Source organism: Arachis hypogaea, chromosome 3 (assembly GCF_003086295.3).
Source record: "Arachis hypogaea cultivar Tifrunner chromosome 3, arahy.Tifrunner.gnm2.J5K5, whole genome shotgun sequence".
Taxonomy (NCBI): domain Eukaryota; kingdom Viridiplantae; phylum Streptophyta; class Magnoliopsida; order Fabales; family Fabaceae; genus Arachis; species Arachis hypogaea.
The window spans coordinates 141,731,708-141,803,796 of record NC_092038.1 but is presented as its reverse complement, the minus strand read 5'-3'; the positions used below and the strand labels follow the sequence as shown (position 1 = coordinate 141,803,796).

General features: G+C 31.8%; 5 protein-coding genes, 1 long non-coding RNA gene and 1 other non-coding gene across 20 annotated transcripts; 2 read left to right on the top strand and 5 right to left on the bottom strand.

Annotated features, from left to right (window-relative positions):
- Nucleotides 1–4,141: 4,141 nt before the first annotated feature.
- LOC112736108 (uncharacterized) lies at nt 4,142–8,872 on the bottom strand. Its single transcript, XR_003168726.3, has 4 exons — nt 8,540–8,872; nt 5,377–5,514; nt 4,724–4,895; nt 4,142–4,602 (listed from the first exon to the last, which is right to left on the bottom strand). It is a non-coding gene; the product is annotated as an uncharacterized lncRNA (long non-coding RNA).
- A 19,845-nt stretch (nt 8,873–28,717) lies between these two features.
- On the top strand, nt 28,718–28,799 carry TRNAS-AGA (transfer RNA serine (anticodon AGA)). The gene has a single exon. It is a non-coding gene; the product is annotated as a tRNA-Ser (tRNA).
- A 10,627-nt stretch (nt 28,800–39,426) lies between these two features.
- On the top strand, nt 39,427–45,397 carry LOC112734791 (auxin response factor 6). Of its 4 annotated transcripts, XM_025784256.3 has the most exons (15): nt 39,530–40,507; nt 40,597–40,658; nt 40,997–41,109; nt 41,280–41,378; nt 41,506–41,562; nt 41,657–41,812; nt 41,897–41,981; nt 42,082–42,172; nt 42,389–42,553; nt 42,644–42,766; nt 42,955–43,030; nt 43,187–43,334; nt 43,511–44,679; nt 44,773–44,963; nt 45,057–45,397. In XM_025784256.3, the coding sequence occupies exons 2-15, from the start codon at nt 40,616–40,618 to the stop codon at nt 45,178–45,180; spliced, it is 2,640 nt and encodes an 879-aa protein (XP_025640041.1). In that variant the 5' UTR covers nt 39,530–40,507; nt 40,597–40,615; the 3' UTR covers nt 45,181–45,397. The 4 variants fall into 4 exon arrangements, with proteins under 4 accessions (XP_072089829.1, XP_072089827.1, XP_025640041.1 ...); XM_072233728.1 differs by having other exon boundaries at nt 39,427–40,658; XM_072233727.1 differs by having other exon boundaries at nt 39,532–40,507; nt 42,389–42,766.
- A 4,623-nt stretch (nt 45,398–50,020) lies between these two features.
- Nucleotides 50,021–52,938, bottom strand: LOC112734790 (uncharacterized). Of its 2 annotated transcripts, XM_025784255.3 has the most exons (6): nt 52,463–52,938; nt 52,199–52,361; nt 51,584–52,120; nt 50,976–51,423; nt 50,813–50,894; nt 50,021–50,403 (listed from the first exon to the last, which is right to left on the bottom strand). In XM_025784255.3, the coding sequence occupies exons 1-6, from the start codon at nt 52,490–52,492 to the stop codon at nt 50,200–50,202; spliced, it is 1,464 nt and encodes a 487-aa protein (XP_025640040.1). In that variant the 5' UTR covers nt 52,493–52,938; the 3' UTR covers nt 50,021–50,199. The 2 variants fall into 2 exon arrangements, with proteins under 2 accessions (XP_025640040.1, XP_072089831.1); XM_072233730.1 differs by having other exon boundaries at nt 51,584–52,361; nt 52,463–52,885.
- Nucleotides 52,939–61,638: 8,700 nt separating this feature from the next.
- On the bottom strand, nt 61,639–62,604 carry LOC112734788 (protein TRANSPARENT TESTA 1). Its single transcript, XM_025784252.3, has 2 exons — nt 62,213–62,604; nt 61,639–62,147 (listed from the first exon to the last, which is right to left on the bottom strand). Exons 1-2 carry the CDS (start codon nt 62,561–62,563, stop codon nt 61,752–61,754), a joined length of 747 nt encoding a protein of 248 aa, XP_025640037.1. The 5' UTR covers nt 62,564–62,604; the 3' UTR covers nt 61,639–61,751.
- Nucleotides 62,605–63,904: 1,300 nt separating this feature from the next.
- On the bottom strand, nt 63,905–65,680 carry LOC112734789 (uncharacterized). The gene is made up of 3 exons (XM_025784253.3): nt 65,288–65,680; nt 64,807–64,872; nt 63,905–64,503 (listed from the first exon to the last, which is right to left on the bottom strand). Exons 1-3 carry the CDS (start codon nt 65,462–65,464, stop codon nt 64,006–64,008), a joined length of 741 nt encoding a protein of 246 aa, XP_025640038.1. The 5' UTR covers nt 65,465–65,680; the 3' UTR covers nt 63,905–64,005.
- Nucleotides 65,681–66,851: 1,171 nt separating this feature from the next.
- LOC112734786 (putative hydrolase C777.06c) lies at nt 66,852–69,710 on the bottom strand. Of its 10 annotated transcripts, none has more exons than XR_003168436.3 (10): nt 69,383–69,710; nt 69,171–69,306; nt 68,942–69,069; nt 68,618–68,765; nt 68,422–68,527; nt 68,144–68,202; nt 67,774–67,873; nt 67,559–67,668; nt 67,319–67,380; nt 66,852–67,194 (listed from the first exon to the last, which is right to left on the bottom strand). XR_003168436.3 is itself a non-coding variant. In XM_025784247.3 (10 exons), exons 1-9 carry the CDS (start codon nt 69,559–69,561, stop codon nt 67,323–67,325), a joined length of 960 nt encoding a protein of 319 aa, XP_025640032.1. In that variant the 5' UTR covers nt 69,562–69,710; the 3' UTR covers nt 66,852–67,194; nt 67,319–67,322. The 10 variants fall into 10 exon arrangements, 3 of the variants coding, with proteins under 3 accessions (XP_025640032.1, XP_025640034.1, XP_025640035.1); XR_011880492.1 differs by having other exon boundaries at nt 67,559–67,694; nt 67,774–67,851; XR_003168438.3 differs by having other exon boundaries at nt 67,774–67,851.
- Nucleotides 69,711–72,089: the final 2,379 nt, after the last annotated feature.

The window sequence follows — 72,089 nt, the reverse complement described above, 5'->3', positions numbered from 1 at the left end:
AGGTAGACATGGTAGAAAGAGGATTAGAAAGAAACATGCAAGGTCACCACCATTGGGCATCACCAAATTAGGAGGGAAAACACCAACTAAAGAAGCTAGAGGAGAAGCAGAATCTGCACAAAAAGTGTCAAGTGAAGATGTGAATCCACATGTTGAACCTGCAGTGAAAGGTAATTTCATTTAGAAAAATTATGCAATTTAGGTATCATATAAATACTGAACTGCCATGTTATTAACACCGAATATTTTCTTTTATGTTATTCTAGACGGGAATCATAATGAGTTGGGGGAAAGGTAATTTAGGGCAATCAGGAAGAAGGAAGAGACACTCAAGGCCACAACCATCAGGGCAGAGAATTATTCCTCCCAAGGACAATGAGGCCACAACAATGATTGTACCTGTACAGGAGTATAATGCTAATGGAGTTGGTAGGGGTGGGGAAATAAGTTCCAGTACGAGTATGAGGATCTCCACTATTTGACTGAATCAAATGATGAAGACGGAGTTTTGGTATTTCTACAACACAATCCTCATGCATGCTTCGGCCAAATTAGACTCGAGCTAGGCATAGAGTTTGCAACGATGCAAGAGTTCAAGGATGCTGTGAAGAAGTTTAATATCCAAATGGGAAGGAAAGTGTTCTTTTTGAAGGTGGAGCCTTTAAGATGCAGAGTTATTTGTTATAATCAAGACTGTCCATGGAAAGTGTACTGTTCAAGAAAAAATTTCCCACCAAATTTTCAAACCAAGACTCTAGTTGATAAGCACACCTGTCCTAGGAGTAAAAAATATAGATCAGTAACATGTAGATGGGTGGCTGGAGAGTTAGTTAACAAGCTTAGAATTTCTCCTAATTTTCTACAAAGGGAGGTAGAAGAGTGGTTCAAGGTAGAATATGACATAAGTGTATGTGAGTGAATGATGTATAGGGCAATGGAGACAGTGAAGGACATCATTGAGGGTACGGAGAAGGAACAGTGCCGGGACGTCGCTTGGGTCACCAATCTTAGCGAGGCTAACAACCCCACTATGGTGAAAATAGTCACAAACCCACATTGGTTGGCCAAGTCAAGGATACACCTCTTACTCTCAAAGAGTCTAGAGAAAAATAAGCACACAACTTATTTCATATTCAAATCAACTTCAACTCTAATTCATAAATAAAAGCTACATGAGTTATTTATACTAGTGAGAGAAGGAAAAGCCTTCATAACTTGGACGATGAGGGACTAATACATAACACAAAGTTCAATATTCTAAACAATATGGGACTTGTATTCCCTTATTACAATTAACTAATATAATTAACCTACTAACTCTGATTGCTCCCGCATCAAACAGTATGAGAAGCTACGCAATTATTTATGGAAGCTGCTTAAGGGGAATCCTGGTTCTACATGTACTATGAGCACACATTCATAGCTAGATGGTTTGCCTAAATTTAAAAGTTTATATATATGCTTAGAGGCATGTAAGAGAGGGTTTAAGCGTGGTTGTAGACCTTTTATTTGCCTTGATGGAACCTTTCTTAAGGGGTATTTTGGGGGGCAACTACTCACAGCTGTAGGACAAGACGCGAATAATAATCTATTTCCTATAGCATATGATGTGGTTGATGCTGAAACAAAAGAAAATTAGAAATGGTTCTTGCAGCTACTTCATGAAGATATCGAGGATTACAAGGAATTTGGGTGGAACTTCATGAGTGACAAGCAAAAGATAATTTATAAATCTTGATGACTTAGTTATTTGTATTTGTGCACCTCTGTTGTACTATTGAATGTTGGTTTCGATATTTAGTTTATGGGCTGGTTCCAACACTCCAAAAAGTCATGCCAAAAGTGTCACATAGATTTTGTGTGATGCACATGTGGCAGAACTTGAACAAGAGATGGAAGGACAAAGAGTTAAGAGGAGCTTTGTGGCAGTGTCCTCGGGCAATGACCAATTTGAAATTCAAAAATGCAATGACCTATGTCAAGCGGATCAATGCAAGAGCATGGGAGTACTTGTCAACTTATGAACAATCATCATGGTCGAAATCAGGATTTTCTAATTAGCCTAAAGTGGATAATGTTACCAACAACAATGCTGAATCATTTAATACAACAATAGTGGGTATGAGAGGAAAAAGTATTCTAACAATGCTAGAAGAGATAAGGTTCTACATCATGAGTGTTATGGCATAGCACCAGGATGCTTTATCATCATACACAGGAAAGCTGGCACCTATTCAGATGAGTAGGCTGGAAAAGGAGAAAAAAGAGGGTAATTACTGGGAGGCCCAGTGGGTTGGGGACGATGAGCATAACTTATTTGAGGTGAGGAGACATGGACATAGGGTTACTGTTAACACCTTAGAATGAACATGTACCTGCAGAAAATGGCAACTGACTGGATTGCCCTGTTACTATGGAGTGGCTGCTATCCAAAGGAAGAATCACCGGTCTGAAGACTATGTGCATCACTAGTTGTGCATGGAGCACTACAACAGGGCATATCAGCACCACATCAACTCTATACCCAGTGAAGAGTATTGGGGGTGATTATGAGGGTTATCCTTGTCTACCTCCTCCATACAAATGACCAATCGGTAGGCCTACAAAGAAGAGAGCACGTCATGAATTTGAGCGTCAGGGTGATAACCAATAAAAAACAAAGCGAAAGTATGGTCAAACCACTTGTAAGTGGTGCAAAAAGGTATACCCCTCTCTTTATATTAAGTCATTGGTTTTGTAGTCTAAATATGCACCAAGATGTCATATACATTAAGTGCTGAATTTGTATTCTAAGTATGTTCCAATCTGTTGTATTGGCTAAATTTTGGTTTTGTATTCTAAATATGTACCAATCTATTGTATATGCTACAGCAAAGACACAATGCAAGGACATGTGAGGAGAAGAAAAAGAGTCTTACTGAAAAACTGGTCAAGCTGTCGAAACTGCATCAGGATCAACATATGAATAACAAGATACTGCTGATCTATCAGACAGAGAGCAAAAAATGAATTATGAGGAGACTCTTGAGGCAGCAGATGAACAACAAGTTACACAGGGGCACCCACAATCTCAAACTGACGACGATGTTAGCTTCATACTTACACCTTTGTACTTGTTTTTCTGCAATATATACAGACTTCTAGAATCTATGTTTTCAATTTGTAGCAAGCCCAAGAGTTGGGTTCAAACCTTGCAGCAGCATCTGCTTCAACCATGACTGCAAGCACAACAATGGAAACATCTTGCTCAACAGGCTCTGCACCAATACCAGCATTTTCAGTAAAAGCACCAGCCACTACTATCAAGAAGTCAAATCCACCAAAGATTGCCCATGCTGTTGCTGCTGTACCAAGACCTGTGAGGAGGGGTGCATCTAGTGCTAGGGCAAAGATCCCAATTATGAGACCACCATCCACTGTTGTAGGTGCACATGATCTAATTAGGGCTGCTCCATTGAATGCTGCTACTCCCTCTTCAAGGGCTACTACAGTGAGGCCCAATGCACCTTTTAGGCCATCACAAGTCAGGTCCAGCGTAGCTGGTAGGCCCAATATTCCTGTGAGACCCAATATTCCAAGCCAAGTGCATGTGCCAAATTCTAGCTCCAATGCTCCCTCAATGGTTTCTCAACAAACAATGAATGCAGCAAGTAAAGGCACCACAAAGAGGTTCATGGAATTCATGCTCACACCTACACCTTCAAAGCCTTCAGAGAACCCAAAGAAGAAGCCATGATGAATGTATTGTATTATGATCTTTTGATATTGTGGAATTGATTTAGCATTCCTTTTTTTTGGTGTTAATGAGCTTTTTGGATGAATTGTTTAACTTGTTTTGAAAGTTATTGGACTAGGTTGTGTTTGACTCTGTTTAGTACTTCTTATGGTACATTACCTAATTAGCTTATGTCATCTAGATATTGTCACTTGCTCATAGGTTATGCTTAAATGATAGGGAATGTTAATTTACTTTTTGTGGATTGCTGATAAATGTTATGTAACCTGTTATGGTCAATATGATTAGATACACTACATTTAAATGTTAATTATGAAGTTTGTACTACAAGTGTTCTATTTAATTTTACTGCACCTTGAAAAATACAACACACATCAGGTTCTCATCAAAGCTACAGTCGAATAATATGGTACACTCTTAATACACATCAGATTCTCATCAAAACACAATACAAGAGTTGTCATTCCATGTTTCAACCAAATTTGGCACATCAATAGTTATCAAAATACACTCTAATTGACATTTACTCTTCATCCACTATTCAACAGTAGTACAAATAAGTTCTTAAACAGAGCAAAGAAATTGATGAAGACACCAATTACAACCCCAATGCACATCATGATTAGAAGAATTTCAATCCTCTTCAATTTCTCCTTCAATTCTTTTGTAAGAACAGGTTGCACCATGGGGACTATGTCCTCACACTCTACTGATTCGAACAGCTTCCTAACGCTCTTCTGTTTGAGTTTTCCACGTGAAGATAGCACAGGTTTGTTGTTCCAAGAGCATTCCTCCTCTTCAACCATGTGTTGATGCTCTTCCAATTCATCAATCCATTGAAAATATTTGCAATCTTGATTTTTATTCTGCCAAGAATACATATTGAAAACCGATGAAGAACAATGATGAATCAAAAGATGCGAAAAACATATTAAAATAGGAACAACAACGAAGACCAATTGGAGAGCAAAATCAAGTCATATTTACCTTTCATAGTGGACACCGAAAGAACTACCTCCCTGGTTAGCATTCGTCTTCGATTTCAGAACAATAACAGCAAGAGAGCAGAGACACATACCATCATACTGCTTCGAACCAGAGTCTCCGCACCAATCCTTGCATCCTTCTGCCATTGACGCAGACCTTCGTTTCATTCCAGCTACATCCATGGTTGAACCCTTCTTCAGATGTATCACGTTCTCATTTTACAATTGGGGATTATGGTTAATGAATTAGAAAATTTGAGAATGGATTCAAGTAAGATCTCCGTTTGCCACGTAAGCTTTTTTGTTTGTCACATCAAACACTTCCGTTAATGAAAAAGCCATCACTTGACGGCAGACATTTCGTATGTGTTTTTAAATTATTCAATGATATTTTTGTTGATAATAAAAAGGAGAACATTATTGTCAACGTTTACAAAATTTGGGAGTATTTTTTGTGGTTAACCCAAATATTACAATATTTATTTCTACACATTTAGAGATTCATGTAACTCAATTTATATGCAAATTAAGGATTACAAATTAAAATAATAACTTAGAAATAATTTAGGGGCCGAGTTGAATTTGTCATATATGAAATACTGATCATAAAATTTGCGAATTTCTTCATATATGATATATTGATATGTGTGTTACCTGGCAAGATATGACCCGAGTGGAAAAGAAACCTTCTGATGAGATAACCAATTAGAATCGCAAATCTGTAAGCTCCTCAAAATTATTGCACATAAAGAAAGGGCCCTCAATTATTATAACGTGCCCTTTTTTCTTCTTCTGTACAAATACAATAATAATATAATAAGGTAATCAACTTCTCCAACAATTATCATCAGCACAATGTTTATGCATACATCATCATCGTTTCCACGCTATTTAGGATCATTTTCTTTCTTTAGTCATTTTCTAGCTATATCTTCATTTGCATTATTTTCCCCTAAATCGATTGTTATATATATATATATATATAACTTTATTAATTGAAGCTCGTTTATTTATTTGAATCCCTGTGCTGTCCATGATTCTATAACAGATGTGACTGCTTTTGTCCAAGAGCAAAGATCCTATGTATATGTGGGTCTTATTTTGACTAATCGTTTTCTAATCTTAATACAATTAATGTCTAGCTTTCGGACTTCAAATGTGTATACATTTTTCCTTCAGTAAACTACTATACTACTTATGAATATTTTGAACGCTAATAAAATTATTTATAAAAAATTAAAATTAAAATTATACACTCAAAATAATAGAATTCAAACGATAAAATTATTTAAATATTATAAAATTATTTATTTTTTTAATTTAATATAATTCTAAATTTTTATTTACATTTTCTTTCCATCCTACTCTACTTAGCTAATAGCCACCACCGCTTTCCACTTCAATCCAACAAATTACAAAATAAGTTCAAGTGAAGTACTGAATTTTGCATGCATTTTTTTTAAAATAAAAGGTATAGAGATTATGATTTAACATTAAAGCTGGATATGAACAAGATTTATGATAGGATGTAATGGAAATTTGTTTGGAAGATGATAACGAAACTAGATTTTTGTGATCGATGGATAAAGTAAATTGAGGAACATGTGACAATAGTATCTTATTTTGTTACTGTGGATGGACAATTTCATTGTTATTTTAAACTATGTAGAGGATTACGATAAGATGATCCTCTATCTCCCTACCTATTTTTATTTTGTGCAGAGAAACTCTTCCATCTGCTCCACAGAAAAGAACAGAGGCTGAAAATATATGGTTTGAGACTCAATCAAAAGTGTCCAACAATCAATCATCTTTTCTTCATAGACGATTCAATTCTTTTTAGCAAATCTTCAGAAGTAAAGTGCTAGAGATTGCTACAGGTCCTACAGACTTACGAAGAAATTAGTGGCCAAAAGGTAAACTTGGACAAATCATCAGTCTTCTTTAGTAAGAACACACCAATTCTAGTCCGAGACCATTTGGCGGAGATTCTCCTTGTTCCTCATGTTGGCAATCAAAACAAATATTTGGGTTTACCGACAGTGATTCAGAGATCAAAGAAAGCAACATTTAACTACATTAAAGATAGGGTGTGTCAGAAGCTCAACCATTGGAAGAGGGCTCTATTGTCTTCTAATAGACGCGAAGTGCTTATTAAGGCAGTGGCAATGACGATACCCATATACACTCTAAGTTGCTTCAAGTTACCGGAGATACTAATTGAAGAGATTCAGAGAGCCATACTCCAGTTTTGGTAGGGGCAGAAATGGTCAGAAAACAGGATGCAGTGGATCGGATGGAGGATTTTTTGCATACCAAAAATGCAAAGGGGTCTCAACTTTAAAGATTTGAAGGCTTTTAACCTTGTCATGCTTGCAAAGCAAGGTTGGAGGTTAGTTTCCAGACCTAATTCTCTCATCAGTGAAGTGTTACAGAACAAATATTATAGATATTCAAGTTTCCTAAGAGCAGAGGTTGGTAATAACCCATCATGAGATTTGAGGAGTATTATCGAGGACAGAAAGGTGCTAGAAAAAAGTATACTATGGAAAGTAGGAAGGGGATTTAATATCAGAATTCGAAAAGACTCATGGGTGAAGGATTATGTTTCAATTACTCCTATTACTACCACTGCAATGACTGTTAATCTAGAATGAGATTCACAATTATAGCATTCAAACAGAACATGAAACCAGAACTTAATTCAGACCAATTTCAATCTAGAAGTAGCTATAGCAATAATCAACACTCCAATTCATGAGACAGAGGATAGAGTTATCTGGATGTTGGAGAAAGGGGGCAGCTTTACTGTTGTTTCGGGATACAAAATAGTCTTTAACTTCTACCGCCTACCAACTGAATATCTGCCATAACAATGCAAAAGAAAATACTTATGGAAGAGCATATGAAAAATTAATTGTCAACCGAAAATAAAGAATTTGCTCTGGAAACTGATGCATGGAGGACTCCCTGTGAAAGAAAGATTGAACGCCCGAATACAATCCATTGAACTCTGGTGCCCAAAATGCAATCGATCACAAGAAAGTATTTTTCACTATTTCTGGGAGTGTCCAGACGTGACTGAAGCTTGAAGATGCTCAAATCTACCATGGCCGATTCAAACTCGAGAACCATGGGAGTGGTGGATTCGGTTGAATATAGAACTGAGATTGGAGGAAAATCCAAAAAATAAAAGAGCAGTAGCAGCAAATCTCATATGACAAATCTGGTTAACAAGAAATGCCTGGTATTTAAAAGTAGAACCACCCCTTTGACAACTATTATAGAGATGGCAAAGAGAAGTGTACGAGAGAAAATAAGAAGCCCCTGAATTTTTATTTTACTTTTCTGGTTCTTTATGTTTAAGTTATTTTATTAAAATTTGAACTTTCTATTCTCTTTATTACATTTTTTGTAATTAGTCCAAATTAGACCAATTTTCAATAATAAAATTCATAACTTTGCAAGAAAAAAAAAAGAGTACTGAATTTTGTGATGCAATATTTTTTTCTTTTCTTTTTACAACGTCATTTTTTTTCAATTCATTTCAGCTCGTCAAAACAAAATTCATGCCATCATAAAAATCAAAACTAATAGCACCTCAAAAACAAGAATAATCATACTAAAAAGCGTGTTCTTTATGGATAATAGTGATTAGTCTCTGCTACTCCTAATCATTTTCTCACTCTTTTCATAATCTCATTTACACATCCCACTTCTCCTACTTCTATTTCAATTTTCTAATTCTTCTGGGTATCATCTATTCACATTTCAAAAAAGATTGAAGTTATTTTTAAAGGTGTTGATAAGTACTTGCCATCGAACTTTTGAGAGCCATATCATGCTAGACATTAAGGAGGTCACTGGATTGGGAGCGGTAGACGATCTCACCGAGGGAGCATGACTCCATGGAAGGAGGATTGGTGTTGAAGGGGATGTATAGCAAGTTGAGAACAGGTTGTCGTTGGTGGTGTTGTTGCTAGCTTCGTCGCGAATGTTCTTGTCGGCGGGGCGGCGTTACTTCGGGGAGGGGCCGATAGAGGAGGAGTTATGATTAGTTGTGAGGGGATGGCGGGTGGGATGGGTGGTGGCAGTGACTACAGACTGGTGGGAAGAGGGTACGGTATAGATGGAAATTTGAGATTAGGTTATGTTAGAAAAAGGAATAATTTAAAAAATTTTAAATTATTTGTAACATTTGGTTAGTTTTATTGATTGAATTTTATTTTTAGTTTTAATTTTTTATGAATAATTTTATCAATTTTAAAATATTTGTGGATAGAAATGATAATTTATTAATTTTTTTTAAGAGAAAAATTGATACGGAATGAAACTAAAGATAAAATGAAAAATTAAAGAAAGAGATTCCTCTAATTCAATTTAATTTCTTGATATAACAGTTAAGAGAATCACTCTATCTGTCTTGTTCATACCTAAATTTTTTAAAAAGACTAAAAAAAAATTATTCATAAAATTTAGGAAAAAAAAAGTGACTACAAGATTTTAAAGGTTTTTACATCTTAGGTTTAAAATTTTAACTCATAAATTTACTAAAATAAAAGGGTTAAATCATAATTAGGCTTAAAATAAATACTAATAAATGATATGTATATTTAATTCAACTCGACTAACTAAAATCTTCGATGCAATTTATAAATAATAAAATGTTTGATTTTTCATAATTATTAATCATTATTTTAGCTAATTTTTAATATATCTTTTAAATAAATAATTTAATTATATATACTAAATATTCTTTTATTCTCTTAGTTATTATTTTTATAATTAAATTAATTAACATATGATAATTCTCAATTTATCTAACAAAACTCGAATCAAAATTACTGTCAAAATTTGGCCTAAGATTAGTGGTTAGATAAAATCATTCGCAAAAGTGATTATCCCATAATTCAAATCATTTATATAATTTAGGTAAAAATGGCCTAATTAATGTCGCAATTCATCATTCCCTTGCAATCAATTCCTAGTAAATAAATATATGAGTTTAATTTTAATATATTAATAATATAAAAATATTTACATAATTATTTAATTAAATTTATATAGTTAGATAATTTTTTAAATAATAAAATTAAAAATGAATTATTTTAATTAATAAAAAGTATATAATTAATTATATGTATAAAATATTTTTATACTAATTGTTAGAAACAAGAGACTAAACTGGAGAAAGGATTTATGTATTATTAAGTGTAATCAAGTTGTCTATTCAAGTTGTCTGAAATAATACAATATAAAAAGGTATTTATAGGTACTAAGAGAATCGTAATAATAAAGACGTAATCTCCTATAATAAATATTTAGATATACTAAATAATACTAATTTATCCTAATTGATCCTAATTATATTCTAACATCTCCTTCAAACTCAAGTGACTTGAGTTTAAAACTTATTTAAAACAACGAAATAAAGAGAAAAAAACTGCATAAACTAATAAAACGGGTGCAGACGGAACTATCTGAAGGAAGCGCAGACGGAACTGCTGCTTGTCCGAAGAAATTGCAGACAGAACTGCCGCTATCTGAAGGAAGTGCAGACGGAACTGTCACAGGGAAACACAAACGAAACGCAGACGGAACTGCCACGAGAAAATACAAATGGAACTGCCACGAGAGAACATAAACGAAACTGTCACGAGAGAACGCAACGGAACTGCCACGAGAAAATGCAGACAGAACTGCCACGAGAGAACGTAGACGGAACTGCCAAAAAAGAACGAAAACTATATGATTTCTTCATGAGAATAGGTAAGCAGCGGATGACAATGGTGTTTGATCATTCAACTCAAAATAAGCTAGTCGGTCAGGTGAAAAAGTATCAAAGGAATAACAAAAGAGAAAGAAGAATAGCATAGAAAAAAATACAAAAACTACGGTGATTTCACCGCAAGAAAAATAACCTATTATTTTCAAGGAGGATGCCATGGCTCTGATACCATGTTAGAAATAAGAGACTAAACTGGAGAAAGGATTTGTGTATTATTAAGTGTAATCAAGTTGTCTGAAATAATACAATATAAAAGGATATTTATAGGTATTAAGAGAATCGTAATAATAAATCTCCTATAATAAATATTCATATATATATATATATATATATATATATAAACTTAAAGGTTGATGCATGCTACTCAAATTTCTAACAATAATTAGTTACAAAAATAATTAAACTAATGGAGAGTTATTTAGTGTTTGTTTGGGCGTCATTATTTTGATAAAAAAGATCTTTTTTGAATGAAAAATATCTTTTTTTATTTTTTTGCGTGTTTGGTAAATTTTTAGCAGTAAAAGTAAAAGACTAGAAAAATAAAAAAAAACATATTTTTTGAAAAGCTGTAATTTACATATTTTTTTAAAAGATATTTTTTTCTTAAAAAAAGATATTTTTCATGTAATAAATAAATAAAAAAATATTTTTATATTATTATATCCAAACATAATTGATAAATAAAAAAATCTTTTTATATAAAATATCCAAACATAAAATTACTTTTACTTTTTTATAAGATTTTTTAAAAAAATAAACTAAAAAAAAATATTTTGTTAAAAGCTCCTCCAAACAAACCCTTAATCCAACGTAAAACGTACGTGTTTAATGTAAATTCTAATGTGTGATGGAATCATTTGTAAATGAAGTATCTGGGAAGAAGCAGAATAGTTGGGGAACAGAACGTGTGTGACCAATCACCCAATCAAAGTGTGACAGTAGTCAGTGCTTGGAGACCCACCTCCTAAATAATGACTCACGTCAACAAGGCTGTGTTTGTTTTTTAAATGAGAAAATTCCACTTTCCTTCCTTGTGACATGTTAAAATGATATTTTTCTCTCTTTTATTTTATAAATATACATTTTTTTTCTTCTAATTTTTAAAAAATTTTATCTTTAATTCATTTTAAACCTTTTGTATCAACTAATGTTAACTTTATCCATTTTTTAAGAAAAAATTATTTTTTAAAAAAAATATCCATTAACAAAAATTTTATTTTTTATCATTAAATTTTGCTTACCAAAATATCTTTTAATAAATTATTCTTTTATTGATTAAATTATATTTTAAAAAAAATTAATAATTATATTATTTTTTTTTTAAATATCCTTCAATAATTTTTTAATTATTAAATTATAATTTTACCAAAATTTTCGTTAACAATTTGTTTATATTTTACTATTAATTTTTTGATATTTATATATATTATTTTAGTATTAAATAAAAAATTTTAGTAAGATTATTTTTCAATATCAATATATATTAATTGTTATACATATAAACAATGGTAAATTTTTTTATTTAATGTTAAAATAATATATATTGATATCAAAAAATTAATAATAATTATAAAAATAATTATTAACAAAAATTTTAGAAAAATTATAATTTAATAATTAAAAAATTATTGAACGATAGGTATCTTAGAAAAAATAATTTAATTATTAATATTTTTAAAAATATTTTGGTAAAAGTATAATTTAATCAATAAAAGAATAATTTATTAAAGGATATTTTGGTAAGCAAAATTTAATGATAAAAAATAAAATTTTTGTTAGTGGATATTTTTTCAAAAAATAATTTATTTTTCTTAAAAAATGGATAAAGTTAATATTAGTTAACACAAAAAAATTTAAAATGGATTAAAGAGGAGGTTTTTTAAAAGTTAGAAGGGAGGGGAATGTACATTTATAAAATAGAGGGGAGGGGAGTGTCATTTTAGCATCTCGCAGGAGAGGAGAGTAGAATTTTCTCTTTTTAAAATAGAACAAGATAAGATACTTAAAATAAGATATAAAAAATAGAAATATAAAATTTTATGTTATTATATTCTATTTGATAATAAATTAGAATAAGTGATAAAAATTTAATTTATTCTCATTTTTTCATTCAAAAAATTTGAGACAAAAAATATAATAATAAAAAATATAACTATAAAAAATTAACAAAAATAATAAAAAAATAAAAATAAATTGTATCTTTTATTAGTGTTTTTGTGTCTTTTCTGTTAGGATGGATACAAAATATACTAATTTAGTGTCTTTAGACACATTGTTTCTATCTATATCTATTCTCTATCAAATACGATTTTGTGTCTCTATGTTCCTATCTCAATGTCTTGTTTCTATAAACAAACATAATCCAAAAGAACAACCATTAAATTAACAAAATAACATGTATATAAGACTGTGTTTGTTTACAAGTATAGGATATTAAAACAGAAATATAAAAATATAAAATCATATTTAACAGATAAGATTTAGATAGAGATATTATATTGAGTGTTATGAGTCGGTTGAGGACGAGATACTTAAGGTGTTAATGGAACCTGAATGTGAACTTCTTATGGAAGGAGTTATGTGTGCGATTTGTTAGTTAGATGGCACGTAAGACCACCTACAAGGATACTCGCAGGCCAAAATAAATTAAATGTCTGTACGATAAGACGGCTAGGTTAGGATTATAGACTTATAGTGACGTACCTGGGAAGAGGGATAGGTCCCTCTCCTTTATTCCAGCTTATTTGGGTAGGCTCTCTTTCGTTATGGCGCAGCCCTTCGAAAAGTTTTCACCAACCGTCAAGATCTCTTCAAAAGATCGGGGCACACGCGGGACGTCATGTCGTACGGACAGGGAGCAGATTCATCATTTGGTAGACTCCCATTTTTTTGGGTTGGGCTAGAACATTGAGAGATACTAAATTAGTATATTTTGTATCTATTCTAATATAAAGGACACAAAAATACTAATAAGAGACACAATTTATTTTTTATTTTTTTATTATTGTTATTTTTTTATAATTATATTTTTTTATTATTATATTTTTCTTTTCAATTTTTTTAACATAAAAAAAATAAATTAAACTTTCATAATTTATTATAGTTTATTACCAGATAAAATACAAAAATATAAATTTTTGTATCTTATTCTTAGTGTTTTGTTTTGTCGTATACTCTCAAAACTAAACATAGTCTAATATATATAAAAAATAATTAAATAATATATATTTATACTGTTAGAGATAAGTGTGTATGTCCAACAAAATACTATTGTGAATTATTATTATTATTATTATTTCTTTTTATAAGAATAAACTTTTATAATTTATGATAGTGTCCTTAATTAAAATTAGAAACGAATAATTACAATAGGGATCGTAATAATGAGATATACGTTTTTTGAGTACTTTTAATTTAAATTGTTCTTAATAGTAGAATCACTAAAAATGGGATATTAGTGATTCGGATAGATTAATATATATATATAATAGTCTTCATTAGATGAAGATTAATAGATCTCATTTATTAAATTATATATATAAATGGTATATATAGAGATATAACCATTGAACTGACTCACTATAAGAATTCCTAATGGTTATAGTTACCGTATATTTGTCAATAGGATATTCTTATGATAAACATAATATTAGAATTTTCCTTTGACCTGCGACTATCATAGTAATTGACAATGTATTTGTTATACTTTGATTCCGGACACCTAACACTCTACGGTGTTAGTTGAATGGACATTGAGCATGATTTAAATACTTGTAGAATTAATGATTAGTCAAAATGGAATCCATCAACTATGGTAATGAGTTTGAGCTCTACGATTATAATGAATGAAATAAACAATGCATTGGCCAAGGGGTTTGAATGAATTAAGAAATGAGTTTCTTAAGTCATTCATAATTCATTATAATAATGGTAACAAGTTAGAGTTTGACAATCAAACCGTACTCTAAAAGTTAGCCAAGAGCTGAAAAGATGGAAGGAGTTGTATTTTTTGTTCATCTTGGGTTCTTAGTAAAAATATTATTACTTCATACTATCGAGTCTATCGGGTCGTCAAGGAGTGTTGCTAGACGCCAATCTTGATTAGTAAATTTAGTATGACTAATTTACTACCTGCTTAGTATTGAACCTATGGGGTCACACACTAACGAGTGTTCTAATCCTTGGTAAATAATCATTTAATTATTATTTTGATTAGATCAAATAAATAATTATATTAATTCAAATGGAATATTATTATATTCTTTGCTAGCACCATGAATATAATAATATGATCATTGAGAATATTAAATAATTAATTATTTATTCTATGATGAGTTTTAAATATGGATAAGATCCCAACTGATTCTGTTTCAAATTAAATTGTAATTTGATTCATAAATCAGTCACTAATCTCATACTATATATATGTGTATATGATAAAAGAAAGAACACACAAGTTTTTCTTTTACCTCCACATACACAAATATTCCAATTCTTAGTGAAGAATTGCTGGTGCAAGGAATTGCAAGAATTTTCTCAGTTAAATCCATTGGTCAAGGAGTTGACAACAAGGGTGGATACACATAGTACCTTCATACTATCAAAGGAGAAAATTTTCATTCACTAGGGTACTCAGGTATTGGCATCTAATCCATCTTATTTCAATAAAGTTTTAAGTACAAAATAGATCAATAGGATTACTTTATTACTTCCGCTGCGTATTATGAACACTTGTAATCCCACGTATACACAAATATATAATAACTAATTTAATAAATAATTTTAGTATACTGTATACACATAATTCTTTTTACATTATATATAAGATTAGATTAATTCTGTGTCGAATTAATTTAATATCAAATTTATCTAATTTTTTTTAAGATAAATTTTAAATATTTAAGATTATTTATTTTCATATTATTTAAATTAAATATTAAATTTTAATCCTCCTTTTAAAAATTATGCATCAAATTTTTAGGTATCACAGCATTTCCTATAAAATTGTAGTAGATAGAGGATGTTATTACTCCAAGCATATAACATATATAAGGTTAAACATTGAAACTAATATTTAGCTTTAAAAAAAATTGAAAACTTGATAAATTTTAAAAGGTTATATTTTATTTAATTTTTTTTTATCAGATTTATATAAATATTAGGGTAGCAAAATTAAAATTTTTATCAATTTTATATAAATATTAGGGTAGCAAACTTTTACTATATATATATATATGACACGTGTGTGTGTGTTTTTTTTTATTAAAGGATATTTGATGTTCGTTGTTAATTAATAGTACCTGAGAAAGGATTGCCATGTATTTCAATTCAAAGGAGTGGGACCCACAAATCTAAGTGAGCTGTCCCATATATTTTGACACATTTTAGCGTCTCCACTGACATCTATCTTGCGTTAGTATTTAAATTTTCTAAATTTTAAATTTTTATTTTAAAAAATAAAATTAAATATTTTATTATTAAATATTTTTTTATTTTTTTAATTTTATTTATAAAATAAATAATAATAAATTATATTTTATTTTTTAAAATAAAATTTAAAATTTAAAAGATCTAAATTTTTCTCGCGATATATCTTTCTTTTTACGTACCCCACAAGACCATGAACACCCCCACCCCTACCGAGAAAACTGACCAAAGATAAAGAATATGGAAAAAGAAAGGTGTACGAAAATGAAAGCCTACCTAGCGAGCTACCCTGTTCATCATTATTCATCCCATGAACTGATGAATCCCTTTTTTTTATATATTTTTCTTCATGGATATTCTATAGCGAGAATTTTAATTTTTAAGTATTCTCCATATGAATTGATTGAATTCCTTAGCTAGAAAAATTTGTGTATGTCTTCAGTGTGCCGAAATTCCTATATGTGTATGTGTGAGTGTGGTGAGTGTGATGTGTGACTTTGTCAAACAAATAATTCAATATATGCATGTGGCAATAAATTAATCTAATTAAAATCTTAGCCGACTGTCCTTTCTCCCATAATTATTTTAATTCCGTATGATATATTAATAAGATTATTCCGTATACATAGATTTTAATTTGTGGGCGTACATGCATGGACAAAGATGGCTGCTTCGTCGACATGAACACCAAATCCTTTTCAATTTATGGATAAATATAAAAAAACATATTCAAATAATTTTATTCTTGATAAAAATATACTCAAATTTTATTATCAATAAAATATCTTCAATTAATTTAAATTTGTAACAAAAATATTCAAAAAGAATATTATTATTTTGTAAATAACAAACAATTTTTATATTTAATAACTCGTTTATGTATTTGATCTAAAATTTTATAAAAATATTTTAAAAATTGTTTAAAAAATACACACAAAAAATAGAATAAAAATTTGATTTCTATATTTTTATTTTGTTTATTAAAAATATTATTAATTATTAATAAAAAAATTACAAATTACAAATTTATTCTCTATATTTTTTCTATAATAATAATGCGATTGTTACCGACAAATTAAAGTCCAATTAGCTCTTAAGAAACCCACCTGATGAGACCTAACTCAATGATGACTAAAATCCAATAACAAATCCTTAAGACAAGATGAAGCAAAACCCAGTATTAAATAGAATCAACTCTCTTCAGGTGCTTCAACGGTTAAGAGACCTCGTATTTCTGAGAGTAAAACACACCCTATATAAAGGAATAACTAGGCAAAACGTTATGATATGATTATAACAAGTGAATCGTGATAATCATTTATTCATTAAAATCGTTACTGAATAATCACATATATAAAAGGGAATAAACCAGGAAATAGTGAATTACATTAAAGTATTAAACACAGTAAACATTTTTTAACTTACGCACCGGAATCACGGATCCAAAAGGTTTTGTTTATAGGAATAAAATATATATAACTGCTCTAGACAAATGAAAACATAACGGATAAATAATTAAGTCAGAACTAACATTACGAAATAACGCCAAAATTACTATAACGGTTGCACCATCAAAGTCTATAATCGTCGAATCTCGATAATAATGACGCGACATAAAAGCATTAGATGCCGGAAAAATGGTAGCCCTACAGAACAGAGTTAAAAGGAAAAAACAACCAACAGGTAAAGAGACGAAGTGTCTTGCAGGTTGTTCAACCGGCCTGATTCTATACGCGCCAAAGTTAGGATCTCCAGTCTTCACCCCTTTAGTTCGTAAACTCACTTTTGGTACGAACATTTGGCGCCGTCTGTGGGGATCCTACTTCGCCAGGAATTATGGTCGAACATCAAATTCACTCCGCAATCAATTTAGAAACTCCATTAAAGGGCCAACACTGGGAGGACGGATACGAGACTGATGTTACACCAAGTCAAGAAGAAGCTCCCCCTGGCTATGAAAATCCAGGAGCCCCTAACCTGGAAACCCATCACCCAGAAGTATGTTATTTCGCTGGTCTTGGAGATGACTATCACTACGCCATGTAGGAAATATGACATCGGGTACAAGAGTTGGAGCGTTACAAATTGGAACTTGAACGACGGTTGGTCGAGCGCTCATTGTCTAGACAGACTCGTTTTCGAAGTCGTCCAGCCAGCGAACGCAAAGAGCACAATCCCGGAAACCCTAAACAGGTAGGGGCGAGATCACCGACGAGGCTCACACTCACCCTAGCGTTAAAGAGACGAGAGGAAGTCACCACGACGACATGGCGATTCACAGAAGGCAAATAGGCGGGTGCAGGAAGAATCATGATCTGCCAGTTTAAAAGAAAAAGGACTCTGCAAAGGAGTCCTAGCCCTAAAAGGCACAAAGAGTCTTGAGATCATGTGATAATGGGTCAAGCCCAATTTGCTTCCAACGTCCTTCAGGTACGATTGCCAAAATATTTGACAAGCCTACTGATTTGAAGTATGACGGAAGGATGGATCCTCAGGAGCACATTGATGCCTTTGAGGCAAGGATGAACTTAGAAAGAGTCGAAGACGTAATCTGATGCAAAGCTTTCCTGGTCACTTTATTGGGACTAGCTATGGCGTGGTTTAACATGCTACCCTCTGGATTGAACTCCTCCTTTGTTGACTTCAAGGTCAAGTTTTTAGCCCACTTTACCACCAAAAGGACTCAAGCAAAGCACCCGAACAAAGGGTAGACGAGAACATCCAAGATTACCTGGATCGATTCAACAAAGCACTCTTGGAAGTAAACACTCAAACTCCAGAGGTCATGTGCCTGTGCTTGATTGCTGGATTGCTGGAAGGAGTCTTCCATAGGCACCTGACTTCTAAAGATGTAAAGTCCATGGAGAAAATTCATCAGTTCACTTTGGAGTACATACGAGATGAAGATGTTTCAAAGGTGGTCTCCACAAAAAGGCAAAAGCTTGGGACAAACCTTGTCACCAAAGCCACCAACTCCTCGAGTCGAAAAGTTTTCCTCCTACACTCCTTTAGTGGCCTCACTTGCCAAGGTGTATTAGCAAGTTTCTCATCGAGATATATTACCAAAAGCTTGACAGATTTGACCCAGAGCCTCATTAAACAAGTCCCAGTATTGTGATTACCACAAATCCTATGGTCACAAAACTGAGGATTGCATTGATTTGAAAGACACTTTGGAACAAGAAATTCAAGATGGAAAGCTTTCCAAATTTGTCGAGCACATACGGCCACCTAGACAGCGTAACGAGGATGAAAATCAGGAAACCAGAAACCCAAGGAATTCCAAACCCGTAGAAAACATGGAAGACACAACTCAGGTTGTGGTCAATGTGGTTATTGGAAGGAATGGGTTGCCGAGATCCAACAATGGTGTAAAAAGGGACGTCAAAACCGCGACCTCTGAAGTTCTCAAAGTAACTAGCATTTCAGTAGTACAGTTCTCGACAGAGGATTTTCATATTTTCAGGTCAGATCCTCGGGTCGTGATAACCTTTTTTCTAGCTATCACAAGAAGACCTATAGGGAGCCCACTACTACGTCATTATCACTACGTTATCAAAAAACAAAAAGTTCTAGAGCTACAGATTCTATGGCTCACTTAAGTAGGATACAAAACAAGCCTAAAAAGCACAGAAGTTCTGAAAAATGGGGACAAGCAAAAATCATCGATTATTTAGGGAAACTCAAAACAGTGGTACCCCAACTACATTAAGCCTAATCTAAAGAAATAAACAAAGAAAAATGCGAGGAAAACTTCAAAAAGCACCGATAAATATGAAAAAATGTGCGAAAGCATACAAAAAAGAAGAAACTGCAAAGCAAACATGCATGACAAGAAAAAAGATAAAAAAAATTTCGCTAACCTTAAACGAAGATGTTATGGGCACTAGCGGAAGAAGCAACGGCGACAAAGAAGGCGACAGAGAGGGAAGCCCAAATGAAAGAAGTTCACCAGAAAGAAGGAGAAACCGTTCGCGTTAGGAAACAATTTTGGAAAATGAAAATGGACAAGTGAAAGGTAAAGTGAAAATAAAAAGTTATTTAATTTTAAATTAATGTTACATTTATTGCTGAGAGAAAATTTGAGAGCGGGACTGACGGTTTTCGTAGAACGAAGGAATTATAACTGCTTCAAAATTAAAAGAAACAGGTTCTTTTAATAAACCCTTCAAAATTCCAATTTAGAGGCGAGTTCGACTTCCTAAACTCAGATGCTTCCGACCAAAAAGCCCAAGTATAGGAATCCATGTTGGGGCACTATTCTAGACAAATGAGAACATAATGGATAAATAATTAAGTCTGAACTGACGTTACGAGATAACGCTGAGACTACCATAACGACTGCACCACCAAAGCCTATAACTGTCAAATCTCGACAATAATGATGCGACGTAAAAGCATTAGATGTCGAAAAAATGGCAGCCCCACTGGGTAGAATTAAAAGGGAAAAGCAACCAACAGGTAAAGAGAAGAAGTTTCATACTATCTAATACACTACTGATTTTAACATCAAAGTGTCTTACAGATTGTCTATTCGACCTAATTCTATACACGCCGAAGTTAAGATCTCTAGTCTTCACCCCTTTAATTTGTAAACTCACTTCTGGAACGAACAATAATATAACAATAATTTTTATAATTAAAATTTGTTATTATAAACCATAATTAATCTTAGAATTATCTAACTAATAAATTAAATACTAAAATAATAATTTAAATATTAATAATATATAATTTAAATTTCTATTCTTTTAGGTTTTATATTTTGAAAACATTAAATAATTTTTCAGTGTCCATGCACTAACATTGTGAGTTTATGGTTGTGGAAAGTTCAATAACATTGTGTCCTTATGATTATGGAGTCAAATTTATTTTATAGTAAGGACAAATAAAATTTATTACTAAGTATTATTTGAAAATTTTTTAAAATTCAATAAATGCCCCACACTATTATAAATGCATCCGTTCCTGATTGGAATGTCTTTATAAGTTATCCTCTCGACTTAGTTTGTAATTGATCGAAATAAAGATTTATTGTCTTCTTATAATCTTAAAAGTTATACCATATCTCCGAACATAAATCTTTATATATAACTTATTACATAATTAAATTTCTGTCTAAATTCTTCTTGTTGATTTTATGTTGCAATTATATATGCAAAACTATAGGACTAGTTTGTTTGTGCACTTGACAAAAATACTTCTTGAAGTAGAAAATTAATTTATATTGAATATATATTTATGGAAGTATTCTTTATTGAAAACAAAAATAATTAGTTATTTAAATATGACAAATATAAGTACTTTTTCATATAAAATTACAATTATGGTTCTTAAAAGGCTATCTTCTCTAACATGGCGTTTTTGAAAAATTAGAAGATATAGTTATCTTATTATATATATTTATTAGTATAAAATAAAAAAAATTCTATGAAAAAATTAAAATGAAAAATTTGTCTCCTTAAAATAAATTTTCTACCAATCTCTTTAAGATAACTCATGTCCCGCAAACATAGTCTTTGCCACTTCCACCATTTGATTCAAACATCTTTTATATGCATAATCACTCTGGAACCACATGCTTTTTATCAAATTAACTTAAGATTTTGTGTTTGATACTATATGGTTATCTTCTTGACTAAATTGAATAGACGATTTGATTTTGGGGCACTATATTCCAGGTTTAAGTTTTAGTTTTTGGAGTAATTCAGATTTGCATTTCACTTGTTGCTTGTTTTCCTCAGACTCGTGAATTTTAAACCAATTATACAAAAATGAGTGAATATCCCATCTGACTCCTGATAATTATCTCGAAAGGATAACGAGGTCTTCAAAAAAAAAAACATTCAATTCGGTTCTTGGTATTTTTTTTGAGAATTGATTAGCTCTTGTGCCAAAAAAAATAACATTAATTTTTTTTTGTACAGGGACTTCGTTGTCCTTTCGAAGTAATTGTTAAGAATCAGATTGAGATTTTTTTTATCAAAGATCTCGTTGTCTTTCAAAATAATTATCAGAGACTATTTTAAATTTTTCTCTAAAAAAATTCTCTCGTCAAAACAGAAGCAGGTGTCAACCTCCTTCTGCTCATTTTTAGAACAAATAATGACTAAAAAATAAAACAAGTGATTATTTAAAAAAATACTTGTTTTGTTTTAACTTTTAAAGCGCAAACAAACTAACCCAAAAATTTAATTCCAATTGTGCCTATGCCTTTATCGAGGCAGACTTCTAATAATATTAAAGAGTTATATTATATAATTAAGTAAAAATTTATGTATAATTATTTTTATATAAAATTAATATTTAAAATTTTTTAAATTATTTAATAAATTTATTATATTATTATCTAATATTTTTCGACTATTAACTTCACATAAAAATAATTCCAGTATTATCGGTATAACTAACAGTTTTGTAGTTATTATTGTTAACAGTTTTGTTATATGCTTTTATAATAATAATATAATAGATCTACTGAAGTCCTTATATTGTTGTTTTATGCTTTATACTAAATAATCTTAACTTGAACTTTCCCCAAATTTCATGCTTAAAACCTGTGTCCTATAGCGAAGGATAGGAATGTTAATTTGACTCTTAGCTTAGTTTATTGGGATCGTGAGGTAGGTAAGAATTGATATTTTGATAAGCTCGCTACAAGTTTTTTTTTTTTTGTAATTAAAAAGTAAGAGAAAAAAATAATCAAACAAAAAAAATAAAATTCTAAAAAATTAAGAAGGTAAAGGACAGTTTCTTTAGATACTTCTTTTAAATTTTTTTTAAGATGTTAAAAATTTTTACATGCTGCAAATGTGATCTTATCGTCATTTTTGTCATGTTGTCTCTGTTACTATATTTACATATCTCAAGATCAAACGTAAATTAATGTGCCACTTTTAAATTATAATGTCTCTAACTTTAAGCACCAAAAAATCTACACAAATAATATTATCATGGAAATTGGTAACAAAATTGAAAGTCTCTAGACAATCCATTTCGCAAATCACATCTCTTTGCCTAAGTCCCAAGCTAACAGAATATTTCTCTAAATAGCAAATAACTCTCTTTAAAGAATATACTTGCTCTCAATAGTTCTCAAACAGTCTCTTTGCTAAAATTCTTTTCAGTCTCTGCTAACAGGCAAAACCAATCCAATCACCAGAACCTGAATAACTAGCATTACAATTGAACTTAAAAGTACTCATCGAAGGAGAAATCCAAGAGCAACTAATCGTAAAAGAAATAGATACTCGCTGAAAAGCTCATTTTCCAAGGCTAAATCCATACTAGCCACTTTAAAAGGAGGTCAAGGCTCATGGTTATTAAATATCTCATTATTCCTAACTCTCAAAATTTACTAAAGACTAGAAAAGAATCTAAAGAAATGCTCTTTGCCATGGGATAAGAAATCATTCTTCAAATTCAAAGGATGACAACAAATTTCTAAAATCTGTCAAGCAGGCTTAGCTTTCGGGCAATCCCGAATACAATGAGAAATAGTTTTTTGGCTAGTTAGGCAACTGGGGCAACTATTTGAAGGCGACAAACCTCTCCTGAAACAAAAAACAGCAGTGGACAATGCTGCTCACAAACAAAGGCAAGACAAGAATTTGATCTTTTTCGGAATAATCTGATGCCAAAGCCAAAGTCAATTCCCTCTCTCTTTCTAGCCAAACATCTTCTTGCAAAGCCATAAGTAGCCAGTGCAAGCATCATAAACCTTAGTCCCCTCCCTGTCCAAGTCTAGCCAACCATAGAACCCGCTTGAACAGCCGAGTTGTAGAAGAGAATTTTGAGGAAAATAGACATTCTCAAGGTGCCATCCTCCAGTTGATCAAAGATCTTAAATTCGAAGATTCGAATCAGAAATGTGAACATAATCCAACTCATTACAAAGCGACCCATCTTTAATTTCTTCCATTTAGAAAAGCAACAATTTCTGATTTAAATCTCCAATGCACCAATTAAAAGCATCTTTCAGAATATCTCAAGTTCTATATAGACTCCTCCAAACATAAGATCTGATATCTCTAGAACGGCTGAAATCGTCACCCAAAGAAGATCGATATTTATCAGCCAACAGCTGAATCTAAAGCTTGTGAGAATGATGAAAAAATTGCCAAACTAGCTTTCTAAAAGAGCAATATTAGCACAAAACGGGTCTTTAATTTCCAGACAACCAAACTTCTTTGGGATGACTAACACCTTTCAACTAATAAGATTTAGCCCCCAACCATCAGTTTGACCTTTTGAGAGAAATTTTCTCATCGTAGTTGCTATAGAATTTGTTATCCCTTTGGAAAAGAGAGAGACTTGCATACGGTAAATAGGAATAGCAGTCACTGCTGAATTGACCAAACAGAGCATTCCTGTCCTGTTGAGTAATCGCCCTTTTCAGCTAGCCAGCCTTCCCTCGATCTTATCTAGAACCTCATTGAAAGATGTTCGGGTCACCCTAGATAGGCTAAGAGTAACTCCGAGATATTTTTTCAAGTCCTGGATAAATCTAATGGAGGACATCCCAGTAAAGATTTCTTTTTTGTCGTGGAAATATTATGGGAACACAACGCCTTAGATTTCTCTATATTAATCTTTATTCCAGAAGCTTTATAAAAACTCTCCAAAGCTGCCATCACATTTTGAACTTGTCGTTTCTCTGCTTTACAGAAGAGAAGCAAATCATCGGCGAACATTAAATGAGAAATTCTCAGACCCCCTCTAGAAATAACAACCGGCTTTAACCGCACCAAATCAACTTGATGATTAATCAAGCATGACAATCTCTCCATGCATAACACAAAAAGATATAGTAACATAGGATCTCCTTGCTGAAGACCCTAACTAGGAGTAAAACTATATAATCTATCATCATTCAAAAAAATAGATAATGAAGATGAAGAGACACAGCTCATAATCAAGTCGACCATAGGAATAGGGAAACCAAATTTTATGAGGGTCTGATTTAGAAACCTGCAATCAACTCTATCATAAGCTTTCTCTAAATCAATCTTAAACACTAGAATTTCTTTCTTCAATTTAGTCTTTTCCATGAAATGAAGAACCTCTTGCACTATAATAATATTGTTCAGTGCTCCCCTTCTTAAATAAACCTTCCTTGGAGATGGACAACAATATCCGTGAGACGAGAGCAGAGTCTGTTGACCAGGACTTTAGTAATGACCTTGTAGACCACATTACTAAGATTGATCGGTCTAAACTCCTTCATCGATACCGGCAAATCCACCTTGAAAATTAGAACTAAAAGAGTCTCCATCATCTTTGGATCAATAGCACCTCCATAAAAAGCTTTCCTAACCATATTCCAAACATTAGAACTAATAATTTTTCGGTATTCCTTAAAGAAGTAAGTTTGAAATCCATCCGGATCCAGAGCCTTAAAAGCGTTCATGCCAAAAACAGCTGCTGTAACTTCTTCCATAGCAACAGGCGCAGTAAGACTACAACAGACTTCCTCATTTAAAGAAGGAAGTGAAACTTCATCCAGACACCCCAAATCAACATCTTCCGACGGACAAAATAAGCTCTTATTAGAAAGATTCAGCTTTCCTGCTAAAAATCTCCGAATCCGTCTCCCACATGCCATTTTTAAGAAAGAGACCACAAATCTTATTTATCTTCCATCTCACAAGGGTCTGAACGTGGAAGAAGCTAGTATTTCTGTCTTCAAATTTCATCCACTGTTCTTTGAATTTTTAAAACCAAACAAGTTTTTCTGGCACAAGAGTGTTATTATAATTCTCAACCAACTGTTGCTCCAGTTCATATTTTTTAACAAAGATGTTACCAAACATTGTAGAATTAAACTAAGAGAATTCTTCTGCACTTCCGAAAGCTTGTCTTGCACCCCTCTAAAGTCAGACTACCAAGATTGTTTTACAATATTTTTGTAACCAGAATAAATAACCTACTGCCATGAAATGAAAGAATCTGTTCTTTTTCAACTGCAGATGCCCTTTATAGCGCACTAAAATGAGATAGTGGTCATACTATAATCTATTCAGAATTTTTGTATAAGCCTTTAAAAAATAGATAATCATCCACTATTAATATAAATTCGGTCAAACTTTTTTGCTACTTTAATATTATTTTTACCGTCTTGTACCAAAAAAAATGTCTCCCAATAATTTTCAAGTCAAACAGCACTATCCACTAACATTGTCACCATGGCAATCATCCAGGTCCTTCCCAATGCCATTCAAAACCCTTTCCACTTCTTATGCCCCCATTCTTTTATAACTGCAAGTGATCGAACCAACTCTTTCCATTATTTATTTCTATTGTGTTGGCATTGAATTCAGTTTATGAAAGCATTTGCGCTTTCGGGGAATACTTGTCCATGGCATTCTTTCATCTTCGAGGGTGCGATCGTTGGAGAAGATAGGCTTCCGTCCGTGAGGGCATGGAGATTGGAAATTATGTGCAAAATTTACAAAATTAGAAAGATGAAACGAAAATGAATTCATAAATAACACTTTATATAAAAATATGCTCATTTTATAATTAAAATAGTTATAAACAGACCAATGTATAAATGACAATTAATACTCTAATTTACTCTAAAAGTTTATTGAAGATCCCCTAACAAGTCATCACACACACACATAGTAAATTATAAAAATGATATTTAAAAGATTATATTACAGATCAAAATAATTCTAAAAAAATATATAATAAATAAAATTTTAAATAATTTTAAAATATGATAAAAATACTAAAAAATTATATGTCTGTAAAGTGAAAAACTCTTTTATAGTTTTATATTTGACAATCAATTTGTGCATCTTATTCGAAATTTTGCAAAAACAATTGAATAATTATTTATAATGTGCAAAAAAAATTAGAACAAAATTCAATTACTAAACTTTTGTTTTATTTCTTTTAAACATGTTCATTCACAAAAAAAATTAAAGAATTCACTTGTTATAAAATTATCAAATTTTAAAGATAAATTTTTTTAATTATATTTATAAAAATTCGCATCAAAATTTATTTTAATTTTTTTTGAGAATATATATTTAATATTTTATTTATTGTCATATTTTTAAATTTTTTTTAGTTTATTATCATTCATGTATGTCTTCTATTTTTTTTTTCTGTTACATGAATTTTGAGTACTATTATGTTAATTTAACACACACATAGATAGATAGATAGATAGATAAATAGATAGATAATTTATTTATTTACTCTTAATAATAGAAAACTACCTATAATTAAACCATGTCGTATCTTGCACCAAAAAGATATATCTAACATTATTGCACTTTTGATTCTTTAAAAGATATAAAGTAAATATTCTTGGATATTGGTTTCACGGTTTTATTGAATGAGTAATGTTAGGTAGACAAAAAAAATAGTCAGAACTTGCCTTATTTAACATTAATTAATATCGCAACAATTAATGAATGCTAAATAAGGTAAGTTATGGCTGTTTTTTGCTGATTTTCTTTAATTACCAAATATTTTCGTTATTGAATATATTAAATGTCACATGACATGCATGCTTTTATGATAGAGCTACTAGCATAATGTATACACTTTATCTGAATTTCTATTCTATCTTAATCTATACTTTTACTATTTTACATGTCTAAATAATTTGGTCTAAAGTGTTAATATTCTATTTGTGGATTTCTTAGTGGTGATCCTCGAAGTATAATCTCATTAGAATAAATAACAAGGTGGCCAATCCGCCAATGTCTTTCTAAATCTCATGCTTATATATGCATCAAACAACTCTCTAATTAAAGTGATAAAACGAAACTAAAACTTAAAAGTACGAAATATTATTGGTGACTGGATTCTACGATAAACCCTGCATTTGGAGATTACTAAAGAAGAGATTGGACATAAACAAATTTGACGTGAAAAATGGTTATTTCAGTAACTTGGTTGAAAACCTTGGATATGTAAGATTAGTCATATATATAGTACCCTGTAGTTTGATGTTATCATTGATCACAGGGTAGCCCACATAGATCGGATCCATTTATTTACAGATCTGAAATTCCTTGACCCTTCAACTTCATATTTATTATTTATTATTTATTATTTATTACTAATAATAAAGAAAATTGAATATAATCAATTAGGCATGGAGTCAAGAACTGATGATGATTATTTAACCCCGTCCCCCCCACACACACACATGTAGTAGAACTGCACATATGTTTTGTATGGATAAAGCTTTTTTAAGGTAAAAAGATCAATAAAATAATATAATACTTTAATAATTTAGTGGGCCTTGTAAGTGATAAAACTTTTAAATTTAAAGATAATTAAAACAATACTTTACCATTTTATAACCTCCTTATTTTAGAGGTTTTTTTTTTTTTCCTTTTTTTTATATAGGCTTCAAATGAGTTTAATTAAAAAATTAATTATTTTTAATTAATTGCCATTAGTTATTTTAAAATGATTTTTTTATCATAAATTTTTAATCTTTAAATAAATAAAAATTAAAAAAATAACTAATATATGACAACTAATTAAAAATTACTTCCCTTTATTCATTTGAAACTAGGAGATTTTTTTATTTAAATTATTCAAATATAATATTTATACAAATATGTAATCTGTAATATATTTATATATTTGTGTGTACCTTACACATTTTGGGTACAGAGTGATCAAAACCAACAAAAGCATAATTTGAATATTCTGTATCTGAGATAGAGTCACAAGTAATTTTCTAACACATAAGCAATTTTTCAGCACTGTATTTAAGATATAACCATAATCAATATAAAAGCATATGTTGTGGTCGTGCCGGAGTGGTTATCGGGCATGACTAGAAATCATGTGGGCTTTGCCCGCGCAGGTTCGAATCCTGCCGACTACGTTTATTTTGTTTTTGCATTTAAAATAAGTTGAAAATGTAACTACTATTTTAAAAAGTTTGATTCTTTATTTTGTTTATTTTGTTTTTGCATTTAAAATAAGTTGAAAATGTAACTACTATTTTAAAAAGTTTGATTCTTTATTTTGTTTTTATTGTTTTTGTATTTAAAATAATTTTTTTTATTGTTTTTGCATTTAAAATAAGTTGAAAATGTAACTACTATTTCAAAAAGTTTGATTCTTTATTTTGTTTTTATTGTTTTTGCATTTAAAATAAGTTGAAAATGTAACTACTATTTCAAAAAGTTTGATTCTCACGATCATATTTATTTTTATTTTATTGTTTACGCATTTATTATTTTTGCATTTAAAATAAGTTGGAAATGTAACTACTATTTCAAAAAATAACTACTATTTCAAAAAGTTTTATTCTCACGACCATATTTATTTTTATTTTATTGTTTTCACATTTAAAATAAATTGAGAATGTAACTGCTATTTTAAAAAGTTTGTTTCTTAGGTTGATGAAGAATCACACAGCATAATAAATTTTGCATTGCTTATGTTGTATGATGTAAATTGCTCTATTAAATGGTTTCTCTAGTAGTTTACTATACATTTCTCTCTCTGGTAAAATCAATAAAAGCACAATTTGGACACTCTGTATCCGAAATACAAAAAATTTAAAAGTATTTAAAAGTTCATGCATAAACTGAGTATACTATATTCGAGATATAACCGCAAGTAATTTTTTAACACGATATTTGAGATACAACCATAATTAGTATGAACGCATTATATCCGAAATAAATGCTTAAATCAATAGAGATCTCTGCACTCTAGATAATAACAAAAAATACCTATATAAGTAACTTCTTGGCTTCACTATATTCATCACACTACATCCATCTTAAATTCTATCTATTCTTCCTTTACTTTTCCCCCTCCCCCCACCCCCCCAAAAAGGCTAGTAATCAGTTTTTTTTAGTAGTTTATCCCAATAGAACCACTAGAAATGGTGATAAGGGAGTAATATTTGAGTGCAATTCACCTGTGATGTGCATTTTTCATATTGATTCTTTAGACCGCTTAAGAATGTCATCTTAAGCAATGTGTAAAACCTAAAAAAAATGATAAAGAACTAATTAATAAGTTAATATGAACAAAAAAGATTAAGAAATTAGAATTCATAATTTGGAGAAGTAAAAATATTTAGAATACAAATTAAAACACTAATCTCAAATATTTTAGCCCAAAGTTAAGCTAACGGACTAAAATGATTGAATCGGGCCTCACTAGGGGGAAGAAACCATAATATTTATCACCACCTTCATTTGTCCATAACTTTTGATTCGAAATTCTGATTGACGAGCCGTTTGTGGCTACACGTTCATCTTGAAATCCTCTTCAATTCTATTTAAAAAAAGTGGTTAGAAACTTTAAATTTCTTTCCTAGTTTTTTTTTTAACTTTTTTCAATTTTACGTTTTTTGTTTGGGTAGTGAGAAAATCTCAAAATTTTGATAGTTAGGGGAGGCTTAACCATGAGTTCTAGCGAGGTTTTAACCCAAGTCTATGAGGAATAAGGTAAGAGAACTTTTCTCCATTGTTTGTCCAAGTTTGAGTTATAAACTCAGTATGAATTATGTGAAATCTTGTGATTAAATGGAATAGAACTTGTTTGGATCATTTTGGAGTGAAGCTGAGCTAGCCCAGTGAGATTTTGGTGTGGAATTGACTCAAGGATCGTTTTGGTATGAAGTTGGTAGAGCTTAAACTGGTGGACTTTGGAAACTTCCGGAGAAGAGTTTTCGAGGTTGACATCGCTGTTAATGAAGGTACGGGTCTTGATTCGGATAGACATTGTGTAAAGTTATGTGAAAAATTTAGGGTAATTATCCTTAAGATAGAATTGAATAAAATTAGTTGATGTTGTGTTAATTGGTTGTGATTTATGAATTGAGTGGTTATTGAGTGGTATAAATGTATATATGAATGAGTTAATTGAATATGAGTTGTGATATGTTTGATTATGATGTCAATTGGTATGAAAAATTAGGCCAGAGGTCGAGATAGGGTGAGATATCCCCTATATGGTAAGTCCTAGTAAGTGGTGTATTTGTTATGAGTGTATTGTTGTTTGGATTAATGAGAAATTGGTCATATGAATGGATTGTTGGTTGATTATTAATGAAAAACTTTAGAAATGATTGGTGGATTGAAATTGGTTAATTAGGTGTTGAATGGTGAGAAAATGGTGAATGAGTGTTAAGAATGCCTAGTAAAGATTTTGGTATGATTTGGAATTGAATTGATGGAAAATTAGTGAAAATGAGCTTTGGTGTAAATTTGGTAAAAACCAGTTTTTGACCAACTTTGGTGCGCCATAACTTGGTGCTTGAAGCTTGGATTCATATGAAACTTATCTTAAATTGAAGCTAATGAAAAGAATTTTAAAATGGTTTAAGAACGGAAGGAATCAAAATTTTAGAGAGAAAGTTATGAAAAAATGAAAATCAGTAAAATGAATTGAATTATGAGATTATGCAGAAAATCAGAATTTCTGGTATGTGTGCCCACGCAGATAATGGTGTGCACGCACTAGTCAGAGAGCCTGTAAATGCTCATGCATACACATAGAAGGCATGCATACGCACGAGTTGGGGAAGCCTTTCTGATTTGTGTGTACACACAAGGGTGATGCGTACGCACAAGCCCTGTTTTCTCAATAAAATTCTGTTTTGACTGTTTAGCTTTTTCGTCAAGCTTGTAACCTTCTATAAACTCTAATTAAGGTCCGATACCTAGTTTTTGGGCTCTGAAATGAGTGTGAGTATATATAGAATGAATTAAAGTAAATTGTTCCCGAATAAACGCTTAGTTAAACCGAATGACATAGTTGCAGAGATGGTCATTCGTCCTATCCACGATGAGGACGGTGGTATTATTCGGTCACGAGTTAATGAATTTGGCAATTGATAAAAGAATTGGGGGTTAATGAGTTTAATTGTGATAAATCTATAACGAATTAGGGTTAAAGAACATACTAACTTATGAAACTAACTTAAGAAGATGATAATGATGAATTGTGGTCTGAATGACCAGATTGGTGAGAAAGGTGACATTGTCCCACTCACGAGATAAATAAATTAATAAAGTGATAAAGAAAGGGAGATTTATGAATCTAATAACTCATGAAATTACTTAAGAACACTGATAATGATCGATTAGGGAGAAGCAAGTTGTATTATATAATCTTTGAGTTGTATTATGTTCTAGTCGACCTTTCTTCGCAGGTCGAGACTAGTACTTTTTGTATGTTATCTATGGATTTTATACATATATCTTTTGTTTGGCATGTCAACGTTTGTTATCTTCGATGTTTTTGAGTGCTATACAACTTTTGTTCTGTCATATTTTCTTCACAGACTCCTAGATATATTATTATTCTTCATATATTATGTACCTTTTGAGTTTTAGAGGTCATAATGCTTCGCCGCCTCTGATTTACGGCTATAACGTATGACTTGGTGTGGTAGGGTGTTACAACATGGGGGCAATCGGTTCGAAAGAAGTTGGCCGAGTAGCATACAGATTTCTATCAATGCTGCCTAGTGGAGGTTTTACTAATAGGACGTTTTTGGCCAATAAGCACGTCAATATAATGTTGGATGTGCACGGTAGACTAATGCCACAATATGTGATAAAGTTGTATGCTGATGTTCGGGACGTGTTCGGTGGTTTTGGGCCGTCTTCTTCAATACCCGATGCAGTCCTGGCCCCGACGAGGCCGATTCACTTCGCCGATTCGTGGGATAGTATTGATGTAGAGTTGAACGAGTTTGATTCAGGTGAAACTGCTATGGAAATCCTCAACCCACTGCCATATAAGGTGCCTATAGGCTATAGTACTACAGAAAGTCTCTAGTGCAACCACCTATTGAGTCACTATCTATGTGCAATCTAAAATGGTATGCCATATTCTAAAGTGTGATAGTGGTCTCGCTCCATGGAAGGTAGAAAGTATGAATCTCTAGTCTCCACTGCTCCACAAAAGTAGAGAGTAAGACATTATCGAAGATAAAATCTCTCAACTCTACTACATGTCCGAACCCAGCTTCCCGAATATAAATTAAAGTAGTAATACCTTAGGCGGCAGGAGCCCCAAAGGCACACGACATGCTAAGAGCAATCGAGGTGATTGTACAACTATTATTCATTAGTCTTCTAAAACTTATTGTTTATCGCGTTTAATATTGCTTTACAATAAAATAATTACAACTATAACTTAATTAAATTTAAGCATCACTCATTAAATAATTTAATGCATATGAATATTACTATACATATGAAGAGAATGTATTATTTATTTAATAATATAATTTAATTAAATTTAAACATGACTCATTAACTAATTTAATGTATAAGAGAATATATTATTTAATTAAGAATAACGAATAAAAAATGTAATTGTTTTATAATAAACTAAAACGACAGATAAAAATCATTTCATATATACCTAATCAAATTCCAATGTTTTACTCTTTCAACAAATCTCATCCAAGTAAACACTAAACATCTAATTAATATATAAGGTGGTATCAACTAAAAACTAAATAAATCAAAATATATTAACTAATTAACTACTAAAAATAACAGATACACAAACTAATCGACCTCAAAATTCAATATTCCGGCCACATATTAGGTTACATTGAACATTTGAATCTGTTAATATTTTCAGATCGAATGTAACTCCCTTATCCGGCCATGTATGCTTTTAAAATTATCCAAAACTTAAAAAATTAGAATGAAGACAAGGATCTCGGTTACACCTTTTATATAGCGTTCCAACACATTACAGGTACTGTGTGTCCACTTTTTTGTTACACACGTATATCGGGTACACAATATCTAATTACCGCATTTTGAGTGTATCGCGGTAGCATCCAGGTTGTGTTTCATTGCATTGTTTCATATCTAGAGTACAGTGTATCCAAGATGTGCATTTAACTCACTACAACAAATTCAAACTGAAACAATTCTTCGAAAACGTTGCTTATAATAAAAAAAAAATGATACCTTTAATCAAAAGCAACACTTTCTAACAAAATGCAATGTTTTTTGAAAAATTAAATATACAACTGTTACCTTAATTTAGGACACTGTACTCGAAAAATGAAGTCTTTTGCATATACCTATATATACTTCATATTACACATTTTCGTTAACATTATATTTAAATCATTTAAATAAAAAATCCTAAAACTGGGTGAGTTTTGTACATGTATCCTTACTATCAATATTAATGTAGGGTTCTAAGTGTCATATAATACGACAGAAAAAAAAAATTAACTCTGGATATAATTGCATGCTTTTGCAGAATGTCATGGTAAATCTATCTTGTACAATTTATATATGAGCAAAATTAATAAGGAAATAATTAAAATACTAGTAGGTACTGTTATATATATTTTGGGATAATGAGCAAGTTGGCTATATTATATATTTATTCCAGTAGGCATCAACATACAACACCATCTCTGCACGTATCATAGTTGTTATCAACGGTAATTAAGGGTGGTCCAAGCTAAGCTTCTAACAATTTTGGATAAAACACAATATTACATTGCAAAATTAAGTTGACGGCAAATATCCCAGCCACACACTTCTAACCTCTTTTTTTTTTTTTTTTTTTGACATTCGGATAAAATTCTTCTATCATCACCAGGTGTGTTGTCTCGAATTTTTGTCCCATCATTTATTATTCAGGAAAAATAAAAAAGATTCATCCTCGCTTCTATTTCCGCATTACTTCTTTTTCTTTATATTAAGAAATAAATAAATTAGGTCCAAATGAATAATAACGGGACCATTATAATAAATCACCCGTTGTAATCACATTGGTGTTGAACAAGTTACGTGTACTCAAGGATCTAACCATGGAGATATATACAGTTATTATGCATGTTGGGAATATTAAAATCTGAATTTAAAAAAAAAATTATATATGGACGACATTAATTTTACGAATATCGTAAGGGGTTATCCCATAATAGATGTATTAGACAAATAGCTAACATGGTATATGTTTTTGTTGCGTTGCGCATTATATATAAGACTCAAAATTGGTGTATCTTATCGTTCAATATTTGCGAAGAAATCAAAACTCTTTGATGATCACATTGACATACATGCATGCATGTGATGTGCCCTTTAGGCCAAACTCTATGGTATGTAGCAGATGATGGGCTATCTTACATTGGACATTGATGTTCTACCTAATAATCATTGCATTCATGTTCACTTGTTCATCACTAGCCATATATATATTGTATTGTAGGGTTCTAGTGAATGTGGAAAAATCTAAACTTCGTGATTTCATAGATTTTTTCATAGATTTACTAAGATATTATTCAAGCCTACATTGTATTTCTTGTGGCCTTTACCACACACATATATATATGATGAAGCCGACTCAACCAACTATAGTTAATTCAATGTTGGGTAGTAAGGTATATATTTATTCTATTAAAAATAGATATATATTTCTACAATAATATTTAACAGATGAAAAAAGTCAAAATAATCTAAATTTACCATATTTAATATTTATTAATTATATTATGTACATGAACAGAGATGAATAATTAATTTGATATTTGATTTGCAGGGAAAAAAAAAAGAATAAGTAACTAGTACATGAAAAATGATATGATTAATTCTCTTGAGAGAGAAATTTAAATATTCTCGTAATAATTTAACAAAAAGAATATTATATTTTTTAATTTATAATGTTGAAATATATTTTTATTCAATATTTAGAAAATGTTTAATTATTATTATTATTTTGGATAACAGCTAGCATATGTTCGAGTGTGTTTTTTTGTTGTTCTCCACAATATTCCTAGGTCAAGGATTAATCAATCACGGATCGACGCTCCATTTAAGGGTTTATCGCTAGCTAATAGATTACTGCATGTATAAAGCGAGATTCGAATCTCCAACCCTTATTTAAGCGGACGAGTGAACTGATTACTCGACCAACCCACCCAAATTAGTCCGAGTGTGTTTGTTTTAGTGAGTGAGGATTTGTTTTTTATTTGAGTAGTGATATTTAAAGAACCAATAAATAATTAGTCATTTTCAGCAATGTAGAGAAACAAAATTTTTATTTACATTTTTTTAAAATTATTCATTTACTTTTTTTTTCTTTCTATCATTTTAATTACTATTAGTCTCCGACTTCTATCGATAATTATCGTTCTATATTTTAAATATTAAATTATAAATTTTAAACAGTAAATTTTAATTAAATTTTTTATCTTATATTTTATATTTTAAATTGATTTTATTTTATTTGATTTTTAAAAATGTTTTATTTTAGTTTTAGATTTTTTTAAAATTTTAAAATCTAAACTATGAATACTAACTACAATATTGATGGGTAGATGGTGGTTTCCAATTTTTTTTTTTTTTTTTTTTATGTGGATGGTCGGTGTGAAGTTGTGGTAATTTACAATACATGCCACCCAGTGAGCCAAGTGTTGAGCAATAAAACGCGTGTCGTTTTGCTGATCGTACGACAATGCGAGCAAAAAGTGCTGTCAAGTCCCATCAAGGCATCAACCTTCAGCTATTTTCTTTTCATTCATGGGACCCACTTTTCATTCATCCAACGGTTCGGATTCATTCTCTCTCATGGATTGCCTAGATTGAGTAGATTCCACCCCTGCTTACGTCACTCTACTACTTCTCATTCAAAATCAAACCCAACCCATACACTAAAACATAGTAATAGTGATGATTATATTAGCACGTTAATCATTATTAGAAACCCAAGTACTAGATGTAACAATTATTGCGACACGCTAATCATTAGTTTGACTTTGACGCCCTCACATATGAGTTTAATCACATAAATTGCTGTAGACAGTTAATAATTTGAACGGTTAGGTTAAAATTAAAGTTCTTTAAAATTATATGGTCTAATGTTGTTCTTGAATTATGAGGAACTTTAATATGATGTATTTAGCACTGGCCACGTAAATATGATCATATTCCTAGGTTACTACAATTAGTCATCATCCTAAGCACTAGTCATGGATTGGGTGTACCTAACAATAAGGATCGAAAGAAAGACCATAAAAAGATCTATTTACTAGAATAGTTCCATCAAATATTCTGTATATAAAGATGAGTTTAATTTTGATGTATTGTTAATATAAAATAATTTTATATATATTTAATTATGTAATAATAGATTAATAAAAATAATTATTTTTTTATATTAATTATGTAAATAATTATTTAAAAGAATAAATGTGATTGTATAATTATATAAAATATTATCAGTGTATTAAAATTAAATTTATATAAAAATTAATAATTAAATTAACTATATATTATTTAGGAAAAATATAGGTACTAATATATTATTTGTCAATTTATTATTAATAATAATTAATTATTATATTTTAAACATATATATAAAGAGACACATTTAAAAAATATATCTATAAAGACATTTTTATTAAACACAGTCATAAAAAAGACATTTTTATTAGATACATTCACGAAGACACTTCTGTTAAACACAATTATAAATAATAGTTGACAGAAGTTGGCAAAAATACTGTTAGTTACGTAACAGAATTGATTATTTTATATCATCTATTTTGTATTTTAATAAATACTTCATACAAGTAATTAATGTAATAATTGATTTTTAGTGCATATTTAATATGTTTATAATTCAACCTGCCATATGCAATAATTCTATTTGTAATATATTCTTCTTTAGCTATCAATTAATTATTATTTGTTTGCTTCTTAAAGTACGTTTTTTCCATCTTTTGTAAGTTCTTTCGTATACTTCCACACGCCAAAAATAAATAGTTGAATGCTGTTTTACACTGTAATAATCTTGTAATAATTGGATATAGCAATTAATTATTGATTATCTAAGTATATATAAATAAGGTGAAATTAAAATGAAATTCTAGTTGGGTTAACATTTTGTTAGTTATGTTTAATATTTTTATTTGTATTTATAATTTCTGAATAAGATAATAAAATTGAAAGTGTATTGTTATTACTTTCTTTAGAAAAAAAATAGCAATGTGAAAGTTGTATGTATAGTTAATTTTTAAAATGAAAATAATTTTATAAACGAAATGAGCCATAATAATTTCTCTAAAATCAAACCCTTTAGTGGCTACCTAATTTCCCACTTAATTGTCCCTTCGTAATTATATCTTGACAGTAATAATAGTAAATGAAAGTTCAAACAATTATATTTACACAACAATATTTCATACTTCTCACAAATTCTAATCCCAATTATATTTTACTTTTCTCTTTCACTCCTCTTATTCATTACTGCCTTAAATTAAGTTCGTGAAAATATCGCATAAAAATTTTCCATGAAAAATAATATAACCATAATAGTTACAAACAATATTAAACAATATTCTGATAAATATATCTTACAATATAATAAAGTTATACAATAATATTTTTTTCTTAATCAAATCACAAATTTCTGGGCTTTATTACTAAGCCCAATTAATCTGATTGGATCTCTGTTGATCCATGTTTAAGAACTTTTTATTAAGAGATCAACACATTGATTGATCACATTTACAAGTGTTAGACTTAAATGGGGATGAGAATGAGATCAAAACTCACATCTAACTGAAAAAAAAAAAAGCATCCATCACTTTAATCAATCTCATATTTATATTTTTGAGTTATTTGCTATCTCTGATAAAGATATCAAATTTATTTGAACGGTTGCAAAATAATAGTTAGAAACTAGTAGTTTCATTTTAGTTCCAAAATGGAAGTGTGTATTATAAAATAGAATTTTCTTTAAAGAGTTAATTGACTAAAAATCTAAAATACCATATTATTTATTATTATTTATATTTGAAAGAAGGATCCGAGGGCAGCTTTAGTAAAAAGCAGTAAATTCCGAGGGTAATGCATTTTTCATCTTTATTTAAAAGAAATTCTAAACGATTTTTGACTATTATTTTAAAAGACAACAAAATTAATTTTTGTCATTAATTTTTATTTTTATGAGATTAATTAGTTTTTTTATCAATATTTTTTATTATTAACATAAAAACTAATCAGTCTTATAAAAAAAATTAAAAATAAAAAAAATATTTTTTTATATAAAAATCTCATAATCTCTTTGAAAAAATTATCAAGAGTCGAATTAGCCCTTATTCTTTTTCGCGTGGGAGAGAGAGATGTGAATCACGGAATGATGTGAGAAGAGAAGTGTTTTATCTTGTTATGGGTTACACAAATTGGTGCTTCCGATTTTTTTGTGTTATTTTATTTTTTTAAACAAACAATTACAAATTGAATGATCTGATTTGTGGTTTAAAAAATAAAAAAATTTTAATGTTAAAATTGGACCGTCTAATTTTTATTTTTAAAAATAAAAAGAATTAAAAAAATAAATTATACCCTTTAATTTGTAGTTTATTTTTTCTTTAAACAATTCGGACTATCCGATTTGAGTAATATCAATTAAAAAAAACACCATATAAAAAAATACTTAATTTTTCAATAATAATATATTATACATATATTTAATCAATATAAAAAAATAGCATCGAATTGGTATTTACTCTTTTTATTTTTGTTTCCCTCCTTGAGTGTCTGAAATCGTGGGTACGAAAGGTGATATAAATAATGATAAAGCAAAAATGCAAAACTGTGAAGCCAAGCCTTCTTCATTCTCTCAATAATCGAAAAAAAAAAAGAAGAAACAAAAATAATCTGACTCAGAATACACACCCCCTTCTCTCTCTTTCTTTCTTTGTTCTGCTGCTTCAAACTTCAAAGACCGAAAAAAGGAACACTCCCAAGAAAAATAGTGGCGGTTCTGTCTTCATTCACCCAAGAAGCTGCACACTGAAAACACCATTTTTCCATTTGGAGCAACAACGCCACCACCTCTAACTGCTGCTCATTTTTTCTACACTGGAAAAGAAAAAGAACAAATATCAAATAAAATAAGAACCGACCCGAGCTTCTTTTTTTTCAAAGAAGGAGACGCGAGCACACTGTTATCTTGTCTCCTCCATGAGGAAAAAAAGAGGAACCAAGTGCCTACCTTTGTAACAGTATCCGTTTTTCAGTTACAAGGTTGTTTTAGTTTCTCAAGTCCATTTGCTCCTTTTTCTTCTGAGTTTGGTTCTTGCTGAGATCCGGTGCCTTCTTGGATTCGTTCTCTCTTGTGGCTGAGATCTGTTTGGTTTCGGAGTTCCTGAGGTTGTTTGGTTTTTGAGCTTGTTGCCGAATTTGGAGCCGTGGAAGATACTAGTGGTGCTGGTTAGTTGCTTTTGGAGCTGGAAAAATACGTTTGTATGATGAAGTGTTTGGTTCAAGATTGGAACTTTGGGTGGTGGGGATTGAGTAGGATTGGAAGGGAATGAAGAGTGAAAGTAAAAAAGTTATCTTTTGCAGTGAAACTGGTTTTGGTTGAAGGGTTGGAAGTGTGGGAATCTTTTGGGTCTACTTAGCATTTCTCGTTAATGGCTGAGGCAATTCATTGTCTGGTTGTTCAGTTTTTGTTCAGATTTGGAATGAGTTTTGGTTGGTGAAAGGGGAGATTAAGGTAAGAAGAATGAGATTTTGCAGCGGGAAGGGAGAGAAGAAAAGGATTTTTCTGTGGTCTGAGGTTCTTCTTGTGAGGATTTTGCTCCTACTTAATTGGTCTACTTAAAGAGCTTTTGTTTTTAGTAATTGACTGTGTGGGATTGGCTTGGTTTTTTCTAGTTTTGAAATTTTGCTGAAAATGAAGCTTTCTTCAGCTGATTTTTGTCCTCCACCCCCGGAAGGTATGTTATGTATACACTCTTGTTTGCATATTCTTCTTCCTTCTTCATCTCCCTTTCTATTCTCCACTCTGTTTTGGAGCTAGTTATTGTTGCATCCCAGTGTTAAGGGGTGAAAATGCTATTCTCTTTTAGATCTTGATGGACTTTGGTTGCTGAGAATCTTGTTTCTCTAACGTGATTTGGTTTGATTTGCTCCGCGCCAAGCCTTTTGTTGTTTATTAAGATCATGGTTTTGCTAATGAATATACCAAAATCAGTTAGTGCTCTTGACGAATTTAGGTGGCAGCTATGAACATTCTGTTGGATATTCATGGCATTGTGATGGCTGTTCTTTGCAGGAGAAAAGCGCGTTTTGGATTCAGAACTTTGGCATGCATGTGCTGGTCCCCTTGTTTCTTTACCAATTGTTGGAAGCCGAGTTGTGTACTTTCCACAAGGTCACAGTGAACAGGTAAGATTGTGATGTTGGAAGTTATATGCCTAAGTTCTTTTAGTTTATGTCTAAATTCTAAACTATAAAGTTTTAGATACTAGTTTGTTTGATTACTTGGACTTGATGAGTTACATGCATGCATGTATTCTAACTTCTAAGTAAGCATTTTTCTTTTCCCTTTGCTTTAGGTTGCTGTATCAACCAACAGGGAAGTGGATGCCCAAATTCCTAACTATCCAAGCTTGCCTCCCCAACTTATCTGTCAACTTCATAATGTGACTATGCATGTAAGGCTCTTGTTTATTTACTTAGTTTATTTTTCATTTTAATATAATAGTCATGTAAGGCTTGTTTGCTTCTGATTCATCTTTTAAAATTCTGCTTTTCTAATTTTTCTTTATTTTATGAATTCAGGCTGATATTGAGACAGATGAAGTATATGCACAAATGACCTTGCAACCTCTGAATCCTGTATGATTGATTCCCTTTATTAATTGATAACTGATTTTCTAGAGTTCATAGTTATAATTCTTACTCTGACATTGTACTATGACCTTGTTTGCAGCAAGAGCAAAAGGAGGCATACCTTCCAGCAGAGTTGGGCACTCCAAGTAAACAGCCTACAAACTACTTTTGCAAAACTTTGACAGCCAGTGACACAAGCACGCATGGAGGGTTCTCTGTTCCTCGCCGTGCAGCTGAAAAAGTGTTTCCTCCTTTGGTAAACATTTATGCAGAATCGTGCATGAAAACTTGCTCACTAGATCTGTTGGTTTATTAACTGATTGATTATTGTGACCTACAGGACTTCACCCAACAGCCTCCTGCTCAAGAGTTAATTGCAAGGGATTTGCATGGTAATGAATGGAAATTCAGACATATCTTTCGCGGTGAGTTATAATAAAACTGAGATTGTTTACCCTTCTTTCGGCAGCAAGCGCAGGCTATTATTTTTATCCCCTGAAAGTAACTTGCTGTCTTCTTCTGCAGGCCAACCCAAAAGGCATCTATTGACAACGGGATGGAGTGTCTTCGTGAGTGCTAAAAGACTTGTTGCTGGTGATGCTGTGCTGTTTATCTGGTTAGAAAATTTTTATTTCTGCTTTTCCCCTTTTTGTTTAATTGAAGTGGCACACTGCTCTCCACTGCATTAATAACATTCTTCTCCTTCCCGTGTAATTCACATGTTCTATATTCACAATTTATTGTTGTGATGTTGAGCATAGCTGCTTTCAATAGTAATTCTGTTATAAACATATCTTATAATTGGTCTAACTGAAGTAAAATTCTTCTACAGGAATGAAAAGAATCAATTGCTTCTTGGCATTCGCCGTGCTAATCGGCCACAACCTGTGATGCCTTCCTCAGTTTTGTCTAGTGATAGCATGCACTTGGGGCTTCTTGCTGCTGCAGCTCATGCAGCTGCAACCAATAGTCGATTCACCATTTTCTATAACCCACGGTACCACTTAGACTCTTGTGCAAAACCTTCAGGTCATGATATTGTTTCCTTTTTGACCGACGATTTTTCTTTTGCTACTTTTAATTTCAGTGCTTGCCCATCAGACTTTGTCATACCCTTGGCAAAGTATGTTAAAGCTGTGTATCATACTCGAGTCTCAGTTGGCATGCGCTTCAGAATGCTGTTTGAAACAGAGGAATCTAGTGTGCGGCGGTAGGTTGAGACTTACCTTTGTTTAAGACCATGTTGCATATGAATTAGAGATCATTTGAAGCTATACTTGTTATTCTAATCCTCTATTCAAATGTTTGTGTGATATAATTCCTCTCATAGGATAAATGGGTTAGTCATTTAATAGAATTGATTATACATGTTTGTGATACTAATATATACTCATGCAGATACATGGGCACCATAACTGGTATTAGTGACTTGGATCCTGTTCGATGGCAAAATTCACATTGGCGTTCGGTCAAGGTCTGTATGCATACATTCATGTTATTGAATTGAGGTTATGTGATTGAATTGAGTGCTGCATGCATCTGCAGATGTAACATTGATAATATCTTGCTTTGTGAACACTTTCCATCTTTCTAAGTGCTAAGGATGAACATGGTTTTGACTTGGTTGCAGGTTGGCTGGGATGAGTCTACTGCTGGAGAGAAGCAACCTCGAGTGTCTCTATGGGAAATTGAGCCCTTAACAACATTTCCTATGTATCCATCTCCGTTTCCTCTTAGGCTTAAAAGACCATGGCCTTCAGGACTTCCTTCTTTCTATGGTATGCTTCATGTGACATTTAGATCCAAAAGAATAAGCGAAATTTTCTGATTACCTAATGTTGTTTAACCCTTAAAAAGTGATTATTTCAATTTTCAAAGTTCATTTCGTTTGTGTGTCAACAGAAACTCAATCTCATTGACCCTCTCCAATTTCACTTGCATTGAATGCTTGCAGGCATGAAGGAGGATGATTTCGGCATAAATTCTTCACTAATGTGGCTTAGAGATGCTGATAGAGGGCTACAGTCTCTTAATTTTCAGGGTACCGGTGTAAGTCCTTGGATGCAGCCAAGGCTTGATCCCTCCATGTTGAATTTGCAAACAGATCTGTACCAAGCTATGGCTGCCACTGCGCTTCAGGATATGAGGACTTTAGACCCTACCAAACAGCATCCAACTTCCTTAATTCAGTTTCAGCAACCCCAGAACTTCCCTAACCGGACGGGTGCTTTAATGCAGACACCAATGTTGCAGCCCTCTCAACATCAGCAGGCCTTCCCAAATAATCAAGAAATTCAGCATCCATCTCAATCTCAGGTTCAAATTCAAAATCATCTTCAGCAGCATCTACAGAATCAGCACTTATTCAACAATCAGAGTCATCAGCAGCAGCAACCACAGCTTCAACAGCAGCAGCAGCAGCAGCACCACCAACAACAAATGGTAGATCATCAGGAGATTCCAAATGTGGTCTCTACAATGTCTCAGTTCGTTTCCACTCCGCAGTCTCAGTCGTTACCCATGCAGGCTATCTCTTCACTGTGCCATCAGCAAAGTTTTACTGATTCAAATGGTACTGCTGCTGTTTCTCCGCTACACAGTATCTTGGGTTCATTTCCCCAGGATGAAACATCCCACCTTGTGAACCTTGCTAGAACTTCCTCTTGGGTTCCTGTTCAATCTTCATCTGCATGGCCCTCAAAGCGTGTTGCAGTGGATCCTCTTGTTTCTTCTGAAGCTTCTCAATGTGTTCTGCCTCAGGTGGATCAGTTGGGGCAGGCACATAGCACCATGTCTCAGAATGCTATTTCGTTGCCACCAGTTCCTGGTAGGGAGTACAGTGTAGAAGGGAGCACTGATCCACAAAACCATATTTTGTTTGGTGTGAATATAGAAAACTCTTCTTCGCTACTAATGCATCATGGAATGTCAAGCCTTAAGGGGGTTGGCAGCAACACTCATTCATCAACCGTACCTATTCAATCTTCTAATTACCTGAATACAGTAGGCACTGATTCTTCACTGAATCAAGGAATGACACACAGCAATGGTGAATCGGGCTTCCTTCAGCCTCCAGAAGATGGGGGCCGAGGAAACCCGCCAAATAAAAAGACCTTTGTGAAGGTGAGCATCTGTTTCCACTACTACTTTGTTACAGTGCATGATAAAGTTGGCACTGGTTGACTGAATGTTGCATTTTTGTTTTGAGATTAACAGGTTTATAAATCAGGGACCTTTGGAAGATCATTGGATATAACTAGATTTACCAACTACCATGAGCTGCGCAGCGAGCTTGCTCGTATGTTCGGCCTTGAAGGTGAGTTGGAGGACCCTTTGAGATCAGGCTGGCAGCTTGTAGTTGTGGACCGAGAGAATGACGTTCTTCTCCTCGGTGATGACCCATGGCCGTAAGTAGCTCATGCTTTATTCTTTTCTTTGTAATGATGATTATTACCCTGATTTCTTACATATGTTTATGTTAATGATCTTTGACATGACAGGGAATTTGTAAATAGTGTATGGTGCATCAAGATACTTTCCCCTCGGGAGGTGCAGCAAATGGCCAACAATGGCATCTGTGATGACTTACCAGGACATGATGACCCAAGAAATTTAGACTTCTGAATGATGTGATAGTCACCATGAACAACTTCTCTCTCTTGTATTATTACCATTCCTTCTCAACCTTTTAACAATGGTGAGAGGTACTCTTAGTTGTTGTAGTCTAGCTTAATTCCAAGCCTTTTGCTTTTGTTTTTATTTTGGTGTTTGTTGCTGCTTAGGGACCAATTCATAATCTAAAACACTGTAACTATATATATGACATATCCTCATTGTGCTACCCTTCATCATATTATTACTTACCCTGTTAGGAATATGGATTTAAGATACTATATTCTATATGCCATATATTATCACAACATTATCTTCTACTACGATGTTTACTTTTCATTTGGCGTCGCATGTGTGATGAGTTTAAACCTTTTTCATGCATATAAGCCCAGTGTTTGATGATAGAACAAAAGGACATTGCGGATGATGTTGGACATTTTTTTTTGTTTCCCATGGTATCTTCCAACCCGACAAGCTAATGACTAGTTTGTCGCGAATCAGAGTTTCATTTAAGGTGTGACACTAGCCAATGGATTGTTGCATGCAAAGGGCAGGATTTTAACTCTGGAGTCTGGACACTTGCTTAAGCGGACTAATGAGCTAACTACTAAACTAACTCACGTTAGTTGACATCTTTGGCCATTCTTGAGTTGTAGGTAAACATTTTTCGGGGGAAGGTGGATGGTGACAATTTGAACACCAAAAACCCCATGTGATGTGTCTTAAATTGACATTGAGCACGTTAACGTTGAACTTCCATTGATGTGAAAGTGGCCTAGTTTGTTCTGTTATTGGATTTGGCCATGCAATCTTTTCACGCTAGCTTGAATGGTTTTGCTATTTATTTAATTTTAACAATTTGTTGTAGTAGTATAATTTAATCTGAGAAGTTGGAGCTTGCAGGGGTTGTTGGAGACTTTGAGAAATCAGAATTTAATTGTTGTTGGAGTTAGTAGTATGTTACTACTTTGTTCTATTAATACGGCTGTACCTTGACAAGCTTTTAATAAATGCATTGAACAACGACAAAAAGTTGAAACTTTTAATACTTTTTGTGATAGAAAATCTATTAACACTGCTTAACAATATCTATGTTATGTTCTCTGAAGAGTCAATAAGAGCTTCGTACTTGTAGTTGTCGGCAGATTTGGCAGTGGAGTTTGTTTGTTACCATGAATCGAATTACTTCATTAGTGTACCTAAACAAGCATTCAAAGTTCTTGTCTATGGTTTTCTTTTGAAGAGTGTAGTGTCAAGTGTGTGTGGAATGCGGAAAAAGTTGAAGGTTGCTTGGATGCATGTTGTGTGGGTTGCCTTATTAGATGAGACCCTCTTTATGGGTATGGAATGGTGACGTGGTAGGGCACTATCCACCATAAGTAGCAATACTAGCTAGGGTTGGCACCCCCCAACCACTTGCCTACCTTTCTTGCTTAGCTTGTTCAGTTCCAACTTGCAATTTTTCCATTTATATCAATTCATTCTTTGACTTCAAAATTCCACATGATTAAGGTTTTGATTTGATAAAACTTTTTGAAAGGATGTTTGTGTTTGCTGCTTTTAAAAAATACGTGTGTTTTTAAAAACACTTAAGATGGAATATTTCAAAAATAGCTTGTACTTATCAAAATTAAAAAATCTAATATAATTTTATACATTAATTAATATCTATTACAATATTTTTAAATTTTAGAAGTTATTTTACCAAACACACTTGTTAATACCTATGTTTATTAAAAAATATTTTTAATTTAATTTACCAAACATAGATGTTATAACTTTTAAAAAGTAAAAATTTTACTAAATCAAACCATTGTATGAGTCTCATATTCTTTTGTCAATAATAAAAATCTCAAGATGACAAAGTCATGTGAATTTTCACGTGAAAAAATCCCTGAACTAAATCTAAAGACTCGCTTTAATTTCTTATCTTCATAATTGATGTTTTGAATTTTCAAGTGTACTAGCAAATATATGTGGCTTTTGTGCCATCCACAACATGACCAAAAAGGTTGTAGCAAAGAAGCAACCTTGTTAAACACGTGTGGTTGAGGTGCGTCCTTTGATGTTTCCCCTTTCCTCTAATATGTAGAAATTGATGCCATATGCATGCATAGGAGTGGATCGTCTCTAATGAAAAAAAAAAAATTGGATAGTGTTTAGGATAAGATCTCACATTTCATTGTTCTTTCTCTTCTATTTAATTTTGGAGGCCTGCTACACATACAAGTCTTTTTGACTTACAAGTCTTACAAGTTGCTACACACGGGCCTTTTAATGCGTTATTCAACCGTTTTCTGTTTTCAAAGCGCTACACTCACCATGTATTACGAACGACTCTTCTTCCTCTTCCTCTTCTTCCTCTTCTTTTTCTTCGTTTTCTTTCGATTTTCATAGTTTTTGAAATCAAGCTTTGAAATCGTTTTGAAGATAATGGAACTTCAGAAATACACCCAAACGGTTACAGGAATACACCCAAACGATTATAGAAATACACCCAAAAGATTACAAAACTACACTCAAAGGATTTAAAAAATACACCCAAAATTCGTTGAAGTATACCTTATGCATAATTCAGAACTCTTTCTCTTTCTCTTCAAAAACGATTTCAGAGCTTGATGTAAAAAAAAACAATGGAAATCGAGAATAATAAGAAAGAAAACAGAGAGAAAAGCACGTAAATGAAGAAGAAAAAGAGGAAGACGAAGAAGAAGAATGTGCAGCAAGAAGAAGAAGGAGAAAGAGAAGACAAGAAACGAAAGAAAAGAAGAAGAAGAAGAAGAAGGTGCAGTAAGAAGAAGAAGGAGGAGAAAGAGAAGGCAAGAAACGAAAGAAAAGAAGAAGAAGAAGACGAAGAGGAAGAAGAAGAAGAAGAAACGCGTTTTGAGTGTTAGTTTTAATTGGACTTGTAAGTCTTACAAGCCTTAATCGCTTGTATGCGAAGAATTTCTGTTAATTTTGGTCCCATTATAAGATTAAAGGTAAGAGATCACACTTTATTCTCTCAAGTGTTAAAAAAATGGAGATGATCCATTTCCATGTATATATGTTATTGCTACTTCTTATGATCATAGGTACTGAATTTCAATTTATCTCATAATAATGAACATATGAAAATTTACAAGAATCAATATCAATTTAACAATTAATTCGTAAATTAGTCAATAATTAAAAAAATGAATATTATAAAAATGTTCGAAATTAAAAACAATAAAACATCTAAAATTTAATATCTGAATGTGAAATAAAGTAAAACAAAACCAATTTGGCGGCATTAGGTGGCTAGTCAGCAGTGGTGGTGGGTGACTTGTGATAATGGGTGAAACTCTGGTGTTGAGAGGAAGGAGAAAAAAAATGAACAAGTTTAAAAAGGTAATTAAAAAAATAGTGAGTGAATAAATATTTATTTGGCTGATTTTTTCTTAGTTCTATATTAGACTTGTAAGAGTATTTCTATATACTATAGGCTATGGCACACTAAATTACACATTTTAACGAGGGTTAATAGAGATCGTAAATATTATTGACGAAATTGGTGAAAAATCTTTGAAGAAATATATTTAGAGGGAAAAAGAAAAGAGAAAGTTTTTTTTTTCTTGGATCATAAGAGCCTTTGTTGGTGTAGTAAAGAGTAAAGATTGAAAAATGAGGGTTCAGCCCAACCAATTGAGGGATAGATGGACATGGAAGTTATGAAATTATTGTGAAAAAGGTTTCTCATACCAAAAAGGTCAAAAGAGAAAGAATATTACTGTGAAAGTGGTGGATTGGGTTAAGACAATTTGAACGAGTGGATTTAGTAGGATGACATAACTTGTTTAGGGGTTACTGCTAAATAAATATCGTAGGTGTTGTTATATGCTCGTCCCCTTGATAGGAGTCAATGATGGTGGTCCAAGTAATTCACTATTGGCTTGTATATAAAGAACCAGATTCATACTTTGGGAATCATAAAATTAGGCACTTTTGCAGCCTTGTGGAAACTAGTGTAGCCCAAAGTTCAGAATTTATATTTTCGGGCTATTGGCCTATTGCTTTGGATAAAAGGGATTGTGCATTCTTACCAAGGCAGGGAGCACTCCGTTCAATTCATTAGGTACACATAATTTTGTGCACATCTTTTTTCAATCCGTGCCAAGATAAAAGAAATTGATAGAACTAATGTTTCAATAGATTTTATCTCCCTTAAGATTGTGATATAGATTCATGGAATTAATGTTTAAGCAATCCCTTTGCAAATTAATTTCAACTTACGGTGATAACTAAATATTGTAAAAAATTGTTGCTCAGGCAATAATTATCCATTACTTATTTTCTGTTGTGTTGTTAATGTTGCAAATATGAAAAATAATGTATGAAATTAGTCTCACATTAAAGATAACAAAAAAGAATGAAGAATCTATAAGATGAGAGACCTGTTAACTTACTATCTTAATGTTTTGAATTGGATATAGTGTCTTTTCATCTTATATTCTTTCACTTAATTCCTCTCCAAAATTTTGATGGTGGTCGAGAATTCACTCTCTACAGTGCCCCAACATGTGGTATGATCACAAAGGTTTATTTTATTTTGAAAAGAATGTTTTATGTACATAGATAAGTATAAAACCCATGTATAATAAGAGTAAATATAAATAACATATCTTTGCATTGTTTTTCTTAAATTAAAATATGGTTTACTTTTCACTAGAGGAAACTTGTAACTTTGCATAGTAGAAAGTAGAAACTAGGAAGTGAAAACAATGGCCAATAGGTGAAAGCAGACACTTTCATTTTCTTCTCTCTATTTTTTTTCCTCCTCCAATTTTTTTTTTTTTTATAATAATAAAAAAATGAAACAGACACAGTTCTGTGACTTATAAAAATCATCATTCAGCAATCCCTTTTACTTTTACGTAGCAAGTTGCACTCAGGTGCCTGAAAACTACAGGGTTTCAGTAACATACAAGATCTATCATTTGCCATTGTTTATGGCTCATACCTTACACAGTTATGTGATTTGCATTTTGTTTTAATTGCAATGTCTATACATCAGACCCAACCACAACAGGTGTAACTGGAAGGGGGCATTCGCCCTGTTTGGCGTATGTACTCTGCTTGAGCTGCGGTTCTTTCGGCTTCCCGACTTTTTCTAGCTGCGGCCGCCGCACGTTTCTCTTCTGATCTTTGTCTTGCCAGAGCAATCTTTTTCACCATCTTTGCATGTGTCTGAGCTTTCATTTGCTCAACTTTGGCCTTAAATTGTAAACAGTTTCAATCAATGGCAATGTGAACATTGTTATGAAGTAAAGACTATCTACTCAAGTAAACATTAGGACAAACTGCAATTAAATAATGGCAATCATATGGATTTAACCTATGTTCAATGTATAATATTAATATTTCATCAAATCTGTTCAGTTATTAAGCTTCTATTATACATAAATAATTGGAGAGACATATAGTTAATTTAGAATATCAGATACAGATCAAGTTTCAAGCAATGTTCAAGTAGAAATAAAAAATAACCATAGCATAATTATGATGTCTGTCTCCATAGAAAAGTTAAAAATGCTCCATATCTCACTAAACAACATTCAGGTTCTAAAATATGGAAGACTTTTGCTTTTTCTGATGTATATGGACTATGCAAAATAATAACTACCTCAATTCTTCTCATTTCTGCTTCTAACTTTGCCTTTTGCTGACTTTCCCATGCTTGAATTTTGATTTCCTCACGTTTAAATCTGAAAATATTAACACGGACTAATCACATTAGGATGAAAACTTTCCATGATTTTAAACCTTGGTTGAACACAAAATAAAACCTTGCAGTATGTTTAGACTTTTGAGCTTCCTCCCACTGGGCAGCACGCTTTTCAAATTCAATTCTCTCATGTTGTTCCACATTTGCGTCCCTCATAGCAGACTTTTTCTCTTCCTCGTCGCCGTTGCTTGCCCAAGCAGCAATATTCATCTTACCAAGCTGCACGCCAAGGGCTGCAATCTCTCTCCTTGTCTTGAGTTTCATTTCTTCTTCAGACAAGTGTTTTCTTCCATTTTCAGTTGGAAACTGCAAATCATCATCAGTTGTGTTGTCCAAAGGTGTTGAAGCAGGCTCACCTCTCCTTGGAGTTGAAGGCATTGAAGACGCTGGGCTACGTAGTGGAGTTGCTGAGCCACCAGGAGTAGCAGTTCGTGAAGGCTCTTGACTTGGCACAGGGGTCATTTCTGTTCCCATATCTCTCATTGCCACCGATCGAATTCCAGGAAATTCTGCAAAATATGAACAAATTCATCTTGCTGTAGAGCATAACACACACCTCTACATTCAATCAAATCAAAATTCCATATAAACATCTAGTATAATGCTTTGTCCATTTTCCCTAAAATGAACGCAACTTACAACATAACTGAGGTGTGATATTGAACATACCTGTATGATCATGTGTACTTGTTGAGCAAGATAAGTCCAAGTCATTTACTTCCTTTAAATCTTTGCTTTGGGGATAAGACTCTTCTAGTACTGGATTTCTTCCATCGGAAGGAACAAAAGAGAATTTGTCAACCCGCTTTGTTTCTGTCACCTTGGCTGTTGATAACTTATGATCATAAACACCAGACTCCGGAGCAACCCTCACCATGCGATTAGGTTGACTATTATGCAGAGTATTATTCTTTTTTGAAATAGTAGCTTGTGTGTTTTGCCTCATTATCCATTTCTCAGCATCATTCCACTTAGAAGGAATAGGCCTCAATAGTGATCTTGTTGCCGGATTGTTCACCGATCTCTCTCCTTTATCAAACTCGAAGCTTGATGAGCTAGCATTACTGTCATAATCAAGATTTTCCTCTTCTATTGTTCTCACCGGGTGAATAGTGCTTGAACTTCCACCATCAGCCTTTTGAAGATGCTGAATCTTGGTAAGGCCGGTGCCACCGTTTCCCTTTGGTTCTAAGCTGGGAGATGTAACTGGAATTAAGGAATTAATGAAGTCATTGCCATTCATCATATACACACAAGAGAAAGAGAAAGAAATGAAATGCAGACCTTCATCGTCAGGGTTGCCATTGTTAGAAGGTAGTAAGCTGTTGACAAATTCAGCATCATCAATTCTGGAAGGGGAAGTTCTGGATGAGTTACTGTTGGATCCATCCTTCTTTCTGTGACCTATAAGCTTCATCCTCAGTTTACTTGGGGAAATTATTCCAGTCTGCATAACAAACAAAACAAATTATTAGAAGGAAGGCATGAACGGTGGCTCACTAATGAAGAAGAGGATGCAAAAGGTAAATTGAAACGGAATTAAAAGACCTGAGGTTTGTGAATCCTCTCGTAGTCCATGAATAGAGATGAGAGATCTGTGTATGCTTAACAAATGCAGCAGCAGTGCAGTTCGGTTCAACACAATGAAGGAATGAAGCATAGCACACAAGAAACAATGAATCAATCAATGAATTTGTTGCGTCAAGTTTCGGTCGCTGTATACTGTATACTGTATACAGTACAGTACGGGTGGATGCACTTATCTGTATCTATGTATGCACGCCATTTTCCGATTTTACCCCCAACCAAAATTATCTTATATAAAAGTGAAAGCACGTGAAGTAAAGGCGTAAAGCCAATGTTGTTATGTTGGTGCGCCCGTGTGTGGCTCACTGAATTTTTCCGGTAATCTCGGCAAAAATAGCTTTCATTATTATTATAACACGAACCACAAAGATAAACTCATAAATAATTAAACATGACTACTCCATTAGGATGCTTTTGCAAAGCTTTATCATTTGTTTAAATTGATAATAATATAATATACTCATTAATATAATATACTCATTAATACATGTAGTAAAGCGAAAGGTAGATCTCGTCAAAAAAAGGAAGGTAGAGGATATAGTATAATATACGTATGAATATATTCCCTTGGCCAGTCAAAGATACTTCTGGGGAAAACACATCCACCAAGGCAGACTCATCATTTTCGTTGTCCCTTGCTTATTTTTGATTGAATAGGTAAAATTCTTTTTTTATTTATTGTATCTGTGTATTAAATATATTTTAAATAAAATATTTATTGATATTTATTTAATATATATATTTTTTATGTTTAATTATATTTTAATAAAAATAAAAAAATTAAATATTTTTAAATATATTTAAATATTATTATATATTAATTTGTCTATTTTTTTAATAGTATTTTTAAAATAATTTTAAAAATAATATATATTATTAATTATTAAAATATTATTATAATTTATCTAAAAAATATTTTATATTTTATATATATACATATTATATTTTTGTGTCTTATAAAAATTTTAAATTTATGTATTTATGTATTTTATATCAGTATTAATATCTGTACATCATAACATGTTATTTAGTTTTTTTTTTTTTTTTAAAAACTTCTCATACTAATTTATTCTATAATGTAAAGTTTATATTTCGTATAATATATATTCTATTAATTTTAGATGGAAAACAGGAGAAAATAATAAAATAAAAAATATTATGTATATATATTATTTAATTTATTTTAATATATATTTTAGATAAATAATTAATTTAGCAAATAACTTTTTATATATGTGCATGTAACGTATTGAGAATTAAATTAGCAGAGGGTGTCAGAATTCAGAAGCCAAATGGGTTGGGACTCTGCTCTGAATCTGAAAGTTTAGGAATTCTATAATGTGACTGACTAATCCTTCCTTCCTTCCTTGACCAGGGTCATCACCTAATCCACTTACATTTTTAGGGACCAATTTACCCTTTTCCTACTCCCCTGAAATTCTCAATCATTCATCCATCGTTTTTACTTTTAAGTTTTAACTGCGTAAGAGTATAAAAGGTTTTGATGTGGTTATCCAAAAATATATACCGTTGATTTCCGGGGACCATTTTAAAGAAGTAACCATGATCATGTAAATTTTTTTATACAATTATGTTAAATTATGCATTTAAAAAAAATTGCTCTCTCTATATATATAATATAAACATGTTCTTTCTTATCCATTATTATTATTATCTTCTAGTTATTTTGCCTCTAATCTGTAATTTTCTTTCATAATTTTCAAAAGTGCAACTGAGTAAAGCTTTATGATTTCAAGGGAGAGATCAGAAAAAATTAATTGTCATTCAATAAATTGATTTGCAACATCAGAACACAGTGGACCGAGATAATGATAAATAATTAATTGGAGTTTTCAGCTCATCTTGATCTATTATTTTCAAAGTTCAATACTTATGTCTCAAAATCTTAGAGGTAGACATACAAAATTTCAGTTAAAAAAAATCTCAGTGGTAGATATAAAAAGTTTAGGTAAAAAAAAAAAATTATATATATGATACATTGTTAATAAAGAGAACTTCTATACAAATTAATATTATGAGTAACAGTAAAATTAAATTACTTCCTAAAATTAAGATATAGCCAATGCATGCTTTTTAGAATCGTCAAATAATTTACCACACCATAGTATAGTTAAATCCGTAGGAGTGAGTACAGGTCGGTTTGGTTCGGATTTATGGTAAAATTAGAATCGAACCGATCAAAATATAATTTGTTCGGTTTAGTTTGAATTTGTGATTTTTTGTACATGTATCCGAACTAAACCAAATCGATTAAGAACGGATTGGTTCGATTCGGATAATTGGGTATCCGATGACTTTAAAATTCATAAAAAAAGAAACAAATTTTTATCTTAAAAATTCAACAAGTACAATAAACATGTAATACCAATAGAAATAATCCAAATATATTAAACACCAAATACATTAAAAACTAAACTTATTAAAATCCATACATATTAATAGTGAATAATCATTGTCTAATAAAAAAGTCATATATAATTTATTTTTTATTTAATTAATATATAATCGGATTCGCGAGTTGATTCGGATTCCGCACTTCCAGAATCGATACCCGAACTAATTACTAACAAAGGCCATTGATTTGGTTCGAGTTAAACCCAATTATCCATTGGTTTCAGAACCAATTTAATTAGTTTGGTTCGGATGAGTAATTGAATACTCGCTACTCGTGCTCACTCCTATAAATCCGCCCCTTGCCTCAAGAAAACTTAATTATCATTATCCATCATCTAATCAAACTTTTAAAGCACAAAGCCCCATAGTAATTAGTAAGAGTAGGGAGGTCACATACTTTTTGTTTGCTTTTAATAAGGTCTAAGGTCCAACAGATTCACTATTCAATTTATCTTTTGTACTGTTAAAATTTTTATGTTATTTGCTAGTTTTAGTAGCCCAAGAAACATTCTTGAGTATTGTTAATTACATCAATTTTATTAACCTAAAGTCGATGTTAGATTAGATTAGATTAGATAACTAGAAAGGAGGGGCCCTAGTGTGGTTCACATGGGATGTTTGCAGTAAGTGGGGCCCACTGATCATGACGTGTATAATGTTTGCCCCTTGATTAGGGTTTGGACCTTTGACCGATAATTCAAACACTGTATGTGAACGTATTGATTCACTTCGCCTAATTAGTTGACCCATTTCTCATACAATATGCCCTTTCTTTTTGGTTCAAACATATTAGGTATTTAGTTTGAATTCAGTGTGGTATTGGTTTCTTATATCATATACGCAGGCAAAACATCTCTTTCATCTTTTCAAAGATAAAATTGTGATCAAAGTTGACGTACGAAGAGAAAGAATAAATAAATACTTTAAACTCTTCATTCCCAAAATAAAATTTTACCACTATATTGTTTTTTTTTTTTTAATAAGTGAAGTGAAGTGTTCATAACTGATAAACAAGTGAGGTGAATTATTTGGAGTTGGCGTGTGGCAGATTGTAAGAAAGGTGCATGAAGCATGCGTTGTTAGTTGTAGGGATTGTAGCTATTTCCCAAAACAAAATAACAAACTAGGGTGGCACTGCCACTACCCTACCACATGAATATGCAATTATGCATACATATAAATAAATTAGCTATTAATTATACGAGGCAATTCTTCTTATTTCTGGATATTGAGTGCCCATTAACAAAGTAATGATTGTTCTTGCATTTCTCCATATGAATATATATATAAATAGTGTCCGAAAATTCATCTTATGGTGAAGGAAGGAATGCACAAAACATGTCAGCAGAAAAAATAAATAAAGTCATGGCAAGTCGTTTTCACACAATAGATTGAGAGGCACATGGTCTGGGCATTGCGTTGATTGTGGTTGCTCGAACAAAAAAAAAAAAAAAAAAACTCTTGCTAACGGCCATCTTTTACATATTATCATTATGGAAAAATCTAGGAACCAACAACTTTGTTAAATTCTGACCAGCATATAACCATGCAAAGAAAAGTGAGTCATTAAATGAAAGTTCACACCAATTTCACACCATTAAAATTATTATTGATGACTATTTAATGGTTACAAATCACAAAAGTTACTAGCTCCATAGCATTCCTCTATTATTATTATTATTATTATTATTATTATTATTATTATTATTATTATTTTCTAAGCTCCATCGATGCACCTCTTTGGCAATTATGTCTCTTTTACAGTACCTACTATACCTAGCCACTAGGGAATTTATTCCCTATAAAATGATTTATTTTTTAATTTAACAAAATAATTTAAAAATTTAATTTTGATACTGTGTAAATAGTTTTATACATACATTTAATTACATAACACTATATCAATAAAAATAACTACTTTTTACATTAATCGCGTGAATGGTTATAAAAAAGAAAGAATATGATACACAATATAAAATACTTTATATCGTCAGTGCATCAAAATTAAACTCATAATTTAATAGAATAATATCGTATATATATAAAAAAAAAATACTAAAAAACCATCAAAATTTATTATTTTTAACTATAAGTTAACTATTAATATTTAAAAATATAAGATAAAATATATTATTAGATTACTAAACTAAAAAAAAATAAACTATAAAAATTAAATTTATAACTAAATAATAACAAAAACAATAAATTCTAATACCCCCTCCACGTTTCTCCCCAAAAGGTAAACAACAATTTTGCAATTTCAATTCAACATATTTTGCAAAGTCTTTCACAAAATAATGTGATTTATTATCACATTAGTTCATGTAAATAATGGAATGGTTTTGTGTGATGGGTATACCGTATATGCGTCCGATCCAACAAGATTTTATTTGGTACAGAATCTAGAGAGGTGAGATGAGACCTTGTACTACAGTAGTACCCTACACTCTTGTATGTATGTGTTGAAATGGCAGCATAAATAATCAAAATCTAATGAACCGTGCAATGTTGGGGCTTCCATAACCTTTTCATTTTTGTGTTTGGTACAGAATCTTTGTTCCTTTCTCAACTTTTTGACGCTTGCATATTCACTCCCTTCTCTCTAGTTTCTAACTTTAAAAATAAAATTAAAAGAAATAATTCTGTAATTCACTTTATTAGTGTTAAGGGTGTGATATTATATCTAGAGCTGGAATTAACTCTAATCTGACATACATGTTTAATCAAAGAATACTCTAAAAACATTGACTAAGAGAATAAAATAGAAAATTTTAGTTTTTTACAACAATATATTAAAATTAATTAATAATATAAAATATATATTAAAATATACATATTATAAATAAATTAAATAATATATATTTTTATATACAAATATATAATAATTAATTTTAGTAGTCAATTTTAATATACAAATAATATTTTTATTTTTTCAATACATAAAAACTCAAACAATTAAGATTTTTTATTCAAACATTAAACTATTGATATCTTTAAAGAATACTCTTGGAAAGAACACTCTTGTTAATAAGACTATGAGTTAAAATATAATTATTAGTGATTCGTCCATGTATAACTCGGTTTTTATTGTGCATTATAAGTTATAACTCGGCCTTAATTATTATTCATTATGTAACCGACATCTTCGTTATCGACTTAATGACCATTATTCTGACTTAATGATCAACGGTCATACCATCAATTCTATTCATCAACTCTATGCCTATAAAAAGCACCAATTTCTATATACACCGGACATTCTATACATATTCTAGATACATTCTAAATACATTCTAGATATATTCTATATACATTTTATATTCATAGAATTATTATAATATACAACACATGATAACTTTTATTTCACATCTTACATTCTATATTCATAGAATTATTCTTATACCTCTTAAACAGTTATTAACTTGAGCGTCGGAGTGTCTTTTGCAGATACTCACCCCCTTGTTTTCTCCTTGCCAACGTATAACTCATCCCGATGAGAAGCTTAAAGACATTCATCGACGGACGAGCTATACACCGGCCAAACTCAGGAAGAACAATTGGCGCCGTCTGTGGGGAGAGTAAAATAATTCCTACTCCCCTCAAATTCATAATACTTGAATTACATTTAAATTTTTGAACTAATTTCAACAATCTTGTTTAAGATTTTATTTAATACTTCTTATCAAATTTTAATCTATCATAATTTTTTATAAAGTATGTACTTTATACATTCAAATTGCTTCATTTTTAAGTATCATAATATTTCACATCTCATAATTGATCAATGAACTAATCCGAGAACAAACTCGGCTTTCAATCAATTCGAGAACAAATTCGACTTTCAATCAATCCGAGCATAAGTTGGCATGTCAATTTTGCTAATTTTTTCAAAGTTCTCTATTTACACAAGTAAAATTATATATTTTATTCAACATACTTTTGTATTTATATTTTGTGTAACTAATATTTACTAATTTATTAGTTATATTCAAACATCAATATATATTCTATACTTTATGCTATTAAATTTTATGTTTTAATACAAAAAGTTAAGAAAAAATAGTTACAAACATGCAAATTTACTATTATTGCACGAGAAATATCTTTCGTCATACTGTAACTGCTAAAAATATTATACTAAATGTATAATTCAATAATTGTTAGCTTATTGCTTTATTATCAAATTAAAGCATGTCCTACAAAACAAAATTTAGATATTCACATTTTGGCATGTATGACATTCATATATGTCGTCTTCTTCTCGACAATTATCAACTTTCAAGGTATATTTTTCTACTTTGAACTCTTTTACTTTTACAATATATATTATTCAATATATGTTGCGACTTTAGACATATTCATTTTCTCAATTTATCTTATTCATATCATATAACCTTCACTGTAAATTGTAAATATTCAATAACTAATTGCTTTGAGCGAGAAATTCATCAATAAATTGTTATGGGCTGAAAAAATTCACAAGACAATTAACCATTATATCCTCGGATCATACAATCGATTCTATCAATGGATATCTTATCTATCTCTGAACTTTTCAGTTCACATACAATCAAATGCTAAAATTATTCTTAAACGGAAGAGTATCCCTCACGCAACTACCTTGATTGAATGACTCTTACCATATCATTATTATTCACTTATCTTTTAATCGAGTTATAAATCATTTTATTTTCTAAGCTTAGCTTGGATCATATGATCGGCAGACAAAGCTTGGGGGCTATGATCCGTCACCGTATAACTCGGTCTTTATTGTGCATTATAAGTTATAACTCGGCCTTAATTATCATTCATTATATAACCGACACCTTCATTATCGACATAATGACCATTATTCTGACTTAATGATCAACGGTCATACCATCAACTCTATGCCTATAAAAGGCACCAATTTCTATATACACCGGACATTCTATACATATTCTAGATATATCTATACACATTCTAGATACATTCTAGATATATTCTATATACATTCTATATTCATAAAATTATTATAATATACAACACATGATAACTTTTATTTCATATCTTACATTCTATATTCATAGAATTATTCTTATACCTCTTAAACACTTACTGACTTGAGCGTCGGAGTGTCTTTTGCAGATACCCACCCCTTTGTTCTCTCCTTGCCGACGTATAACTCATCCCGACGAGAAGTTTAAAGACATTCATCGATGGACGAGCTATACACCGACCAAACTCAACAAGAACAATTAGATAAGAGAAATTTTTTAAATTAATAATTTTTAGCGTTTTTGGTTATTATTTGACCAATATAAATATTAATTGTCTTTTAACAAATAAATTATATTAATTTATGTATACAAATTTTAAAAAAATTGAGTATAAATTATATTAATTTATGTGTATAAATTCTGATAAATATAAAAATAAACTATATATTTTTTATATATAAAATTTATGTAAATATAAATGTAAATTATTGTTGATTAAATATTGACAAAAAGAATAATATTTACTGATTATATAATATTATTCATTAGATAATTCAAATTAAGAAAAATCCTAATTAAGAAACTCTATTCCCTCTAGAAAAAGAGAGAAAATATCCTATTTGCTTGTAAGGTACGTACATATCCACAAGAAAATTAGGTGGGGACCTTTGTGGCAATTCGTTTTACACTAGAGATCAGAATACTAAGGTTGTTGGGACACCTTATGCTTAAAAATCAATTGAGAGCTTTGACTGGGTGAAAAAACAAGAGAGTAGTAGCTTTCAGATTTTGGGGACCATTGTCGTTCATTTTTCTTTTCTAATATATGGAAAATAAAAGCTTCCCTATCATGCTCTTGCTATAATTCCCTTTTTGCGAAGAAATAAGGAATTTGGGTTGCCTTTGAAGTCAATGATGGCTTATAATAAGCTTTTGCAAGCATATGAAATTATCAATGAATATGCCAAATCTAAACTCTATTGCCTCCAAAATCTTAAGATCAGAATCATCATGACTTGATCAACTTGGCCCCAATTATTTAATTAAATGAATGTGACTTTATATATAGAATGAATACCAAAGCTACCAACTTTCAAAGGTGCCCGTAAAAGTGTGGCATTTGATTATAATTCTTCAAGCAACCATGTGTTAATTAATAACAATTAGAACATCATTCAACATTCGTTGCTTTAACCAAGGGCGGTTTAATTTTTAAGCTTCAACTATAAATCAATAATTAGCTTTCAATCTAAATATGATGTGTACTAAAAGTCTAAAATCCTAGCTTATTCTTTTCGCTTCAACGGAACTAAAGTCATTTCCAGTCTAATAAGATAATACTTGATAACAATAACAACATAGATTTACCGTATATGAAAAATGATGACATTTATTGTCATGTATATATAACTGAAGTGTTTTCTATTCAGTACAGTAATTAATTTTTGTTTGACTTGTAACTATCTTGATAGATGCAATAATTTACTTAAAAGTTTTAAAATTTTTCTATCTCCAAATTATGATCGAACCTGACATTTAGTTAAGGGTGGTTTATAGATTACTTTATAGTTTATACTCTTTCTCTCTCTCTCTCTCTGTGTTTTCTACTGGTTTTTTTTTTTTTTTTTTGGACGAGTGCTGGTTTCTATATTCAATTGAAAGGTAACGTTTTTAAGCTAGCCCATAATGCGGCCCATCTAAATATCATGGGTTTTTATGACCAAAAAGTGGAAAGCCCATGGAACCAAAAAAAAATTGTATGCATTAGCATTATTTACGTGGGAGTCTAATATGGTGTTTTAGCGAAGAAATTGCAGTAATATATAGTAAGATTGGAGAATAGAGAGGAAGAGAGATCAATGAGAAGAAGAAGTAGAAGAAGAAGAGAAGGGAGTATGACCAAAGCCAAAAGCTTTGATATGATCCTTAAGAGACCTCTTGTGTTTGAAGTCAGAGCCACAAAGACAAAGCCAGCGTTTGCCGCAGTTCTTCTCATGAGTTCTCCAGTCACCTTTGACAGCGAGATTCTTTGAACACTTGCGGCATGAGAAGGGTTTGGGTCCATGCTTCCTCTTATAGTGTGTTTGCAGTGTTCTGAAGTCTTTGAGAGGCTTTGCCCTTGGGTGCTCTATGTTGTTCTTGCACCCTCCTTTGCAGCAGTAGCATGCTATCTCCAACAATGGCCTTGGATGTGTTCTTTTCAGTGACTCTGGCCCTCTTCTGTATTCTGACCCATGTCCCCACATATGCATCTGCACAACATTCATTGCATGCATTATTATTCTGTAACATGAATGGAACAAGCTTAGAACTTTACCTGAAGATTGTTGTAGCGGTTGAAGGTTTTTGGGCATACAGGACAAGAGAAGTGGCTGAAACCAATTATAATCTGTTCTTCAGTTGGTATCCAGTAATTATTTGGAGCTTGGAGAGGTTCTACATTATGATTATCATGGGAATTGTCAGGGAGCCCAATGTGCAAGGCCACTGTCACATCTTCTTTCAGATTTTGATTTTGTTCTGATGATGAACAAGTTGAAGAACCAAGGAAGCTGCTTAGCAAAGGTAGTGGCTCAAGCTGCTTTTGATTCATCTTTTTAGCTATCAGATTGATTCTTGTGCAGGGTATAATGTAACAGCTACATATATTATATATCCGAGGGGTCATTGTATTAAACAAAAAATGAATGAATTTATCAGAGGAATGCACGTTAGATTTTATTAGATTATATGGGTCAGTAACAAGGACATGTAAATTGGAAGATAGTCAAATTTGGAAAGGAAGAGGAGTGAAAGAAATGGTGTGATAGGTGGCCGGAGAATATTACAGTTGACTGAAAAGAACCCTTTGTTGAGGGTATGTGTCCTATTTGTCTATTCTAGTATTGGATAACATAGTAACTTAAATTCTGTGGACCATGGCCTAACAATCATAGCAAGAATTTTATAGCAGTGAATTTAAATTGGAGGGCAAAAAAAGTAACATTTTGTATTGTCAGAACGTTCACATATGAAAATCTTCAGAGCCTACCTTATCTCTTGCTTCACACTCAACATGCTAATTATAGATACTCTTAATGAAGCTGGTTTTCTTTTGGCATAAACTGTCAAAATTATATGTGATGGGACCACTATTAAATACAGCAGCTAGGTAGAATTCTTGTTAACTGCACTTGTAATTCACATGTACCAGGAAAATTAAAGTTATTACTACTGCAGATTTCTTTTTCTTTTCTTTAAGTAGATTATATTTTATTCATTAATAGAATGATGTCACTTTTAAATTATCCTAATAAATGTTAATAGATGAAACATAACTCAATAATTTTCCTATGCAAAATGATCCCATTACATTTTCACAAACGGTGGTGCCATAAGAATTTTGGTTCTCAGAAGCAAAATCTATATTATAACGAAAAGTTAAATCATATTATGGGACTGAAACAACTACAATGATGTTGTGTCCTGCTATTAAAAGTATATAGCAAAGGTATAATTGTTTTTCTTCTTTTCGGAAGTTTTACAGTTTTATCAACTGCAAGTCTTGGGTATTAAATGTTGTTAAAGGCAAAAACTAACAAAAATAGTAGAGCAATAATAGAGAAAACTACATATACATATAGATATATAGTAGTATTGCTACAAGATTTTGAAAGATTGCAGGGGACACTACTACAAGTTCCCAACCCCACTTTAATTTCTTCTTAAAGATTGTATTTAATTCCCTCCCTGAGCATAACCACTTACTAAATTAAATCATCCTTTTATTTTTCAAAAAATCTAATAAATATTGTTCAGTCATACCTAAGTTAACTAGCCTTATTATTACTATCAGCAAGTTTAGAGTTGTGATATTTAATATTTTAACTCTCAAGTACCTTAAATAAGTGAATAAATTACTCCAACTAACAGCAACAACCTTCGGATTGTGTCCAATAGCATTTCAAGGTTGAAAAGAATGAAATCAAGATGCATGTTAAACAATTGAAAAGAACATAAGGCAGAAAAGAGAACAGAACTAATTTAAATCTATCATTCATATGTTGATATTTTAAAGAAATTAAACAATATAGAAACTTTTGCAGCATGATTGAATTGAATGCTGTGTTCTCAGTTCTGCATAACATGTCCTTGTCTACTATCTTCCTCATCATTTGCTAACATATTATGAGGAGAAACATAAGGAGGAATGACTACATTTTCATCACTAACATACACTACTCGGAAAATATCATATTTCATGTCGAAAATAGAGAAGCGTTCAAGATATGGTATCATCCATTTTCTGTTATTGAGGACCCATGAGTAACAATATTGTAGAGATTTCCAGACATGAATGCAAACCACATTGGGAGTGCTTTGCCCTTTCAAGCAAAGGCCTGCAGTTAAGCCTTCTACTTTCGCGAAGCGACACCTGAAAATTGCTAGCACGGCATAGCAGAGATCATTAAGGTCTTTAGCAGTTGTGACTCCAGTGTTGATGGAAACTATGTCGCCACTACAAATTTTTGCTGTTGAAGAGCCATCCCTTGATTCTCCAGCATATGCATCAAGGAAGCTGTGTTCAACTAACACAGCCATTCTTGTTACGTTTGTTAACATTGATTTCTGCAAGGAATAAGGATAAAATCATTTGTCTAATTTTTATTCAGGAATCCTTTCCTTCTTGAATATGCACTTGTAACCACATAATAATCTAAGGAATTAAATAATTAGTACTAATTATCTGTTGTAAATCTTTGCTATTTCCTCTTTTACTAATTCTGTAACAGAACTGACAACTATTATTGTGATTCACGTGCCTCATTGGTTTTAGTTCACATAAATGATAAAAGTAAGTTTCATCAGAATTTCATGCCTCTTTTCCTTTTTTTTTTTTCATCTAGTGCAGAAGTGAAGGGTCAAACTTACAAGGATTTCCATCAACCTATCTTTTTCGTCACTGGACATTTTCTTCCATGCACTGCACCATATGATCTGATTACAGCACATAAATATTTAGCATAACGTGTAAAATTGAGAATAATAACGGAGCAGAGAAACATGTGTAATTGTGGAACAGAGGAATTGAGTTTAACACTGACAAATTCAAAGTTCATTCAGCCATTACTAGATGCTACACTAAAAAACATGGAGCTATGACATTTGATAGATAGAAATTCTCATCCATAAATTGTTATGAGATACAATTATTATTGTATTTTGAACAAAGTCATATCAGAAAATGAAAATCATAACTATCTGGGGTGCATCACAGAGTACAAAATGAGTTGTAAAAATTAATACTCAAATTTCGAAACAAATATGCTCTATCTAGAAGGCAGTGAAAGAACACACACATAAGAATAAAGACAAGTATATAAAAAAGAAGAGAAATTAGAAAAAGCATGACCATATTTCCATGGATGCTCCTAAAAATAGAGCTTTGGACAGAACCAAGGTTGTGAGTGTAGGAGGAAAAGTGCACGAGCGCATGAACAAGATGGTCGATGATAACTACAGTAGGCTTGAAAACAAAGAAGCTTAGGTCAAAATCCTTGTTGATGAAAGCCACAGAGCATGTCATCATTCTCTTGTGTGTTCCCTCTTCAAGTTCCTCTCCTCTTGTGCGCTACAAATAATAATATTAATTACAAATAAATAAATTTAAGAGTCATGAACCACAAGGCACGCAGACTTTCATCGTCAATGCAAAGGGTGCTTTGAATTCAATTGAATTGCCCATTTCTCATTCTATTGTTCTTAGTTGACGACCAGAATTAATAAAATGGAATAAGGCATTCACGTGTATTGACTGATTCAGGATGCTTGCATTCATTGTACCAAAAAAACCAAACAAACGTTTACTTGTTTTTAAGAATTAATAGATACATATACTTTTGTTGATTGTAATATAATAAAGTAGCATGAACATATCCCATGCAAATCACCGTACAAGTGGGCTAGCCTGCTGCCTGGTATATTTATTTCAATATTCAAGTAAGTTTTCAATTATATTATGCACATAAACTAAAAAATAATAATTAAACCCTTATTACTCAGTACTCACAAAGAGATAAAAAAAAAAAAGTGATTTTTATGATGCTTAAATTTTAGATATAGAATTTAAAAATAAAAAAAAAATTCTACCTTTTTCTATTTCTACTTTTAAGTAATTCGGACAAAAAGAAAATTATAAACACACAAAATTTCTCGAAAAAGATGTAATTGGCTCTAATAATTGAAATAAATTATGACCCTGCGGTGAACGCTGCCTATAATATTTATACAATATTTAAAGAAAAAGCATTACCAATGATTTAGGAAATCATCAACGCATGGTTTGACTTACGCAATTATGACTTTGAAAGGTTTTACCTAGTCAACAAATTCAACTTGAAATTGTTTCAGAAACACTTACTATAAAATACTTTTAATTTTTTAAGCAAAATATTTTTGTGATTATTTTTATAAAAATATCTTTAAGTAACTATTTTAGAAATTAGTCTCTATGCACCTACTGTAAAAAAAACTTTACATTACCAATAAAAAATGTAAGAAATAACTAAATCATACTATGTAAGTGTAGTAGTGGATTGTTTTTATTCTCACTATTTTAACTATTAAAGTATAAAAATTAGTCATTATATATTTTAATATATATATGTATTATTTCACATATTTATAATATACAATTTTATATTTTAATATATATTTTACACGAATAATTGATTTGATTTTTACTAATGATTGATAAAAATATAACCGCTTACACATTTAAAGAGGATAGAAAGTTTGATTGATGAATTTCATGTGTAAACTTCCGTGTCAATTCACTTATAAAAATTTTCAGCCTATTTTTAACCCTCAACTAACACATCCTAAGTATACTAAAAACAATTTTCAAAATGAAGGCAAAATTGTTATCATCCATACAAAAATCATAATCTCATATTTAGAGGGGAACAAAACGCTAGTTTGAAGAACTTCTATCCTCGAATCCCTTGGTAGGATCCCATTTTATTCGAATTAACAAAGCAGTTTTTACACTAAGGATTTTAGATTCCTCTGGCTGCAGTATAAACAGATTAAACAGAAGACAATGTCACAAAGTATTTCAGTGTTCTCCAATATAATTATATAATATGAAAAGTAATTTCTTTTAATAAAAAATTTAAGGGAGAAGAAAGATTCGCATTAGGATTGTTCCCCAACAATTGCTTGCATATAATCCAGCAAAGAAAGCATGCATCATTGAACTCGAACTCACTGTAAAGCACGAGTAAACGGTGAACTAAGCACATCCCCATATGCATTACCCTGCAACGTGAAAGAATAGTAATTACTGTTACCAGAAAAAAAATATATAATATAATATAATGTAATATGGCTCCTAAGATAATTATGTATGACTATAAAGATGTGCCTGATCATAGTGAATTACCTTACTATAAGTTTATGGGGACTCTCAAACCATCATGAGCCAGCTGCACTAGAATTCCTTCCCTAAGCACAATTTAGAAGCAACCTCATCATTTGCTTAAGTCCATAACACGTCAAAAGGACAAAAGATAACTAGTTGAGACTTGAACAAAAGTCACATGATCTTGTTACCATGGGTGCTTCGCCTGATTTATTTTTAACAGCTAAGCTTTTACTATGTCAAGATGGACAAGCAATGTACCTTCTAGACCACTCCATTAATAATTCATTGTCCTGATGGTGATCAAACTCGTGATTCATTCCAATCAGTAGGGCTTGTTTTGGACATAACATCTTCACAGTTTCAAGCGTCTGTAAAATCACAAATGATGTGAACTCTGCCTCAGGAAGATATAAAGTCTAACCTGTATAATTATAGATAATGAGAACACATCATTTGTAAAATGCAAAACTAACCTGTGGAAGACAAAGGTGAAACTTATTTGATCCAGTCTGCCATAATGCAAAGAGGAATATCAAGAAGAACGGCTATCACTGGGAATGTAAAGAAAGAAAACTAAAATATGGAATTAACATGTTTCAGAAATGGCAAGAGTAGGAATATCCAATAAAATAAGTTGGAGCTCTACAATATTGTCTATATTGAAATATGAACATAAGGTATGCCAAAATGATGTGAGGCCCAAGAAGTTCCTTTGTGAAAATTATGATTGGAAAAAAAAAAAGGAACTCTGCATTAGAAAAAAAAAAGAAGAAAAACTCATGACTGGAGAATAGATACAGTTTACACAGATTCATCACTTTGTGTTCCTTCAGCACTACTGACCTTATACAACGAATCCAATATCAGAAGATCCAACTGTCCAGCCCCACTTTTTGAAATGACTGTAAAATGAATATTAACTCAGTTAGATGTAAAAATGCAACTTCAGCATAGATTCTTCTTAGGTATACAACAGCAAAGTTTAAAAACACGTGTAAAACTAATTGATTAAAACAAAGATAAATGAAATCCTAGCTAGCACAGTTATAGTGAAAATAGAAAACACTGGTGAAGCAACGAATTCATGTATCAAAGCAAGAATAAAGTAATTTGGAGCGCACCATAATCCGTGGTAGCTGGAATCCGTGAGACATCAGATAAATAAGCTACCTTACTTTTGTCACCAAAGAGAAAGCCCAAACAGATGTAATCCTCTCCATGCATTACCTACATCCAGAAATGAAGTGCTGGAGTCCTTGTAATAAAAAAGGGGTTATTGCATTCTCACCATTAATGACAAAGGTTGTGATGATTAACTGGTAAAGGAGTCAATTTTAAGCCTGATGCAAAAAATGGTTGATTGCAGTCTTCAGCAATTATGTTCCAGGAAAATTGAGCTACCCTTCGTATTTCTTGCCCTTCTTTGAGTTTTTTGTTTACCAAATAAGGAAATTTGGTTTCCAAGCTGTTGCAAACATTTAAAGCATGGAATCAACTACCATAAAGCAAAAGGCACTCATAATATCAAATGAAAGTAAATAGTACTGAAATAGTAACGTTCACAATCACATATAGAACCTGTAGGCCTAAAGTGAAAAAGAGCAGGGTATATTTAACGTCAGCAAAAGCAGGATGTAGTACCTAGTCATTGAATGCTGAGTCAAGTACACGGGAGTAGGATCAATATCATTTGTGGGACTAACTGGTTGAATACTACGCACATCATCCAATCCAAGGACAGCATCAGCATGCTCATGAGTCAAAACAATCTGTAATGCAATTAACAATGAATGAATTGCTTTCACAAAACGACCAACATAGATTGCAAGCATGAAAGGATGGTGAGAGCAGGGTGATTAGAGCAACTGACAGAATCTATTCTTGGAATCTGATGATGAAGAAACCACCTAAGCACCGTTTCCCTGAAAGTCTTGCCAGCATCAATGAGAATATAGCGGTGATTGCCGTGGCTTTCGCAATAATCGATTAAGAGGGACGCATTACACCTGATCAGTCAATAGCATCCTGAATGAGCATAAAGATTGCAAGCGTCGAAAGATGGAAGAAAATGGAAGAGGTGACCTGTAATTAGGGTTTCGGTTGGGAGGGAGAGAGAGCGATTGGAAGCAAACGTGACAGGGAGGATGGGAGGGAGAGATGAGGCACCTCGGATAGGGGATGGCGCTGGAGCAGCCTGTCCCCATGAAAATCAATGCCGATTCCGAGGAGGAGCCACCACTCACCGACACAGTTGCCGCCATGCGTCAATGAAGAAAGATGAAACAGTTGAGTTTCGTTGGACTTCCGAGTTCCATCTTTAAACACTTGTTCTGTGTTCAATCAAGTAGCTACTGTATAGGAAAAATGTTGACTTTGATTTGTAGAGTTCAATGGACAGTAAACTAAGAATGCGCTTTTGCTTTTTTATTTTTATTTTATTTTGAGAAAAACTTAAATCAGTCCATGACAATTATTTCGAAAGACAACGAGGCTTCTGACAAAAAAAAATTTTTAATCCAGCTTCTGACAAAAAAAAAAGACCCAACTCGGCCCCTGACAATTACTTCAAAAGGATAATGAGGTTCCTGTGCCAAAAAAAATCAATGTTATTTTTTTTGACACAGGGGCTAATCTGTTCCCAAAAAAATTATCAGGGACTGAATTGGGTGTTTTTTTTTTCTTGGGGGCCTCGTTATCCTTTCGAGATAATTGTCAGGGGTCGGATGAGGTATTCACTCTTTTATTTTTAGTATTTTTTATTTTAAAATTTTATAAAAAAATAAAAATAATATTTCATGTTTTTTTTATAAAATTTGAAAAATAAAAAGTACTGAAAATAAAAATAGAAAATGAAAATGTAAACTAAATGTACTCTAAAGATTTTAGTTTTGTCTTCTTTTATTTGAAATATGGTGAGTTGCATTATCAAACAATAAAAAATAAAGGTTAAAATTTATATTTGTACTTCTTTTTAAAAATTAGGAGATCCACTCCTGTAGTATCAGAGCCTCAGGTTTAATAGGAGGAAGAATGTAGTAGTACTAGTTAAAACAAGTAAGAGAGAACTCACTAAACATGAACATTTCATCATCTTTAAGCTCTTCTGAATTCATACATCATTCTATTTCACTAAGCGTTCGCTTACCTTCTAATCTAAAAAAAAACCATTGTCAATAAAATTGATCAATTAGTAGAATTCACCCTTGTCCTAGAAGACTCTCGGACACGAGTCACTGTCACTTATCTAGCTAAGTCAGGAAGAGATAATGCTTATCTTTATCTTCCAACTGACATTGTATAATATACTTGTTTGAAGTCTGTAAGATATGATTGTCTATTAGAGACCTCTATAAAAAGAGGAGTTTATCTCAGTTGTAACATATAGTATCGAACATTGTAATATATTCATCTTTTCCTATCTCACAAAATGTTCTAAATCTCTGTTCTCTCTCTGAAAGCTTAACTAGTATTATTTTCTTCTTTTTTATTTAGTGTCATTAAGTATGCTTTGGGCTTGCCTCTTGTTTCAGAGGATCCTGCTCATTAGAATATAGCATATATAGGATTTACAGTAATTTCTCATAGTGAAAAAGGGCTCTATCTTATAACATCAAGTTTTGCTCGGACCCTTTAAATATCAACTAATATGATGATGAATAGGGATAAGCATGATGGTGTTATAGCATCGATCTCCTGAAGTACTGGAGATCCATTCCTGTGGTATTAGAGCCTCAGGTTTAATAGGAGGAAGACGGTAGTACTAGCCAAAGCAAGTAAGAGAGAACTCACTAAACATGGACATTTCATCATTATTTGTGTCACTCCATTGCTCAGCATAGTCACAATCAGAGTCACACATAGAGGGATCAACATCTCAAATGAAATGGCCATTAATATGAGAAACATAGACATGTCTTCTGTTTTCATAGAAATGTACCGACAGATCATCTTGATTGTGAGTAGTTTGTACTCGAACTGGAGAGATCATATTAATCCTTCTGAGAGATGATTCTCGCAATGAATTTTGTTTGAGTAATCCTGATTTCTGGAAAATAGTAGTGACCGTTCCATTACTATTGTGGGTAATAGTTGGTGGAGCTGTAGTATGAACATCAACCTGTTCCTTGGGGAAGGCTTTCTCATAATCAGTAATCAATTCCAATAGAATAATAGAAGAAAGTTTTTCAGTGGTGATCATTCTTAAAATATTCATAATTGCTAGTCCTTTGGCATTATCAGTGAACATGAATAATGCTTCTCCTGTAGTGTTTGGGAGATTGAGATCAAGAGCATTGTCTTGGACTCTGTAGAGGACTTAGTGGTGCAAAGTAGTCTGTTCAATATTGGAGTCTTGGATTACTCCAATTAACTGTATTTGAATCTTCAATCTATGAGGTATCGTTGGGTCTGATAACCTCATGGTGAAATTAGGAGCTATAGTAAGGATAACACTTCCGTTTGAAAGTGTAGTGACCAACGCTCCAATTAAGGCATGTTGGTAATTCTTGAAAGTACTATCCAAAAGAGCAACCTTGGCTGTTACAGGAAGAGATCTTCTTCCATGAAGAGTTAGAATAAGCCTAACTGCTCCTAGATGTAAATGGGTGTAGCCTTGGACTTGATAATTTTGGATGAATTTTTGCGAAATTTTCAGGGTTATATACTGTTCAGCAATTAGTAGCTTTCAAACCATACTGTTGTAAATGAGAATATTGGATGTTTTTCTTTTTGGTGGAGAAAAATGGTTTCTGGTGATAAGATGGCAGATGGTGGTGAGGGTTGATTTCTT

What these genes read in the sequence shown, in the direction of transcription:
- LOC112734791 (XM_072233726.1), top strand. Translation starts at nt 40,616, where the DNA reads ATGAAGCTTTCTTCAGCTGATTTTTGTCCTCCACCCCCGGAAG. An exon ending in AAAAAGTGTTTCCTCCTTTG is followed by an intron (nt 41,813 to 41,896) that starts GTAAACATTTAT and finishes TGTGACCTACAG; the next exon opens with GACTTCACCCAACAGCCTCC. An exon ending in GATGCTGTGCTGTTTATCTG is followed by an intron (nt 42,173 to 42,388) that starts GTTAGAAAATTT and finishes ATTCTTCTACAG; the next exon opens with GAATGAAAAGAATCAATTGC.
- LOC112734790 (XM_072233730.1), bottom strand. Translation starts at nt 52,492, where the DNA reads ATGGACTACGAGAGGATTCACAAACCTCAG. An exon ending in AGAGGATTCACAAACCTCAG is followed by an intron (nt 52,362 to 52,462) that starts GTCTTTTAATTC and finishes TTTGTTATGCAG; the next exon opens with ACTGGAATAATTTCCCCAAG. An exon ending in AAGTACACATGATCATACAG is followed by an intron (nt 51,424 to 51,583) that starts GTATGTTCAATA and finishes CATATTTTGCAG; the next exon opens with AATTTCCTGGAATTCGATCG.
- LOC112734788 (XM_025784252.3), bottom strand. Translation starts at nt 62,563, where the DNA reads ATGACCCCTCGGATATATAATATATGTAGCTGTTACATTATACCCTGC. An exon ending in ACCGCTACAACAATCTTCAG is followed by an intron (nt 62,148 to 62,212) that starts GTAAAGTTCTAA and finishes AATGTTGTGCAG; the next exon opens with ATGCATATGTGGGGACATGG.
- LOC112734789 (XM_025784253.3), bottom strand. Translation starts at nt 65,464, where the DNA reads ATGATGACATGCTCTGTGGCTTTCATCAACAAGGATTTTGACCTAAGC. An exon ending in GGAGCATCCATGGAAATATG is followed by an intron (nt 64,873 to 65,287) that starts GTCATGCTTTTT and finishes TGCTGTAATCAG; the next exon opens with ATCATATGGTGCAGTGCATG. An exon ending in ATAGGTTGATGGAAATCCTT is followed by an intron (nt 64,504 to 64,806) that starts GTAAGTTTGACC and finishes TATTCCTTGCAG; the next exon opens with AAATCAATGTTAACAAACGT.
- LOC112734786 (XM_025784247.3), bottom strand. Translation starts at nt 69,561, where the DNA reads ATGGCGGCAACTGTGTCGGTGAGTGGTGGCTCCTCCTCGGAATCGGCA. An exon ending in AGATTCCAAGAATAGATTCT is followed by an intron (nt 69,070 to 69,170) that starts GTCAGTTGCTCT and finishes ATTGCATTACAG; the next exon opens with ATTGTTTTGACTCATGAGCA. An exon ending in TCCAGCTACCACGGATTATG is followed by an intron (nt 68,203 to 68,421) that starts GTGCGCTCCAAA and finishes TTCATTTTACAG; the next exon opens with TCATTTCAAAAAGTGGGGCT.